The sequence below is a fragment of the Arachis stenosperma genome, chromosome 8 (genome assembly GCF_014773155.1).
Source record: "Arachis stenosperma cultivar V10309 chromosome 8, arast.V10309.gnm1.PFL2, whole genome shotgun sequence".
Taxonomy (NCBI): Eukaryota; Viridiplantae; Streptophyta; class Magnoliopsida; order Fabales; family Fabaceae; genus Arachis; species Arachis stenosperma.
Genome location: NC_080384.1, coordinates 38,975,618 through 39,044,363, shown reverse-complemented (window position 1 = coordinate 39,044,363; position 68,746 = coordinate 38,975,618). Strand labels below are relative to the sequence as shown.

General features: G+C 40.1%; 4 protein-coding genes and 2 non-coding genes across 6 annotated transcripts; 3 read left to right on the top strand and 3 right to left on the bottom strand.

Annotated features, from left to right (window-relative positions):
• The first annotated feature begins 11,087 nt into the window (after window positions 1–11,087).
• Window positions 11,088–14,603, top strand: LOC130944280 (G-type lectin S-receptor-like serine/threonine-protein kinase At4g27290). The gene is made up of 8 exons (XM_057872539.1): window positions 11,088–12,432; window positions 12,583–12,699; window positions 12,918–13,066; window positions 13,136–13,346; window positions 13,440–13,677; window positions 13,760–13,910; window positions 14,005–14,294; window positions 14,385–14,603. Coding segments are annotated over exons 1-8 (2,418 nt in total). The 5' UTR covers window positions 11,088–11,171; the 3' UTR covers window positions 14,386–14,603.
• Window positions 14,604–14,698: 95 nt separating this feature from the next.
• Window positions 14,699–15,343, top strand: LOC130944283 (G-type lectin S-receptor-like serine/threonine-protein kinase At4g27290). The gene is made up of 2 exons (XM_057872548.1): window positions 14,699–14,860; window positions 14,954–15,343. Exons 1-2 carry the CDS (start codon window positions 14,699–14,701, stop codon window positions 15,230–15,232), a joined length of 441 nt encoding a protein of 146 aa, XP_057728531.1. The 3' UTR covers window positions 15,233–15,343.
• Window positions 15,344–22,842: 7,499 nt separating this feature from the next.
• Window positions 22,843–23,508, bottom strand: LOC130945964 (uncharacterized). Its single transcript, XM_057874650.1, has one exon. The coding sequence runs from the start codon at window positions 23,506–23,508 to the stop codon at window positions 22,843–22,845; it is 666 nt and encodes a 221-aa protein (XP_057730633.1).
• An 833-nt stretch (window positions 23,509–24,341) lies between these two features.
• On the top strand, window positions 24,342–27,795 carry LOC130944278 (G-type lectin S-receptor-like serine/threonine-protein kinase At4g27290). The gene is made up of 7 exons (XM_057872537.1): window positions 24,342–25,596; window positions 25,706–25,834; window positions 25,993–26,141; window positions 26,217–26,427; window positions 26,522–26,759; window positions 26,853–27,003; window positions 27,089–27,795. The coding sequence occupies exons 1-7, from the start codon at window positions 24,342–24,344 to the stop codon at window positions 27,392–27,394; spliced, it is 2,439 nt and encodes an 812-aa protein (XP_057728520.1). The 3' UTR covers window positions 27,395–27,795.
• Window positions 27,796–28,947: 1,152 nt separating this feature from the next.
• On the bottom strand, window positions 28,948–29,143 carry LOC130947183 (U2 spliceosomal RNA). Its single transcript, XR_009072584.1, has one exon. It is a non-coding gene; the product is annotated as a U2 spliceosomal RNA (small nuclear RNA).
• A 24,262-nt stretch (window positions 29,144–53,405) lies between these two features.
• On the bottom strand, window positions 53,406–53,513 carry LOC130947191 (small nucleolar RNA R71). Its single transcript, XR_009072591.1, has one exon. It is a non-coding gene; the product is annotated as a small nucleolar RNA R71 (small nucleolar RNA).
• Window positions 53,514–68,746: the final 15,233 nt, after the last annotated feature.

Below are 68,746 nucleotides of genomic sequence, written 5' to 3'. Positions count from 1 at the left end.
TACTATGATGCCTCGTTAAAAACCCTTCTCCAGAAAAAACCCTTTTGGGAAAAAAATCATGAAGTTGGGAAAAGAGTACATCAGGGAGTAGAGTTCGCTTTTAACTGTAGTACCTTTTCATGTTACAAGCATGCCACGACCTTGGTAGCTCAGTGCCGTTCAGGTCGGTTACTTTATAATAACATTTTCCTAAAACTTCATTGACTTTGTATGGTCCCTTCCAATTTGCGGCGAGCTTTCCTTCTCCCGATTTGTTGACTCCAATGTCGTTTCTGATTAAAACCAAATCATCTGGAGCAAATGTTCTTCGAATGACTTTTTTGTTGTACCTTGTAGTCATCCTTTGCTTCAACACAGCTTCTCTTATCTGGGCATCTTCTCGGACCTCGGGGAGCAGGTCGAGCTCCTCTTTGTGCCCCTGTATGTTTCCGATCTCGTCATGGAGAATTACCCTTGGGCTTTGCTCATTGATTTCTATTGGTATCATTGCCTCCACACCATAGACTAGTCGGAAGGGTGTTTCTCCAGTGGCGGATTGGGGTGTTGTCCTGTAGGCCCATAGCACTTGAGGGAGCTCTTCAGCCCAAGCTCCTTTTGCTTCTTGCAATCTCTTCTTTAGTCCTGCCAGTATGACTTTGTTGGCCGCCTCGGCTGCCCATTGGCTTGGGGTGCTCCACGAGGTGAACTGATGCTTGATTTTCATACTGGCTACTAAGCTTCTGAAGGTAGCATCGGTGAATTGGGTTCCATTATCCGTAGTGATGGAGTGAGGTATCCCATATCTTGTGATGATATTTTTGTAGAGGAATCTCCGACTTCTTTGAGCGGTGATGGTGGCCAACGGTTCTGCTTCTATCCACTTTGTGAAATAATTTATTCCCACGATCAGGTATTTAACTTGTCCAGGTGTTTGGGGAAAAGGACCTAACAAATCCATTCCCCATTTTGCAAAAGGCCATGGAGAAGTGATACTGATAAGCTCTTCTGGTGGAGCCACGTGGAAATTTGCATGCATTTGACATGGTTGACACTTTTTCACAAATTCTGTGGCATCTTTCTGCAAGGTCGGCCAGTAGAAACCAGCTCGGATTACTTTCCTGGCTAGTGACCTTGCTCCGAGGTTTCCCAGATCCCACTATGTACTTCCTCCAATACCTCAGTGGTTCTTGAGGTTGGTACGCACTTTAACAATGGTGTTGATATCCTCTTCTATAGAGGACATTTTCACCAAAGTGTAATGTTGTGCTTCCCTTCGGATCTTTTTAGCTTTCTCCTCTCAGGGAGGATGTCGAATTTCAGGTATTCGATTAAGGGATTCATCCATCCGAGGTTTAACCGACTACCTCAAGTACCTGTTGTTTATCTTTTATTACTGAGGGTTCCTGGAGAGTTTCTTGGATCAGGCTTCTGTTGTTCCCTCCTGGTTTGGTACTTGCTAATTGGATAGGGCGTCTGCTCTGCTGTTTAGATCCCGAGTTATGTGTTTTACCTCGGTTTCTGCGAAGCGCCCAAGGTATTCCAAAGTTTTTTCCAAGTACTCTCTGTTTGGGTCCTTTGCCTGATACTCTCCACTTTTGGGAGGTCACCACTTGCGAGTCGATGTATATATCATTTTGTAGCACCGACTTTCTGCTAATTTAGCCCAGCAATCTAGGCTTCATATTCTGCCTGATTATTTGAGGCTGGGAATTCAAATTTTAGAGAAACCTCTATTTGGGTTCTTTCATCTACCATATTATGCCTGCGCCGCTTCCGTTTGTTGGAGGATCCATCTACATAGAGTTCCCATGTAGTTGGTTTTTCCTCTTGATCCCCTGCGTATTCTGCAACGAAGTCGGCGAGGCATTGAGCTTTGATCGCTGTCCGAGTTTCATATCTTAAGTCGAACTCGGAGAGCTCTATTGCCCATTGAACATTCTCCCTGCAACGTCCGTTTTTTGGAGGATTTGCTTCATGGGTTGGTTCGTACGGACTCTTATGGGTGAGCTTGAAAGTAAGGTCGTAACCTTCGCGAGGCTACTACCAAGGAGTAAGCAAACTTTTCTAGTTTGGTACCTTAGTTCGGGGCCTTGTAGAACTTACTGATGAAGTAGACTGATGTGTCCGACCTCGTCTTCTTTTATCAGGGCTGATGAGACGCCTTGTTGCTACGGACAAGTATAGGACGAGGTCTTTCCAGGTACGGTCGGGTTAGAATAGGAGGTGGCTTAAAAAACTTTTTGAACTCCTGGAATGCCTCCTGCATTCAGGAGTCCATTCGAATGGCATCCCTTCTTAATAAGGAGAATAGTGGAAGGGATTTTAGTGCCGATCCTGCCAAGAATCTGGAGAGGGCTGCAAGTTGGCATTGAGTGCTGGACTCTCTCAAACAAGTCGGACTTTTCATTTCTAGGATGGCTCTACATTTATCGGGATTGGCCTCAATCCCTCTTGTGTTAGCATAAATCCTAGAAATTTTAGGCGCATTTTGCCGGATTTAGTCTCATCCCATGCAGCCTTATGGTGTCAAAGAATTGTGAGAGGTCGGATAAGAGGTCGACTTCATTATTGGTTTTTACTAGCATGTCGTCGACGTATACTTCCATTAAAGTCCCTAGATGGGGGGAAAACACTTTATTCATCAATCTTTGGTATGTGGCTCCTGCATTCTTTAATCCGAATGGCATGACCACGTAGCAATAGTTAGCTCGGGGTGATGAATGATGTTTTCTCCTGGTCGGCTCATACATCGGAATTTGATTATATCCCGTAGGCGTCCATGAATGACAAGTATTGGTACCCCGAGCTGGAGTCCACTAGGGTATCAATACTTGGTAGGGGATAAGGGTCCTTAGGACATGCCTTATTTAGGTCGGTATAGTCGACGCACATTCTCCATTTACCATTTTGTTTCCTGACTAGCACTACATTGGCTAGCCATGTTGGGTATTTGACCTCTCTGATGAAGCCAGCTTCCAGGAGCGCCTGTACTTGTTCTTCCATTATTAGGGCTCGTTCTGGGCCGAGCTTGCGTCTTCTTTGTTGTACAGGTCGGGATCCTGGATAAACCGAGAGCTTGTGGGACATGAGCTCGGGGTCAATCCCAGGCATGTCGGAGGCCTTCCAGGCGAAGAGGTCGGAATTATCTCTTAGGAGCTTAGTCAACCCTTGTTTTAGAGTTTCCCCTAGGTTGGCTCCTATAGTGTTTTTCCCTTCCTCTTCACCAACCTGTATCTCCTCGGTTTTTCCTCCCGGTTGTGGTCGCAGCTCTTCTCTGGCCTTTGCACCGCCGAGCTCTATTGTGTTAACTTCTCTGCCCTTTCCCCTTAGGTTTAGGCTTTCATTGTAGCACTTCCTTGCTAGCTTTTGATCTCCCCTTACCGTTGCTATTCCCGCTGAGGTCGGGAATTTCATGCAGAGGTGAGGGGTAGATACCACTGCTCCGAGTCGATTGAGGGTAGCTCTGCCGATTAGAGCATTATATGCTGACCCCACATCGATGACTATGAAGTCTATACTCAGAGTCTTTGATTTTTCCCCTTTCCCAAAAGTAGTGTGAAGGGGTAAAAGTCCTAGTGGTTTTATTGGCGTGTCCCCTAATCCGTATAGGGTGTCGGGGTAGGCTCTTAATTCTTTTTCATCTAACCCTAGTTTGTCGAAAGCGGGCTTAAAAAGGATGTCCGCCGAGCTTCCTTGGTCCACTAGGGTTCTGTGGAGATGGGCATTTGCTAGAATCATGGTTATCACTACTGGATCATCATGTCCAGGGATTATTCCTTGCCCATCTTCTTTTGTGAATGAAATGGTGGGAGGTCGGTGTCTCCTCCCCGACCTGGTAGACTCTTTTGAGATGTCTTTTGCGAGAGCATTTTGTAAGTCCCCCTCCTGCAAACCCTCCTGAGATCATGTGGATATGCCTCTCTGGAGTCTGCGGTGGTGGATCTCTTCTATCCATATCATCTCGCTTTCTCTTTCCGTGACTGTCCGACCTTTCTATGAGATATCTATCAAGCCGACCTTCTCTGGCCAACTTTTCTATCACATTCTTGAGGTCGTAGCAGTCGTTTGTGGAGTGACCATATATCTTATGGTACTCACAGTAATCGTTGCGGCTTCCCCCTTTTTTATTTTTAATGGGTCTAGGGGGTGGCAATCTTTCAGTGTTACAAATCTCTCTATATACGTCCACTATAGAGACCTTCAGAGGAGTATAAGAGTGATATTTTCTTGGCCTTTCGAGACTGAGTTCTTCCCTTTTCTTGGTTTCCCTTTCCCTCTCTTTTGTTGAGGGAGGGGGCCCAGGTCGCCCACTCAGGTCTCTTAGTTTGGCGTTTTCCTCCATGTTGATGTACTTTTCAGCTCTCTCTGTACATCACTTAGAAACGGGGTGCCTTTAGATATGGACTGTGAGAAGGGAACTTCTCTGAGCCCATTGACTAGCCCCATTATGACTGCCTCTGTGGGCAGGTCTTGGATCTCCAAACATGCTTTGTTGAACCTTTCCATATAGGCTCGCAAAGACTCTCCGATCTCCTGTTTTATTCCCAGGAGGCTCGGTGCATGTTTCACTTTGTCTTTCTGGATTGAGAACCTCATCAAATTTCCTTGAGAGGTCTTCAAAGCTGGTGATCGATCTTGGGGGAAGGCTGTCGAACCACTTCATCGCTGCTTTCGATAAAGTGGTCGGGAAGGCCTTGCATCGCGTAGCGTCGGAAGCATCAGCTAGGTACATCCGACTTTTGAAGTTGCTTAGATGATGCTTTGGATCCGTGGTTCCATCGTAGAGGTCCATATCAAGGCTTTTGAAGTTTCTCGGAACTTTTGCCCTCATTATGTCCTCGCTGAAAGGATCTTCTTCACCCAAGAGTGACTCTTCTTGTTCGTCGCGGGAGTTGTGATTCTTGAGGGAAGATTCCAACTTTAAGAGTTTCCTTTCTAACTCTTTTCGCCGTTCCATCTCCTCTTTTAGATACTTCTCCGTTTCCTTTTGCCGCTCCCGCTCTTGTTCTAACTGTTCCAGGCGGCTGTGGACTAACCCCATTAGTTCAGTTACATGGGATGGTCCGCTTTTTTTTTATTCGCGCTCGTCTGAGGAGTTTGCCTTCGGGTTTTTTACCCCGGAGGTGCCCTCTCTCTGCTGATTGTTAACCTCTTAGTGGAGGGCTAAGTCCATATTGTTATTACCTGTGTCCAGATTCTCTTGTTCGGAATCTGTTTCCACATGGCCTTCTTCGTGGGATCTGTCCGCCATCAATGGATGATCTCTCGGGTCCCCGGCAACGGCGCCAATGTTACGGTGGGTAACCGGAGATTAATAAGATGGATGGCTTGGTTTGGCCCAATCGTCCGCGGATGGTGGCTTCCGAGCTGGTTTGCACGTTGGAGCCTCCTTCCGACTTGCGCTTGTGAGTAAATGGGGGGTGGTACCTGCAAAGACACTCCGATGCCTAAGTTAGCAAGGGTGTGTGTGCAGGTCTAGAGAGTATTGGGCTTAGAGATACCTGAGGGGTGTCAGTGTATTTATAGTGGTGAGCCAATAACCACCGTTGGAGTAGTGCCATATCTTTAGGATGTTAACCGTCCCATTATCTTAGGGAAGTTAAGATATGGCTTTATGAAGCGGTTAGAGAGATTTTAGGGACGGTTACTCATTTGAATGAGTGCTTATCTGCCAGCTAATCTCATGTCCGACTTCTTTAGAGTAGGTCGTAGTTGACACCGACTTCTTATATGAAGGTCGGTGTTTTGGGTTAGGCTTAATCCTTCGGATTAGGCCTTTTATTTGGACCTGGGCCTTTGTTATTGGGCCAGGGTATGAACAGTAAGAATAATAGAATTTTTTATAATTTGAATCTATAATAACTTTTTATGTTGTAGTACGAAAATTTTATTTTACGTATTTTTTATATTTTTCTTTAATATTTATTTATTTTTTTCTCTTAATACATATAGGTTTTCAATGATATCTATAATAATAAGAATAAAAATTTTTAGAATATTTATTGGCTTGTGTATGTGTGTGCATGTGTGTATATATATATATATATATTGAATAAATTATTTTTAATAAGAATAATTTACATAGCATAAAGTAAAAATACCTATTAATATTTTTTTAAATCCGTTTTAACTGACAATATCTCGAATGATACAAATTCAAAATAGTATTGTAAAATGATTAAAATTAATTCTTTAATTTAAATAGCATATTAAAATAAGTATAATTATAAGATTTTTTTTGTAAATTTGTTTTAAAAATAAATAGGAGATACTTTGTTAATGGTAGTCGGCAACAAGAATGTCTGGGCAAATCACCCATATAAACCATGCATTGGATAAATTTACATGATTCAACAAAAGAAAAAAACGTTACAAGGATATACGAAGAGCACATTTCTATATAGTTCGAATTACACACACTCAAGCACTCATTCGAATCAACTTAATTCGAATTACACACACTAATTCGAATCAAGGTGATTCGAATTACACACAAAAACTTATATACTAGTTTGAATTGGCCTGATTCGAACCCGGTATATTGGCTCATAGTAATTGGAAGCATGCCGATTCGAATTATGGAATATTTGCAAAAAATATTAGAAAAAAATACTATATAATATAAAAAAATATACTACAAAAAATATATAAAAATTATAAATATTAGTTAAACGTGAATTTTATAGCGTAAATATAATATATGCAATTATTTTAATACACCAATAATTATATCTATATGGAGTCAATGCTAAATCGAATTCAATTAGTTCGATAATAAGAGTCCATAAAAAAAATTACATCTTGTAAAGTTTAAACATTTTTATTATGTGATAGGTTAGTAACGAGTACATTACAAATCTTTTATTATAGTACTCATAATAAAAATGTTTAATTTAATAATTGTTATTAAAATTTTAGTTGTATTCGTTACAAAATAAATAATCACAATAAATTTTTTTATAAAACTTTTTTAAAGGTGCCATGAGTACTATAAAAAGTATCTTAAATCGATTTACATAAATTGACTTACAAATTTTTAGCACTCATAAGAAAGCTAACAAATTTTCACATTTTATAAAATTATTTACAATGAGATAATAATAATAATAATAATAATAATAATAATAATAATAATAAAGTTTAAACATACTTTATTATACTAGGTTAGATAAAAATTAAACTATTTAAATAAATAATTCGGTATTTAGAAGTCAAACATAATAGATTTTTAGAAAATATTTATCATATTATAAATTCATAATTATGTAAGTATGTGAAGGACTTATTTTTTAAATTACGTTTTTAAATTAAATGACTTTCAATATTATTAGATTGTTATATTTTTAAATCGGTCAATTCATTTTATATTTATATATTATAGTTATTTATTTTGTAACGAGTACAACTAAAATTTTAATAACAATTACTAAATTAAATATTGTTACAATGAGTACTATAAAAATTTGTAATATACTAGTTATTAACCTATCGCATAATAAAAATTTTTAAACTTTATAAAATGTAATTTTTTTTCATAGACTCGTATTATCGAACTAATTGAATTCGATTTAGCATTGACTCTATATAGATATAATTATTGGTGTATTAAAATAATTGCATGGATTAGATTTATGCTATAGAATTCACGTTCAACTAATATTTATAATTTTTTTTTATATTTTTTGTAGAATATTTTTTTTATATTATATAGTATTTTTTCTAATATTTTTTGCAAATATTTCACTAATATTTTTCTAATATTTTTGGCAACAACAATGTTCGGGAACCAAAAGGGTATCAGCCAAAAACCAGCCAAATGCCTCTAGGTGAATCTAAAATCTCTATGTGGATGGTGCTTATGCTAGGCATTAGGATGTTTCTTTTCTTCGTAAATTGGATGATTCTGAATCTATTTTTTGAGTTTATATATTTTTTGAATGTTTTTGTTATTTTTTTAAGAATTTCATAATTTTTTAAGAATTTCTCTCCTTTGTTCTTTCCTTTCCACAGTTGTCGCCCTCTCTTCTATCCTCAAGATCCTCAAGTTCGAGGTGTTTGATGAAAGGACTCCCGGTACCAGAGAAGTCATGGAAGCCATTGTTATCGCTATCACAGGTTGCCGACTCGAGAAAACTGATCCGATTTCTGAGGATGCCATTATGATGAAGATTCTTCAGGTTCTTGCTGGGACAATGCACCATAGGACTTCCATCTTGTTCAATGATCCGCTGTGTGCACGCTTGTCAATGCTTGTTTTCAAGTTGTGCAACAAATGAATGAGATAGCATTTGGATTGGAATTGAGTGGACACAAATTCTTGTGGAGGTTTTTAGAGGTGGGTAGATTAATGTGGAAGAGAAGAGGAAAGTTTTTATAAACTTTAATTAGGTTTACTTAATTAGTTTAAAATTTTTTAAATTTTGAATTTAAAAATTTAAAATTAATTATTAATAATTATAATTAATTGAGTTGTTCACTTTTTGGCTGGTTACACACTTGGTTCCTTATACTTTTTCTTTTGGCAAATATTCCATAATTCGAATCAGCATGCTTCGAATTACTATGAGCTAATATACTGGTACTAATTCGAATCAATCCAATTCGAACTAGTATGTGAGTTTGTGTGTGTAATTCAAATCACCTTGATCCGAATTAGTGTGTAATTCAAATCAAGTTGATTCGAATTAGTGCTTGAGTGTGTGTAATTTGAATCAATATGATTCGAATCGGTGTGATTCGAATTACTATGAATGTGTAGTTCAAATTAGACTAATTCGAACTATATAGAAATGTGCTCTTGGTGAATCCTTGTAACGTTTTTTTCTTTGGTTAAATCATGTAAATTTATCCAATGCATGGTTTATATGGGTGATTTGCCCAGAATGCCATTTGAATATAGAGGGTAAAAATTCTCTTAAATATTAGGTGATCTTGATCATTGTCAACGCCAATATTCACCATCTCGTCAGTCAGATTTTTCAATGTTTTTTCTTGAAACCTTTTATAAATTTCTTTGTTCTCCTCAAATAACCCTTTAAAACTAACTTTCTCAAAAAAATAGGTCTCCTACATAAACAGTAAAAAAATTATCAATTACACTCTAAATCTCTTGAAATACACCCATATACCAGTCATATACAACTCAATTTATTTTTTGATTACATGAGATCAGAAGAATACATTACAAAAATAGATTATAAAAAATACAAGTATAGATATTTTCTATAATGAATTACTTGATGCATTCAAATTAAGGACAACTCTTAGTCTTTTGGGTTTAATTCTCAATGCACCATGTGGTGTGTCTAATTTGCTTTTTGACAAATTAAAGGAATGTGCCAATTCCTTCAAGATTTTATATGGCACATTCATAGGAGAGAGGTGCATCAAATCCTCAAATCCTAATTTTCAGATGATGTTCTTCTTCGCTTCACTCATGTTTTCAAACTTTTCATGCAAAAACTTTGTGAAGCATCTTAAATTCTTAGTTTGCTGTAAACAAAGCAAACGAAAATAATTTAAATAAGCTTTATTTTTACTAGAAAAAATTGATTTCGTCTAAGATGTGTGTGTTATTGTTAATAGATAATAACCTCACCAGTTACACTCAAATTCGATTGACATAGACCTAAATACCAACTACATACACCTTTATTATTTTTTGGATTACATGACAATATATGCGTTCAAAATGATATTCAAGTCAACCAAACATGCATCAATAACACTACAAGCACAAGTACAAGCACAACAGCACTAGTTACACTCAAATACGCGTGATATATACTCAAATTCCAGTCACATACACCTTTATGAGTTTAAAATAATATTTAAGTCAACCAAACATGCATAAAATGACACTAAAAGCACCAGTGACACTCGAATTCGATTGATATACACCCAAATTCTAACTATATACACTCATATATGAGTTTACTTGAAATACAGTCGAAAGTTTATATTTATACAAACTCACTTTCAAATAGATAAACATTCACAAAAATAGATGAAAAAATACGTTAAATCATTCACAAAAGAGTACGTAAAACATTTGAAACAACAAGAAACAATCATCACTGACTTGAATAGTTTGACGAGTAAAGTAATATCTACTTTAAACCAAGAATACATAATGAATCTACTTAATAACTGCAAAATATAGTGATATAGTGTTTTGCGTTCTAAATTAGAAAGAGAAAAGTGAAAATCCTCCAAGATTAGTGAAACAGTACCTTAAATAATCTTTTTTTTTTGGGTATTTATTTAGAGATTTTAAAGTTTTCTTGTTGATTTTCTTTAGTGTTGGTGACGATTTCACAGTTTGTTGAGAGATTTCGAACATGATTTGAATCTCGATAGTTGTAGTTTTGATCGAAAAAAAAATATTTTTTTTGACAGTTAAATGACGTGCGTATTATCACATTAAAATGAGTGAATAATTTTTGTTGGACTTAATCCAACTTATAAAATTTATAAATTAAAAGACTTAAATATGTAGCTTTGATATTTTATTTTAATTCTATATCATTTGAATTACGGTAGAAGTCAAAAATAATATTCAAAATTAATCCACATGAAATGCTCTAAATAGTGATTTGTCAAGAAGTTTGTTTTAGTTTCCACTCCATCATCATTTTATACTGTATAGTACAGTTCCATACTTCCATCATGCTTCAAACTAGTAGATTGACACGTCTTTCTTAGTTTGTATTTATCTATCTATCTACCTATCAGGGCGTGTTCAACTTTAACAAGGCATTGACACGTTGTCTTGATACGTCAAGAATGCAATCCAAAGAAGACAAATTCTCCATTGCCGTCCCAAACTTAGTTTGTATCTTTCTGTGCTTCTTCTTGGGTACGATGCAAGATAGAATTATTAAATATTTTCTTTGTACGGTGAAAGCTCTTTAGCGGAAAAATTTGCCTTTTCGTTTCTTTTTTTAAGTTTTTACCTACTTTCTTTCCGCCCTCATACCATCACACATTTTGCCTACTTTTGTTTTATTCCACAACATTTTTTATTATTATTCAGACTTAAACAAGATTTTATGTTAGTTCTTTTCTCTTGCAAACTCCTATTTTTCTATAAAACATGTTTTTATGCTTAAACACTAACCCACTAAAATCAGTTCTTTTACTATTTTTTCTTGTATTTTAGTGAAAACAAGTTGTTCATCATTAAAAAAAACATGGAAAAGTTGAAGATGCTGTGGTCTTGGTCCTTTCTATTCTCACTTATATTAAGAACCTCCACCTCACTTGACAATATAACCGTTTTTCAATCCCTCAGCGATGGAGAGACATTGATTTCACATGAAGGAATCTTTGAACTTGGTTTCTTCAGTCCTGGAAACTCAAAGGGCCGATACGTAGGTATCTGGTACCATAATATGTCCCCTTTAACAGTTGTGTGGGTTGCCAACAGAGAAACTGCACTCAATGATACCTCTGGAGTTTTAAAAGTAACCCATCAAGGACTTGTTCTCCTTGTTAATGGCACCAGCAACAGCACTGTGTGGTCTTCCACCATGTCTAGCAAAGCGGAGAATCCGGTTGCACAGCTCCTGGTCTCAGGAAATCTTGTTGTCAAAGATGGCCATAATGGGGAGCACTTCTTGTGGCAGAGTTTTGATTTTCTTGGTGATACTTTCTTACCAGGATCAAAGATAGGTTGGGATCCAGTGACAGGGATAGAGAGAACCTTAACATCTTCGAGAAGTGCTGATGATCCCGGCCATGGAGACTTCAAATTCAGAATAGACCCCAGAGGCTATCCACAAGCGGTTCTAACGAATGGAACGGTTATAATGGTCAGAGTAGGACCCTGGAATGGACTTATGTTTTCAGGAGCTACCATTTATTTGCGCTATAGTAAATTACTGCCAACTGATTATGATTTCATTGATAAGGAGCTAATTTGTAAACTCCAACCTTTGCATGCATATAGTGTTATTAGAAGTGTGGTGACCCCTTGGGGTGGTGTGCAGCTTCTGCATTGGTCAAGACAAACCAGTAGCTGGGAGACACTTCTTTCTTTACCAGAAGGTGAATGTGACAAATATGCACACTGTGGCGCAAATTCTGTTTGTAGAGTCACTCCGGCTCCAATCTGCACATGCCTAGAAGGATTTGTTCCAAAATACTCAAGAAAGTGGAAGGACATGTATTGGTCTGATGGTTGTGTTAGGATCACTCCATTAAGTTGCAGCAAAGATGGTTTCAAGAAGCACTCAGGTGTGGTGTTGCCTGACACATCTACCTCTTGGCATAACATGACCATGAACCTGCAGGAATGTGAGGACTTGTGTAGGAAAAATTGTTCCTGTACGGCATATTCCAATTTGGATGTCCGTGGCGGAGGAAGTGGTTGCATACTTTGGTTTCATGATTTGATTGATATGAGACAAGGAGGACAAGATCTTTATATTCGACTACCTATGTCAGAGCTAGGTACCCCTTTAAGGTTTTTTTTTTTTTTCATTTAGTTCATTTTGTCTTCTTAAGTTCTTATTGATTTATGATTTACTACATTATATTTTCGCAATACATCAATGTAATGAAAGAATTAAAGAACAATGGTCTTGAACCTTGTTACCTCAGGTGATGAGTCAAACAAGAAAAAGCTTGTAGGCATGATTGTTGGCTCCATTTTGTTCTTTATGAGCATGATGTTTGGACTGGTTCTATGTCTATGGAGAAAGAAACTTGAGGAGCCAGGTGAGTTCATGATATTAACATGTGACTACTTCTATTTTGCAGTGATATTTGGAAGAACTATAATTTTGCAGTCCCATTAGTCTTGAAATCTTTTGCTTGAAGAATTTTTATTCTTTTTTTCAAAGTTAACAAATCAAGCCAGTGGGCATTAATAAATCAACATGAATTTCTTGACATTCTCATAAATAGCTATTTGCTAATCATTCCCATTTCTATAGAAATATTTTGGTGGAAGCAACGGGCTCACGAAAGGGAAAAGGATGACATGGATCTTCCAATGTTTGATTTATCAACCATAGTTTATGCCACTAATTACTTCTCTAGTGAAAACAAATTGGGAGAAGGTGGATTTGGATCTGTATACAAGGTAATTGATATGAATATTTTGGCGGTTATTATTCTCCACATATTGTGTTGTCCTGACCGTTGTTATCAGGGTACACTTGAAAATGGGACAGAGATTGCTGTGAAGAGGCTTTCCATTGACTCTGAACAAGGACTGGATGAGTTTAAAAATGAAGTTCAGTTAATTGCAAAACTTCAGCATCGCAACCTTGTAAAGCTTCTTGGCTGTTGCATTCAACGAAAAGAAAAACTCTTGATTTATGAGCTCGTGCCCAATAGGAGTTTGGACACCTTTATTTTTGGTTCATTCCTTAAACCATCTTGAATTATCGTTCTCTTTCATATTTATCATCGATTAGATGTCATGTTAACTTCAAATATTTTCAACATGGCAGATGATTCTAGAAGAAAATTATTAGATTGGGCAAAGCGCTTTCAAATTATTGGCGGAACAGCTCGAGGCCTAGTTTATTTACATCAAGATTCTAGGCTAAGAGTGATTCATAGAGATCTAAAAACTAGCAATATACTTCTTGATAAAGACATGAACGCGAAAATATCAGACTTTGGTCTTGCTAGGACATTTGCCGGAGATCAAACTGAGGCCAGAACAAAAAGAGTGATGGGAACTTAGTAGGCTAAAATATTGTTTACTGTTTCAAGCTGTAACATATTCCTTTTGCGATTCTCATGTGATGTACTAAATGCAATGCAGTGGTTATATTTCTCCAGAGTATGCGGTGCGTGGATCCTTCTCAATGAAATCTGATGTGTTCGCTTTTGGTGTAATTGTGCTTGAGATAGTAAGTGGCAAGAAGAACAGAGAGTTTTGTGTCCCTCACCAGAGTCTTAACCTTCTTGGACATGTAAGTAATACCAAATAATAAGGATAAAGTTTCAAACTTGATAGTAGTTCACATAAACCGAAATTCAGCCAATATAATTTTGACATCTTTAAAGGCATGGGAGCTCTGGAATGAGGAGAGGCCCTTGGAACTGGTAGATGAATCGGTGCGCGATTCGGTGATTGAAGTTGAAGCATTGAGATGCATACACATAGGGCTGTTATGTGTTCAAGGGAGACCCGAAGATAGGCCTAACATGTCATCTGTAGTTCGTATGCTGGAAGATGATAAACCATTGCGCAAGCCGAGGCTTCCGGCATTTTACTCACACCAGGAAGAATCTATGGGAAGAGATGATGGAGTTTCAGCAAATGAGGTTACCATATCATTGTTAGGGGCAAGATAGTGAGTAGATCTTACATTTTTAATGCTATAGAGCTAAGTGGCATTTTTTATTAGATCTCATGTTGACTTTGAATATTATCAACATGGCAGATGATTCTAGAAGAAAATGATTAGATTGGGGAAAGCGCTTTCAAATTATTGGCGGGACAGCTCGAGGACTAGTTTATTTACATCATGATTCTAGGCTAAGAGTTATACACAGAGATCTAAAAGCTAGCAATATCCTTCTTGACAAAGACATGAACGCGAAAATATCAGACTTTGGTCTTGCTAGGACATTTGCCGGAGATCAATCTGAGGCCACAACAAAAAGAGTGATGGGAACTTAGTTAGTAGGCTAAAATATTGTTTACTAGTTCAAGTTGCAACATTTTTTCCATCGGAATTCTTATGTGATGCACTGAATGCAATGCAGTGGCTATATTTCTCCTGAATATGCAGTGCACGGATCCTTCTCAACGAAATCTGATGTGTTCGCCTTTGGCGTAATTGTGCTTGAGATAGTCAGTGGGAAGAAGAACAGAGAGTTTTGCGACCCTCACCAACGTCTCTACCTTCTTGGACATGTAAGTAATACCATAGAATAAGGATAAAGTTTCACACTTCACAGTAATTCGCATAAACCGAACATCAGCCAATAATAATTTTGACTCTTTAAGGCATGGGAGCTCTGGAATGAGGAGAGGCCTTTGGAGCTAGTGGATGAATCAGTGCGCGATTCGGTCATTGAAGTTGAAGCATTAAGATGCATACAGATAGGGCTTTTATGTGTTCAAGGGAGACCCGAAGATAGGCCTAACATGTCATCTGTAGTTCGTATGCTGGAAGATGATAAACCGTTGCCTGAGCCGAGGCTGCCGGCGTTTACTCGCACCATGAAGAATCTCTGGGAAGAGATGATGAAGTTTCAGCAAATGAGGTTACCATTTCATCGTTAGGGGCAAGATAGGCAGCCTGTTTTGATTTTGCCAGTTTCACTTTTATTCCTGGTCAAATGAGAATTTGTGTGTGATCAGTGTATAAAATTTTTATTTTCGTATTGATTCACATATCTTATAGCGTAGTCTTTGGTGTTTTGTATATAAATTTCTCTGCAAGAGACTACCAGAAGCAGTTAGAGCTTTGTCATAACAGAATTGCCAGCGTGGTAGTCATTCTAACTAACTTAGGAGTGGAGTCATAACTCATAACAATATGCAACTGCATGCTAGTTGTGCTAATAACGGTTGATATGATGAGTGTTCTTCACTCTCCAAGGCTTTTAAAGAGATAAATGAGGAATCGAAGATCCTCGGTCTGAGCAATGAGTTTGTGAAACTGCTTGATCACCGGAATGTTCACGATCTGTTTGATGAATTGATTCAGAGAGCTTCCGAAATATCATTTCAAGATGTGTTTTATTCCTTTAGTATAGACTTGTTCCACGCAGAGAAAAGACCTTGGAAGGAAGACCAAATAATGGCTGACATCATTCGCCTAATCGCCTCAACGGCTCTGCTTCCACGGTTTTCAACTTTGCATCAATATTTTGAATTTTTTATACCGATACTTTGGCATCCACATGTTAGCAGTATAATATTTGAGCAGCCATCGTGCTATATTCTTAATGATAATTATTAATTAATATTGGAACTTTATATCTTAAGCAACGGTGTTGTGCTTATCTTATGGAATGTTAAATTTCAGGTCAACGGCGACAACTGGTAAGGATGAATTTTATAAAAAGTATGCATGTTAGTTTAATTAGGGTTTCTGCTAAGAATGTTACTAAATATATATAAACTAATGCTCTCAAATCTAGTACTATCGCAAATATAATACGTTATGCTTCCGTAGCTGAATGCTATAATAAAAAAGTAAAGTTAAGAAGACAAAAGAAAGATAAGTTTGTCTCTTTGCCCGAAAAGGTCGTTTCTGATTTAAATGATCACATGGTTATAATTCAGACTGTACCATACTTATACTAACATCGGATAAGTGCAAAGTGCAATGGAAGCAAAAATTAACTGTTGATTAATCATTGGGGTCCCAGAGTCAGTATCAGTTTGCTAGAAGCGGATAAAAATACAGTAAAAAATAATTAAATGGCAATTATAGAAATTTAGTTGGACAATCACTTGAAAACTGATGTTTTCTTTGACTATAAGAAGATAAGTGATGTGTGACTCATCATATGTCATCTTTTTTTCTCTTACTTTTCAGTGATTACAAACTATTAGAAAATACTAAATTTTTATAAATATTAGATATATATAATTATTTATGTGTTTTATTTAGCAATTTAAGCTTTTAAATAGGTTGTCTGATATACAAATATTCAGTGTTAACGCAGGTCCATAGAAGAAATGCACTCAAATAATGTAATGTATGTAGCCTAATCTGATAATTATATTAATGGTTCCAAACTTACCAAAGAAATGCAGTTAGCATGATGTAGCATAAAATCGTAGAGATATAATATATTAATATTGTTGTTTCATAAAATGAGAAGAAAGTTGAGTTGAGAAAGAAAAAAAAAACAGAATGGAACCCATACCATGAATGCTCGTTGGTCAAGTCTTTAATTGCACATTCAATGTTAGCTCTGAAAAAATCCAATTTATTAATCATTATGCAGCCGCCTAGCCAATTGTTGCTGAATATCTCTTTCTGTTTCCCTATTTGATCTGCCGTTTGATGGAATTGCCAAATCTGTTGATGACTGTTTCGAAAGAGAGATTTAGACTCTTAGTCTTATCTACGTTGAACTAAAACTGCTGCTGCGGCATTCATCTTAGAGTCAAATACCCTGTTTGAAATTGAGATGTGCATAGTGAAAGTTTACATTTGTTCCGGTGTTATTATATTAAGATTATCATTAGTAAAAATGATGGGTTATGCTACATGTATACTAAAATCAGCCACTAAAGTCAGCAACCAGTGTAAATACATGTTGGAATACAAATACTTTTTGAAAAAAAATTAAACTACATATGTATTTTTTTTTTTTTTTTTGAATGAGAAGCTCAACACAACAAGTGGAGCAAGGAGTGTAGCAAGGAAGAAGCAAAACAAAAGAAAAAACCAGTACAAAGCAAACATAGTAATCCCTTTGTCATCTCCGGCATTGCCATCAACAACAAAAGGGGTCAGCACCTAACCACTCCTTGTAGTTCAGAAAAGACAAGTTGATAATCTCCTCAACCCCTTTCCCTTTGTTCTGAAAAATCCTCCGGTTGCGTTCCAGCCATATGTTCCAAATGATCGCACAAAAGCACACCATCCATCTCTTGCACTCTTGTTTTGTTTTTGAGTTCTCAGTCCAACTTTGAAAGTGCTCATTTACTGCACCTGGACACACCCATTGCATTCCAACATATGATAACCAAGCACACCATACCTGCCAAGAAAAGCTGCAGCCAAGAAACATATGGTGGCCATATTCAACACTATTGTTACATAAAACACATAACGTATCTCCTTGGTGAATGACTCCAAATCGACTCAGCCTCTCCTTGGTGTTGACTCTGTCAATCAGGACAAACCAGACAAACAACTCTACTCTGGGTGGGACAAGGCCTTTCCAAAGGGTCCTTGTAAAACTGTAGCTTGATATATCCTCCGGGGCTATTTCCACCTGCAACACATGCACAAATGAGTTAGTAGAAAAAATTCCTTGTTTATCATACTTCCATACAACTCTATCCTCTCTTTCAGGCTCAAGTTTAACCAGCCTCAGAGTGTGGTGAAGCTGGTTCACTAAATCCAACTCCCACTGGAATAATTCTCTCCTCCACTGAAAATTCCAAATCCAAGCTAACCCATCCCAAAACCCACAATCCCCTATCATTGACCCTGTTTGGTTTGAAACTGAGAAGAGCCTTGGAAAGCGGTCTTTCAAAGAACCTCCCTGAATCCAGACATCCTCCCAAAACCGAGTTCGTCTTCCGTCACCCACCTCCATAGACAACCCCGTAATCATCTTCTGCCTTACTTCTTGATTCTTAAACTGTAGCTGACAAATATCCTTCCACGGGCCTCCTCGGATAGGTAGCTCTTGGGATGATAGGAGCTCATTTGGATTCAGGTTGTTACAGGAACAGACTACCTTCTTCCACAACGGACACTCCTCCCTAGAGAACCTCCACCACCATTTAAACAGAAGGGCTGAATTTCGAATCATGGCATCCCCAACCCCCAATCCCCCCAGCTTTTTGGGAGTCTGAACCACTTCCCATTTAACCAATGCCATACCACTCTTTCCATCCTCTTTACTCCATAGAAATCTCCTCTGTAAGGAAATTAATTTCTCTGCAACAGCCTTTGGCATCTTATACAGGCTCAGATAATAAACCGGCAGACTATTTAACACAGCTTTAATAAGTACCAACTTACCGGCCTTATTGAGGATCTTGGCCTTCCAGAGGCTAAGCTTCTCCTCCACCTTGTCTATTATAGGCCTCCACGTCTTAACCAACCTTGGGTTTGCTCCTAGCGAGATACCTAGATATTTAACTGGTAGATTGGCTTGCTTGCAGCCCAACACTCTGCACATACGTTGTACCCACTGCTCATCACAGTTCACAGGGATCAAGCTTGATTTATCAAAGTTGATACTTAGACCTGACATCAACTGAAAGCATCGAAGCAATCTTTTGTAGTTCTTGATTGTCTCTTCCTCAGGAGGGCAGAATAAGACAGTATCATCTGCAAACTGTAGATGCGACAGTTCAACATGATCTCTTCCAACCAACAACGGCGATATGCGACCGTTTCTCACAGCCTCTCCAATCATCCTATGTAGGACATCAACAACAAGTACGAAGAGAAAAGGGGACAGAGGATCCCCTTGCCGCAGGCCCCTTTCCATTTTGAATGGCTTGGATGGCGAGCCATTTATCAGGACTGACATAGAGGACGTGCTCACACACTCCATAACCCACCCCCTCCATCTTCGACCAAATCCCATCTTCTGTAATACAAGGTCTACAAAACTCCATTTGACTCTGTCATATGCTTTCTGGAAATCAAGCTTTATTACTGCCGCTTCCTTCTTTCTCTGTTTGATCCATTGAACCGTTTCACATGCGATCAAAGCCCCGTCATGAATCTTCCGACCCTTAACAAAAGCACTCTGTGTCTCACCTACTAAACCTGGCATAACACATCTCATCCTCCGAACCAGCATCTTCGAAATTACCTTGTATACACACCCCACCATACTAATCGGACGCAGATCTTTGATTTCCTTCGCACCAGTAAACTTGGGGGCCAACGCCACCCACGTAACATTAGCATCATGCGGCAACCTTGAAGATTGGAAAAAGGCCAGTACCGCTGTCGTGAAATCCGAACCTATATCAGACCAACACTTCTTTATAAAATTCATGTTGTAACCGTCACATCCTGGAGCCTTAGACGATTCACAATCCCACACTGCCTCTTTAACCTCCTCAGGTGACGGTAGCATCTCTAAAGCAATAGAATCCTCCTCACTTATCCTTTCCACCATACCATCTCTGAATCCCACCTCAGGAGACCTCTCTTGCTGATATAATTCTTTATAAAACTCCCTGATGGCAAGCTTAATTCTACCTTGATTCCTTATCAGTCTTCCATTAATAAGTAAAGTATCAATCCTGTTATTTCTCCGCCTGGCAGAAGCTAAGTTGTGGAAGTACCTCGTATTTTTATCCATGTCCCTCGCTTGCCTCGACCTTGACATCTGCTTCCAATGTAGTTCTTTCCTCACATACCATTTCTCACAACACTTAACTAGCGCCTTCCGTCTTGCTTCCACTGTCCCATCATAGCTCCCATTGCCGACCATGTCATCAATCTTCTGGATCTCTTCCTCAAACCTCAAAATTTTCTTGTCCATATCACCAAAATTTTCTCTATGCCATCTCCCCAAAGGAGCCTTCAACGCCCTTAGTTTATCGGTGAATGGTATCTCTCCTAACCCTCTCCATTCCTCCTTGACCATCCTTAAAAAACCTTCATGAGTAAACCACGAATCTAGACTTCTAAATGGCCTCGGACCGTCTCTCAGCCTCTTCCCTTCCACTATGATAGGGCAATGATTTGACAAACCACGAGGACCACCTCTCAAGCGAGTCTCCGGAAATGCCTCAAGCCATTCCAAGCTAACCAAAGCTCTGTCAATACGGCTGCATGACTGTCCCCTGAACCATGTAAACTTACGGTCAGAGATCGGTAGGTCCACCAACCCCATGTCATGTATCCAATTCTTGTAGTCGTGTGCCGACAAAGGTAAGCTTTCTAATCCTCGCCTTTCTTCCACCTGTCCAATCTCGTTAAAGTCTCCAAAAACAGCAAGCGCCTGGGTATAAACCAGCCATATAACTCAGCTCCTCCCACACAACAAGTTTTTCATCTCTATTGTGAGCACCATAAACCAAGAAAAAAGTACAGTTAAGAGTATTCTCTGCCAGGACCCCTTCAACACATAGCCATCGCTCACTTTTATAGCAATTTCTCATTTTAAAGAAGCCATCATCCCACATTAATAACAACCCGCCAGATGCACCAACAGACTCCACATACTCCCATCCCACACATCCGTTCCCCCATATTTTCACAACATCAAACCTTGTTATTAACTGTCGTTTAGTCTCGACCAACCCTAACATATCCAGCCTATGCTTCCTCTTAAGTTCTTTCACTATCCTTAACTTCCCATCACCCCTTAACCCCCTAATATTCCATGAGCTAATAATCATTTTACATTATTATTACACACCTTTTTGAGATTTTTGGGTCTACTCCGTCTGGCTTTAGCCTTCTGTTTTGCCAGTCTCCTTTTTCTAGCAATCTCTTCATTCTGTTCTTGGAGGATCCTCATGATGTCATCATCTTCATTGAGCAGCATTGCTCCAGATTCTTTCGCTAGCTCCCATGTCTTTTGGTTTTCCAGCATTTGTTCATCCAGGTTAACATACTCATTGCTACTATCTTCATCTTCGTTGGCCTGTCTTTGTTCCCTTTCATCGTTGCCTCTATCACCATGTCCTTCCGCCACGTTCTGCACCGGAGAATTCCTAGCACAGACCGATTCAATCCCTAGGCCTGCCTCCGTTAAATCTGCACAACCACCACCAATTGCTTGATAATAAGCTTCATTACTGTGTATGTCCCTGTCCTTGGTCCCTTGAACTTCCTCTAACAGCGTCACAGCTCCTTCGACCCTTCCAACCCGGTTTTCCAACCTGCAACCCCTTATCATCACCGAACCCGATACCCCTGCAACCTGCCTTTCTCCAGCAGCGCCCCCCATGCTCGTCACACAGCCAGGGAGCGTGATGGTTACATCACCATCAGTCAGCCTCCGCCGCAAGCTCTTTCCACCGATGGGGTCGGCGCAAGCTTCTTCTTCATCGCGCATGAGGCAACCGCACTGCTCTGAGTCGACCTCAACCGACCCACACACTTGGCGTTGTGCTTCATCGCCTGTAGCGTCAATGGCTCTGCAATGTCCTGCTTCTCCTTTCCCAGGCTCGCTTCCGTAGATCTCCACTACACTCGGTCTCCCTGACGGCGCAGAAGGAGCGCCTGCATCAGATCTCATCCCTTGGATCAGGCTGACCCTGACCCGACCCAAGGCATCATGGTCCAGCCCATGCCAGCATGCACCGGTGTCACACTTTTCTTGTGTAATTAGATACGGCCCACCTTGGCCCAGCACGCATTGTTTGTTTTTATTGGCATTGATGGCCCGTTCAGGAAGTCTCACACATGTACCATTGGGTTTATCTCTCCGCAGCCCATTATGAACACATGGATAGCTCCACGGAATTGTGAGCTCCGAATCTGTTTCATAATTACCTTCCAATCCCACAAAATCTGCCCCGCCATCAATATGACCATAAATTTGCTGATTCGTTACCGGAATTATTTGATTGAGTTTTAAGTGGTCATAATTCCATTCGTTTAAAATTGCCTCTGAAATTACCACTCTATCCTCATCTTCAACCTCCTGTCCTACCCTTTCTGTAATTGCTGCCACTGCCTGGTCTTTGTAGTCTATCAACCTTGTAGAAACAGCCGGCATTGTAGCACCAGCCTTAGGAAGTCTACACGCTTCGTTATTTTGGGGAATGCAAGCTATGTCTTTCTCCGTCCTTTTTTCCGAAGCATATTGCGAGCTGTAAACTTCTTGTCCCACCTCTTTTACTAAGACGTCGAATCCACTGGTACCGACAGTGATATGCACCCATTCATTAATCACACCCATAACACAAGTGTCAATTAGTACGCGGCCGACACTAAAGGAGGCGCACGATTCCGTTCCTTTATCACACCCCACCACCTCTCCCCATTGGCCACCGATCTTTTTGAATGTATCCACTGTCCAAATATGTAGTGGGACCCCGAAGCACTCTAGCCAGACTCTTCGAGATTCACTTTTCTCTGATTCATCCCATCTCCATACGTTATGAAAAAATTTCAGAAGGCTATTCATTTTGAACGTGTATGTCTCTTCAGCATTCAAAAGATTGTCGAACGTCAGCAGTGCCTTATAAGCTCCCAATTCTCGTACCTGAGTGACCTACGGAAAGTTCTTAGCAACCATATCTTGTAAAGACCTAAAGTCTATGGCTGTTGTTGTTCCACCGACTAGACTTTTCTGCAACCAGTTCAAATTTTCTTTCGCCACAGCCACTTCTAGATTCTTTGTTAAACCATTCCCATGTTGATCCAGGATCTTCTTATCTTTTCCCACATTCTTAGAACTGCTAGCTGGGACGGCCGGATCATCCTTATGCTCCTTTTGTGGCTGGCCGACACTTTCTTTTTGAATGATACCTTCTGCCTGTATCTTGTTCGTGCCATTAGCAATTGACATTCTCCTGTATCTTGCCTCACCAACAAACACAACCTTACCTCTCAACCTCATACGATTCATCTCTGTTATGGCCTTCAAAGCTCCTCCCCTCGTAGTGTACCTTACGAACGCAAAGATGTACAAACTACCATTCTTTTGTTTTCGAGATAGGTATATGTCGTTTATGCGTCCAGTCCAGCTGAACAATTCGAACAGTTCTCTTTTAGAAATGTCTTCTGGAATGTTATCCAAGAAGATCGAAAAGGACTCCGTCTCCAATCGATGATACTCTTCTCGATTCCAAACTCTAGGGTCTTTGATCGGATTCCTAAAACTACCCCTCACTGTGTTTCCCACCCCAGCTCTCTCTATTCTCTCTCTCTCTCTCATCTCTCTACTTCAAACTACATATGTATTTATACACAAATATATTGGTGGCTGATTTTAATGGCTGATTTTGGTGTACAAATAACATTTTTTAAAAAAAATTATCTTAATAAATGTATCATAAATGCAATGAAAAACTAAAATTTTATATTTTTTTAATAAAAACTTTTCTAGTTAGTAACATAAATATCTGTCCAAAAAATACAAGATGGCTAAACCCTAATTTCTTTTATTATTCTAGTATTAAATGAAATTTAAAAAAAGGAAAGTATTTGGAGCCAATAGAATATTAGGTTTATGGAGTATTAGAGATATAACAATTAGTATTACCTTTTTCATTAGTTGAAACTTTTGGGATGAGTGTTATCATGACATGGTATTAGAACGCTAGATATGAAAGGTCAAGAGTTCGATTTTTGGTGAATCCCAAAATCAGTTTAAGTTTTTGGAAAGATGTTGTACACATTGTAAAAATAGTCCATTGCCTCCCTAGCGGGATCTTAAAAAAATGATTAGTATTCGATTTTGTTAGCAAACTAATAGAAATAACTCTAGTAACAAAAGTTTTGTACATTCGAAAATTAAAAAGATTATAAATCTGAAATCTAAAAATCACACGTCCAAAATTCATATTAGCTGATTTTTATTGATTTCGGTTTTATTCTTTTACAAATATCAGATTATCAATCTGCAATGACCCCTCTTACTTGTGAGTAGGTCCAACCATGTTTCCCTGTTGTTTACTTATAAAAATGTTTTAATGTTTAAAAGACCAACAAAGGGAAATCAAATCTTTCCTTGTATTAAAGTTCTACAAGTTGTACATCACAAAAATAATGCAAAACAAGAAAGATCTATGGTTTTGGTCCATTCTATTCTCATTTATATTAAGAAACTCTACTTCACTGGACAATATAACTCCTGTTCAATCCATCACTGATGGAGAGACATTAATTTCGAGTGGAGGAACCTTTGAACTTGGCTTCTTCAGCCCTGGAAATTCAAAGGGCCGATACTTAGGAATCTGGTACCATAACATATCCCCTCAGGTAGTGGTCTGGGTGGCTAATAGAGAAAAACCGCTCAACAACACCTCCGGAGTTCTAAAACTCACCGGCGAAGGACTTGTTGTCCTTATTGATGGCAGCACCAACGGCAGCCTTGTATGGTCCTCCAACATGTCAAGCAAAGCAGGAGACAAACGGAATCCGATTGCACAGCTCTTGGAATCAGGAAATCTTGTTGTCAAAGATGGTCATAATGGTGACCACTTTCTGTGGCAGAGCTTTGATTATCCTTGTGATACATTCGTGCCCGGAATGAAGCTGGGATGGGATCTTGGGACAAGTCTAGAGAGGACTCTATCATCTTCAAAAAGTACAGATGATCCCGGCCGCGGACACTACACATTTAGAATAGACCTTCGAGGCGATCCACAAATAGTTCTAATGAATGGAAATGCCACAGCAATTAGAGTAGGGCCATGGAATGGGCTAATGTTTTCTGGAGCTACACTTTATTTGCGCTATAGCCAATTCTCATCACAATTTGTTTTCAATGAAAAAGAGGTGTTTGTTAGGTTCAGACCAGAAAATACATCCAAATATATTAGAGGTGTAGTGTACCCTTGGGGTGGTATTCAGGTTTTGCATTGGTCAATACAAACCAGAGGCTGGGAGACCCTTATTTCTATACCGGAGGCTGAATGTGACAAGTATGCTCTGTGTGGTGCAAATTCTATTTGCAGTACTACTCCTACTCCTGTCTGTTCATGCCTTGAAGGATTCGCACCAAAATATCCTGCAAAATGGAAGGAATCTGATTGGTCTGATGGTTGTGTTAGGATCACTCCTTTAAGTTGCAGCAGAGATGGATTCAAGAAGGTCACCGGCATAGTGTTGCCGGACACGTCTGCTTCTTGGTATAACAGGACCATGAACCTGCTGGAATGCAAGGAATTCTGTCTGAAGAATTGTTCTTGTACGGCATATTCCAATTTGGATATCCGTGATGGAGGAAGCGGTTGTTTGATCTGGTTCCATGATCTTATTGACATTAGACAAGGGACACAAGACTTCTATATTCGAATAGGTATGCTTTTCTCCGTTACGTATTATTGTATTTGATTACCTGCATTATAATTTCAAAATAGATAATGTAACGAATTAAGGAACAATGCTCTTAAATTTTGATATCTCAGATGATAAGAAGAAAAATTATTCCAGCAAGAGGAAGCTAGAAGGCATCATTGTTGGCTCTATATTGTTCATCACGATCATAATACTTGGACTGAAATTATTTCTATGGAGAAAAAAACTTGAGGATCCAGGTGAATACGTAATATTCTACATGTGAATTCTACTACTACACCAATATTTGGAAGAAATATAACTCTGCAATATTGAAAGGCTGGTGGTTCTTTACATCAACATTGTTAAACTCCAGAACTTTAAATTAATTTCTCTCTCGTATCACTCATTTTGCTAGATATATTTTGGTTGAAACAACATGTTCGCAAAATGGAAAAGGAAGACGCGGACCTTCCAACATTTGATTTATCAACTATAGTTTATGCTACTGATCAATTTTCTAGCAGTAATGAATTGGGAAGAGGAGGATATGGACCAGTTTACAAGGTACTAAAATAACTTGACATGCTCACTGTGGTATTATATACTTCAGTATTCCACATACTATTTTGTCATCATCAGGGTGTACTTGCAAACGGGACAGAGATTGCAGTCAAGAGACTTTGCAAGAACTCCGACCAAGGACTGCAAGAGTTCAAAACGGAAGTTCAGCTAATTGCAGAACTTCAGCATCGCAACCTCGTAAAGCTTCTTGGTTGTTGCATTCAGCAAGAAGAGAAACTTTTGATTTATGAGCTCATGCCCAACAGGAGTTTGGACTACTTTATTTTTGGTTCATTTCTTAATTGTCTTGAATTTATGCTTCTTTCTCTGAGGTACTAACTAGTAGATAATCATTTTAACATTTTACTTTCTCAACATGATAGATGATGCTAGAAGAAAATTATTAGATTGGACTAAGCGCTTTCACATTATTAGTGGCACAGCTCGAGGCCTAGTCTATCTGCATCAGGACTCTAGGCTAAGAGTCATTCATAGAGATCTAAAAACTAGTAATATTCTTCTTGACGAAGGCATGAATGCAAAAATATCAGACTTCGGTCTTGCTAGGACATTTGCAAGTGATCAGACTGAAGACAAGACTGGAAGAGTGGTGGGAACTCAGTAAGTAGGCTAGAGTATTGTTCATACTTAGAACTGTAACATTTTTTCTGTCATGTATCATGATTCTTATGTGAGATACACGCAACAATGCAGTGGTTATATTTCGCCCGAGTATGCAGTTCGTGGATCTTTCTCAATGAAATCTGATGTGTTCGCCTTTGGTGTAATCGTGCTTGAGGTAGTCAGTGGGAGGAAGACAAGAGAGTTCTGTGTCCCAGACCAAAGTCTTAACCTTCTGGGATTTGTAAGTGTTTTTGTGTTAGTAGTAGCTATTATTTTAGCTCATATAGGTCCAAAATTAGAAAATAATAATTTTGACATCTTTTCAGGCATGGGAGCTATGGAATGAGGAGAGGACTTTGGAGCTGGTAGATGAATCACTGTGTGATTCGGTGAATGAAGATGAAGTATTGAGATGTATTCAGATAGGGCTGTTATGTGTGCAAGAGAGGCCAGAACATAGGCCTAACATGTCATCTGTAGTTCGTATGTTGGATGATGATAAACCATTGCCTCGGCCAAGGTTGCCGGCATTTTATTCACACCAACAACATTCTACACTAATTTATGGTGAAGATGGTGAAGAAGTTCATTCAGCAAATGAGGTTACCATATCATTGTTAGGGGCAAGGTAGTAAGTAGAGTTTACATTCAATGATGCTATGTGATTATTCATATGGTGTATATCTCTTCTTTAAGATGAGGCAGAAATGGAGATCACAGTACTCAGGTCAGCAAGGCACTCAGTTGGAAGGCCAAGGAAGGAATTCAAGAGGAAATCATCAATTGGATCAACTGTTGCCACACCAACCAGCCAATCTCTTCTCTCTTCCACTCAGCATGTCACCTTTTGATTCTTCAGATGTCAACAGTCTTCACCATTAGTGGTGGAGCCTTGTAGAAAACAACTTGGCCTTAGAATTCAAGATCAATTTGGCACAGTTAATAAATATTGTACCACAAGAATTTAAGTTCAATTCCCACCATTGATGTTAGAATCACTTTGCCATATATATATACATAATCTAAGTTCAAAGATTGTAATCTCCAAAATATTTTATCGGTTACCTTGCCAGATTCTTGGTTAATGGTTCCTTGGAATGCTCCTGGAACTATATGAATCCTCAAAGAATGGTGGCAACGGCAACCCCAGAAACTTGGTTGTAGAACTAGTCGGTGATGGAATATACTAATACTAAGACACCTACTCAAATGAAGATGTTAAAAATGTGTTTTGTTTGTTATCAAACCCTACAATTCATAAAAAAGAAGTTAAAGAATAAAGATGTTTGTTATCTGATTCTGATGCATAGTTAGTTCCTTCCTTGGCTTCCCTCAGAGCAAAAAGATCATCTATAAGTTACTTTGGTTCCATGATCGGCAAATCCATTGAACAATCTATAAGCCAAATAGTAACACGGAATCCTCGAGAAACTTTTCAGTCACATTAAAAGCTAAGCCTATTGCTGCATTGTTGTTGAGAGTAGTGTGGTTATTGTTATCTGGCTCAGGTTGTGAAGTTACTTGGTAGTACTCACTATTACACACACTAATAGGAGCCATGTTCTTCTCTTCCTTCTCATTTTGCATTATTTTGTGCTCTTCATTGTCATCAATAATCATTCCTTTCTTGAACTTGTCCTGGTTGTTCTTGAATTCATCCACATATGGCTGCATGAATAGCAATGAGAAAGGTTGAGACATGTGTTGAATTTCAATGTTATGTTATGTACCTGTTTCTCAAGCGGAGACATTCCTCCACGAATCGATAGCCGTGTGGAGAATACCCTTTCCGGTTGAGGTCGAGTTACAACTTTTCAACAGAGTGCATTCTTGCTTCAGGAACATCTGGTATGCACTTCTTTGTCCTTGTGCCATGCCTCGGCGTTTCTTCTTTTCTTTGCCATCCGAAGGTTCGAGAAGATGAGCTTGCTCTTTGACCAACCCAGCTCCTCCTTCTTCTGTTTAGTTTCAATTGGAAGCATTGCATCAAAACCTTACTAAACCATTTTTTGTTGAACCATTAAACAGAAAAACCATAAAAGTATTCCCCCCCTGTTAATTCATTGGTCACTCATCAGCTGTGTTCTTTCAGGAAGAAGCCTCGGAGAACTAGATTTGTGGCTCTTAACCATAAATGCCACTCATTGGCTCACAGCCAGAGGCGTAAATGTTTAAACTGGATTTGGTGGGGTGCGCCAGGCCCTTGCAGCAGTGTAAGGCATGGGCGACGCTTGAGAGGACCAGTAGCAAGCTACTATGGTGGCTACTCCCCCTCAAAAAATAAATTTAATATCGTGTGAGCCATTGGCCCACATATCAGATATTAAACTGATAAGAACAGATACTACACTTGATCTTAGCCAAAAGGCCGAGAAAGGTATGAGTGGTTTAGTCTAGCGATGCTTCTTTTATATCAAAGCCTATGCTTCTTCTTCGATACTCCTCCTCTATGTGGGGCTACCTCAATAGTTAGGCAAATACACGCATCACATAACAGAGGCTATCTTCACTAGTGTGTTGTGTGCCTCTCCGTTTCATTCTTACTTTCATGCTTAAATTACAAATCTCCTTGGAAAAATTTCTCCTATTAATCACCCAAATATCCGAGGTCGAACAATCTATCTATTTTTAATATATAAACATAGGTTTATTCACATTACTTTTAATTACTTTTAGGTTATTTTTCTTCTTCTAATCATCAACGCTTACTTGGCAAAATTTTAAAATCTACCACTCAAATCAACTTTTATTTTCACATTAAGAAAACACAAAAAATAACTAAAAAAACACAATAAAAACCAACAAATTAATTTTTTTCAAATCAATCCTTATTTCTAAAACAACAAAAGCACAAATTAACATTTAACTCAACAAAAAGCTCTCAAAACCAAAGAACTTATTACATTTCTCAAACCCTCACCCTCTTAGCACCTCTCCGTACCAAGACCCTATTTTCTCCATCCTCTTACGGTCCCATCCTATTTCCTCCATCCTCTTCCGGTCCCATAAGCCATTGTTTTTTCCTCAAAACAAATTGTACATCGCGATGTCCATCTCCGGCGGAGCCGCATTGCATAAATTGTAGAAACCAGGGCAAACTCCATTTCTCCTCTCGACAACGTCACCATTCGCCGCCGCCAACGTGGGAAATTTGTCCGATATCTTCCTAAAGATTTTCAACTTTGCCGTTTACTCTTCTCATTGTTCAATATCATTTTTAATAGCCTTATTTATTTGTTATAAATAATAACATTTTAACTGTGAACTCATTGCAAGTAGCACAAATTTATGTATTCCTCTTTTGTAAACGGTTCTGTCCAACAGTCACTACTAAAATTAATGTGCATTTAAAATTATTGTTCCCTATATACTATCAATTGCAATATTTCATCATCAAATTATAAATTGCTATTTTACATGTGATGTACTTCTTCCACAATTTATATTTACGTATTCCTCTCTTTCAAATTGTTATTCCACATGTTCAGTATTGCTTCTACAATTATAAAAAATTTCAGTTACAAATTATAATAATAATAATAATAATAATAATAATAATAATAAAAAATTTCAGTTACAAATATTCAAAGTCTACAACTTATATATATTAAGACTCTTATTACTCTTCATTTCTTAATCTCTTATACTAATTGTCAAAAATTTCTTAAATTTAATATAACATTTTTATATATTTTTCATTCTCATTTATTTATTTTTTTCATTATTTACAAACAAAACTGCAAGAAAAGACAAAATGTAGCCATTAATGTAAATCGAAAAATGAAAAAAAAAAAAGAAAATGTAGTTATTAACCTATGTCTTTTTTAAAAATAAATAAATTTAAAATCTATTTATAATATGTTCTATAAAATATTTTTAATATAATATTTATTAAAATATGTTATATAGTATAAATAATTTATCTCTTCGTGCATTGTGCGGGTCTTGCTCTAGTTGAGTTTGAAGATTGAAGAAGAAAAAGTTAGAACATAGGAAAAGTGGTAGTGATTTATATATAGTTGTAATTAGATTATTCTTGGTAAAATTGATCATAGATTCACATGTATATATAAAATAAGTGTTATATGGTTAAAGAAGTCCTATGAATATAGGGGTTAATTAATTTTAGACATTATTTGTAACGAAAAAACTTCAACTAATTGTAGAAAATTTATATTTTGCACTTTTGCAGTATCCACCCCGTACATTAAATGGGTTACGTACGCACTAGTTACATACAATATGAATACAACAGAGTTAGCTACCAATCCATTACCTATCACTTTGTTGATGATAATATCCATAAACTATTTTTTGGTGCCTAAAGTGATAAATAAAAAACTAACTCTTGTAGATTTGAACTCTGTTAAGAATTTGTTATTAGTTAATAAATTGCTGTATGTATACTTAGGTCAATTTAGCTAAATTTTTTAAATAAATTCTTCTGAAAAAGGAGTTTAAAATATAAGGATTTTATTAATAACAACTTTTAAATAAATTATTTTGTGTTTGAAAAGTTATTATAGAAATTCTTGTTTTAAAGTTGTGCATTAAATAGAAGTGATAAAATAGCTTTTGAAAATAGGAGAAGTCATATTTTTTAATTTTTTCAAAAACTCTTAAATAATTTTTTAAAAATTTAAAAGTTTATCTAAAAAATTATACTAAACACTATTAATATAATTTTTTATAAGTCAAAAGTTTAAAAAATAGCTTTTAGAATTTTTCAAACGGACCCTTAAACTTTGAGACTTACTTAATCGAACAAGTATCTATAAAATAATTATAATTTATAAATATAAAGTAGATACTCGTTTGTTTCGCCGTTTGGATTTTATATAATGATATAAGAGACAACAAAGATTAGATCAAGAGATGCTCACTTAGAGTGAAGCTAGCAACTTGATATTTCGAGAATGTTCACTTTCTGTTTGATAAATTGATTCAGAGAGCTTCCATTTCCAAACTATGTTAGAATTCAGATTCTCAGAAGAAAAATGACATTTTCTTAATGACATTTTAATTAAATTTTTGTCTTGACACGGTCTGCATGAATATTTTGTTGACATTTTGGCATCCACATGTTAGCAATATAATATTTTCGCAGCCATCCTTCTATATTTTAATGATAATTATTAATTAATATTGGAACTTCATATCTTAAGCAACGGTAGGTGCTGTGTTACGTTTATCGCATGAAATGTTAAAATTTAAATTGCAGGTCAAGATCATCGACGGTGACAACTGGCCTGGTGTTGGTGGGTCCCCAACCAAGTGGGGCCCACAACTTTAAAACAAAAAAAAAAATAAATAAATAAAGAGAGGAAGTGGCATAGAGCCACGGAGAGAGAGTAAGGAAGCCTCATTCATTTTGAATGAAAGTAGCAAGCACGCAGTAGCAGTAGCAGCGTGGTTTCGTCGAAGGAGAAGAGAAATTTGGGGAAAAAGGGCAAGCCAACCTTGATCACATTGACTTAGTAAATTTGTTCCATTTCTTATGAAATTTTAGTATGTTATTCCTGGTGTAGAGATGAACATTATGATATAACTTGCTAGTTGTATTGCCTTCTCTTTTGCCTGATTTGAGATATCTGACAAACCCCATTTTGAGAGTTTATCTTGTGCTAATTTCAAAAGGGTTTATCAATGATTTCACACATTTTCTGCATGAAAATATAAGGATTTGCATTCTTTTCCTAGTTTTGTCTCATGAAGGAAAACATGCTTATTTTGCAGTAAAATAGATACATTTCTAATCTCTCCTTGATGCCATTCGATGCCGTGACTTGTGCGCTAAGTGGTTTCAGGGCATAGAGTAGGAATGGACAGGAAAAGATAAGGAAGAAGGGTGCAAAGGAAGGAAGCATGAGAATTGAGCATTGGAGATTTCCGCATGTGCGCGTGCGCGCACCTGACGCGCCCGCGCAGATGAGGGCAACGTGAAGCCGAGACTAAGAGCCAAGCCACGAGCCGGCTGGAGTAGCGGCTGAGCCAGGATCCTCATGGACGCGCACGCGTACGTTCCGCCTCCGCGCACACTCCAAAACCGCATCCATGGCGCGCACGCGTACCTTGTGCGTACGCGCCGATGTTCGAGTATGATATTTTTAGAAGTCACGTGACTTAGGCGTGGAGTTGGTTAGAGATCCTAACTTTTGAGGAGTGCTTTGGCGGGAAAAGGCATAAGAGGACCAAGGGGGCAAAGGTTGAGGGGAGTTAGTTCATATTTTTTAGTTTTTGAGAATTTTTTGGAGTTAGTTACATTGTTAGAGAGAGAAACTCCAACTTCTCTCTAGGATTCATCAACTTCTCTCAAGTTCTTACTAGGGTTCTTCTTCATCAAAATTCTGGATTTTTACTCATTCCTTGGTGAGATCCATTGCAACTTTCATTTCACTTTGTTCATGTAATAGGTTTTCTCTTCCAATTTCAAGTTGTAGTTGTAATTGCTGAAGTTCCTTGGATCTAGGATTCAACTCTATGAATTTAGGATTTCATTGATAGTTTGAGATTTTGATCCTCATTGTTACTAATTCCTTGTATTGCAATATCTTCAATTCTACTTTTCTCCTCATTTTACTATGACCTTCCTTCTTGCTCACTACATGTTTGATAAAATGTCAATACTAGCTATGGAGTAGAATTTTTGCACTTAGCATAGGGTTTGGTCATTGGAAGAAATTGAGTAGCTATCTCAATAGTTGATTGAGAGTTAGGGATTGCTAATTGACTTGGAGTGCACTAAAGCTAGATTCCCATAAGGTGAAGCTAGGACTTGTGACTCAAGTTGATTGTTCTCATTTGATTTTCCTCTATACTTAGGGGATGACTAAATGGAGCAAGGCCTAATTGTTATCAACATTGAGTGAACTACAATGATAAAGATTTCCAATGCCAACCCTAAGTCAAGCCCTTTTGATAATTGATTGTTTGTTCCTCATTACTTGCTAAGACCTTCAAAGAACTCAAACAAAGCTTACTAAATCAATAAGATGCACACTTTGGCAATTCCAAGGGAGAACGACTCGGGAGATTAATACTCTCGGATATAGATTGTAGATTTGTTTGATGATGGATTTCGCGTTGGTTTAGACTATACTACGATTGATCACTTGATAAATTCTATACCAACAAAAATTCATTCGTCAAAATGGCGCCGTTGCCGGGGATTTTGCCTAGTGTGCCATGTTATTGTTTGGATTAAGCATGTATATATGTACATAGTTGCATTTCATTGTAAATAATTCAAGCGACTAACCCCTCATTCATTACAATGAATTCCATTTTCCCTTCATTGCATGACGCGTTCACAACCGAATCCGAGCTTAGTCCCTTTTGATCCGGAAATAAAACGAACTTTACTTCATATTAGACAAGCTCGGAGGCGGCTTAAGTTTGGAAAAGGGGAAGAGGCTTTCACCACCTCAACCACCTTACTAGAAGCGAACATTGAACCGTCACTCAAAGAAGGCACTAATCATACTTCCATTAATCTCATTAACAATTCTTCTTTTGTTTTAGGTACTAATACCATGGATGCTCCAAGGAGAGTTACCATCAAGGAAGCGGGTGCACCGGATTATGTCCTTCAACCCCTTCACGTAACTCACCCCAACTTGAATGCGAACTTCGAATTGAAGACCGCTTTGATCAACCTCTTACCCAAGTTTCACGGGCTTCCCGCACAAGACCCCATTCGACATCTCAAGGACTTCCATCGCATATGCTCGACTACTAGACGGGAAGGGTCCGATGAAGTTGCTATATGGTTGTTTGCTTTCCCTTTTTCTCTTGAGGACAAGGCTAAAGAATGGTTCTACACCCTCTCTAGTGAAGTTACCTCCGATTGGGACTTGCTTAGAAGGGGATTCTTGGATAAATTCCTACCTCCGGAAAAGATGGATAGGCTAAGGAAAGAAATGTCTTGTATTGTGCAAGGTGAAATGGAACCACTCCATGAGTATTGGGAACGGTTTCGCAAACTACTAGATGCATGCCCAAATCACATGATCGACACTCAAGTATTGCTTGGATACATATGTCAAGGGATGCTGATGAGCGGATAATTTATACGCTTTTTGGCATTGTTTTTAGTATGTTTTTAGTATCTTTTAGTTAGTTTTTAGTATATTTTTATTAATTTTTAGTTAAAATTCACTTTTCTGGACTTTACTATGAGTTTGTGTGTTTTTTTGTGATTTCAGGTATTTTCTGGCTGAAATTGAAGGTTCTGAGCAAAAATCTGATCCAGAGACTGAAAAGGACTGCAGATGCTGTTGGATTCTGACCTCCCTGCACTCGAAGTAGATTTTCTGGAGCTACAGAAGCCCAATTGGCGCGCTCTCAACGGCATTGGAAAGTAGACATCCTGGGCTTTCCAGCAATATATGATAGTCCATACTTTGCCCAAGATTTGATGGCCCAAACCGGCGTAGCAAATCAGCATCAGAAATTCCAGCGTTAAACGCCGGAACTGGCATAAAACTTGGAGTTAAACGCCCAAACTGGCATGAAAGCTGGCGTTTAACTCCAGAAAAGGTCTCTACACGAAATTTCTTCATTGCTCAGCCCAAGCACACACCAAGTGGGCCCGGAAGTGGATTTTTCTGTCATTTACTCATTTCTGTAAACCTTAGAATACTAGTTTACTATTTATAGGATCTTTTGACATTGTAATCGGAACCTTATGACCTCATAACACTTTTTACACATTTCTTGTACCTTCCACGGCATGAGTCTCTAAACCCCATGGTTGGGGGTGAGGAGCTCTGCTGTGTCTTGATGGATTAATGCAATTACTACTGTTTCTTATTCAATCATGCTTGTTTCCATTCTAAGATATCACTTGCTCTTAACCCGGATGAATGTGATGATCTGTGACACTCATCATCATTCTCAACTATGAACATGTGCCCGACAACCACCTCTGTTCTACTTTAGATTAAGTAGATATCTCTTGGATTCTTTAATTGGAATTTTCGTGGTATAAGCTAGACTGATGGCGGCATTCAAGAGAGTCCGGAAGGTCTAAACCTTGTCTGTGGTATTCTGAGTAGGACTCAATGATTGAATGACTGTGACGTGCTTCAAACTCCTGAAGGCGGGGCGTTAGTGACAGACGCAAAAGAATCACTGGATTCTATTCCGGCCTGATTGAGAACCGACAGATGGATAGCCGATGCTGTGACAGAGCATCAGGGACGTATTTCCAATGAGAGGATGGGAGGTAGCCACTGACAACGGTGAAACCCTATATACAGCTTGCCATGGAAGGAGCCTTGCGTGTTTGATGAAGATGACAGTAGGAAAGCAGAGATTCGGAAGATGGAGCATCTCCAAAGCCTCAGCCTATTCTCCATTACTGCAAAACAAGTACCTTTTTCATGTTCTTTTGCTTTTTACAATCAATCCTGATAATTTCTGATATCCTGACTAAGATTTACAAGATAACCATAGCTTGCTTCAAGCCGACAATCTCCGTGGGATCGACCCTTGCTCACGCAAGGTATTACTTGGACGACCCAGTGCACTTGCTGGTTAGTTGTGCGGGATTGCAAAAGTGTTATTGCAATTTCGTGCACCAAGTTTTTGGCGCCGTTGCCGGGGATTGTTCGAGTTTGGACAACTGACGGCTTATCTTGTTGCTTAGATCAGGACTGTTTTATTTTTGTTGGTTTAGAGTCTTTTAGTTGAGTCTAGTCTCATATTTTAAGTTTGGTGTCCATTGCATGCCTTTGTTTTTCTCCTGGTTTTTCGAAATTGCATGTTCTTAGTTCCTTTTTGATTCATAAAAATTCTAAGTTTGGTGTCCTCTTTGTGTTTTTCCTTTAAAATTTTCGAAAATTAGTGTTTGATTTTCTAAAAATTTTAAGTTTGGTGTCTTTTTGTTGTTTTTCTCTTTCCTCTTTTTAAAAATCAGATCTTTTTCATAAAAACTTTTCAATCATATCTTTTTAATTGCTGTTTTCAAAATCTTTTTAATTAACTAATTGATTCAGTTCTCAATTTGTTTTGATCTTGTTTTCTTTTTGATTTTCGAATTTTTTTTATAATTTCCTTTTGTTTTATTTTAATTTTTCGTTTAAATTCAAAAAAAAAAAAAACAAAACAAAATTTGTCTCCTTGCAATCATTATCATTTCCCTTTTGTCCATTATGGACTCAAGTGGAATTAATCAGTCCAAGAGGACTCTGGGGTCATATGCTAACCCCATTACAGCTGCATATGGGAGTAGCATCTGTATACCTCCCATCAAAGCAAGCAGCTTTGAGCTAAACCCTCAACTCATTATCATAGTGCAGCAAAATTGCCAGTATTTCGGTCTTCCACAGGAAGAACCTACTGAGTTTCTGGCACAGTTCTTACAAATTGCTGACACAGTACATGATAAAGAGGTAGATCAGGATGTCTACAGACTATTACTGTTTCCATTTGCTGTAAAAGATCAAGCTAAAAGGTGGTTGAATAACCAACCTACAGCAAGCATAAAGACATGAAAACAGTTATCAGACAAATTCCTGAATCATTTCTACCCTCCAAAGAGGATGACACAGCTAAGGCTGGACATCCAAGGCTTTAAACAAGAGGATAATGAATCCCTTTATAATGCTTGAGAGAGGTATAGAGGTATGCTTAGAAAATGCCCCTCTGAAATGTTTTCAGAGTGGGTACAGTTAGACATCTTCTACTATGGGCTCACAGAAAAAGCTCAGATGTCTTTAGACCACTCAGCTGGTGGATCTATACACATGAGAAAGACAATTGAAGAAGCTCAAGAGCTTATAGACACTGTTGCTAGAAACCAATACTTATATTCTAGCAATGAATCCGTTCCAAAAGAGGAGGTCATAGCATTAGTCACTGATCCTAATCCTCAAGAACAGATGAATGAGCTTAATCAACAATTGCTCCTGATGACAGAACAGTTAGCAGAATTTAAAGAAATGCTCCATGATACTAAGGTTGCTAACAAGAGAATAGAACTGCAGTTGAATCAAGCAAAACAGCAAATATCTGAACAGATAACAGAGGAATGTCAAGCAGTTCAACTGAGGAGTGGGAAGACACTAGTTAACACTGCTCAAAAGAGCAAAAAGCCAAACAAGGAACAATTGACAGAGGATAACCAAACCACTGTTCAAAATCCCTCTGAGGACAGTAAGAGCCCAGAGAGGAATGTTATTGGCGTTCAAACGCCAGAAAGGGAAGGAAAGCTGGCGTTAAACGCCCATTCCTTGCCCAATTCTGGCGTTCAAACGCCAGAAAAGGGGGAAAAGCTGGCGTTTAACGCCCATTCCCTGCCCAGTTCTGGCGTTCAAATGCCAGAAAAGGGGGAAAAGTTGGCGTTAAACGCCCATTTTCCTCCCAATCCTGGCGTTCAAACGCCAAGGGAGAATCAGACACCTGAGAGTGCTGATAATAATCCTTCCAACAAGGCTTCTTCAACCACTTCTGTAAGGAATAAACCTGCAGCATCTAAGGTTGAAGAATATCAAGCCAAGATGCCTTACCCTCAGAAACTCCGCAAAGCGGAACAGGATAAGCAATTTGCCCGCTTTGCAGACTATCTAAGGACTCTTGAAATAAAGATTCCGTTTGCAGAGGCACTTGAGCAAATACCTTCTTATGCTAAGTTCATGAAAGAGATCTTAAGTCATAAGAAGGATTGGAGAGAAACTGAAAAAGTGTTTCTCACTGAAGAATGCAGTGCAGTCATTCTGAAGAGCTTACCAGAAAAGCTTCAAGATCCTGGAAGCTTTATGATACCATGCACATTAGAAGGTGCTTGCACCAAGACAGCCCTATGTGATCTTGGAGCAAGCATCAATCTAATACCAGCATCCACTATCAGAAAGCTTGGGTTGGCTGGAGAAGTCAAACCAACCAGGATATGCCTCCAACTTGCTGATGGCTCCATTAAACACCCATCAGGCATAATAGAGGACATGATTGTCAAGGTTGGGCCTTTTGCCTTTCCAACTGACTTTGTGGTGCTGGAAATGGAGGAGCACAAGAGTGCAACTCTTATTCTAGGAAGACCTTTCCTAGCAACTGGACGAACTCTCATTGATGTACAAAGAGGGGAAGTAACCCTCAGAGTCAATGAGGATGAGTTCAAGTTGAATGCTGTAAAAGCTATGCAGTATCCAGACACACCAAATGACTGCATGGGCACTGACATTATTGACTCCCTGGTAGAAGAGATCAATATGGCTGAAAGCCTAGAATCAGAGCTTGAGGACATCTTCAAAGATGCTCAACCTGATCAAGAAGAACTAGAGGAAGTAAAGGAATTTTCGAAAATTCCTCAGGAGGAGGATAAACCTCCCAAACCTGAACTCAAACCTCTACCACCATCTCTGAAATATGCATTTCTAGGAGAGGGTGACACTTTTCCAGTGATTATAAGCTCTGCTTTAGACCCACAGGAAGAGGAAGCACTGATTCAAGTACTAAGGACGCACAAGACAGCTCTTGGGTGGTCCATAAGTGATCTTAAGAGCATTAGCCCAGCTAGATGCATGCACAAGATCCTATTGGAGGATAATGCCAAACCAGTGGTCCAACCACAGAGGCGGCTAAATCCAGCCATGAAGGAGGTGGTGCAGAAAGAGATCACTAAATTACTAGAGGCTGGGATTATTTATCCTATTTCTGATAGCCCCTGGGTGAGCCCTGTCCAAGTTGTTCCCAAAAAGGGAGGCATGACAGTGGTTCATAATGAAAAAAATGAACTGGTTCCTACAAGGACAGTCACAGGGTGGCGTATGTGTATTGACTACAGAAGGCTCAATACAGCCACCAGAAAGGATCATTTTCCTTTACCATTCATAGATCAAATGCTAGAAAGACTAGCTGGTCATGACTATTACTGCTTTTTGGATGGCTATTCAGGCTACAACCAAATTGCAGTAGATCCCCAGGACCAAGAGAAAACAGCATTTACCTGCCCTTCTGGCGTGTTTGCCTATAGGAGAATGCCTTTTGGTCTGTGCAATGCACCTGCAACCTTTCAGAGGTGCATGCTCTCTATCTTCTCAGACATGGTAGAGAAATTTCTGGAAGTCTTCATGGATGACTTTTCAGTATATGGAGACTCATTCAGCTCCTGTCTTAACCACCTATCACTTATCCTGAAAAGATGCCAAGAGACTAACCTGGTTTTAAACTGGGAGAAATGTCACTTTATGGTGACTGAAGGAATTGTCCTTGGGCACAAAATTTCAAGCAGGGGAATAGAGGTGGATAAGGCAAAGGTAGAGGTAATTGAAAAATTACCACCACCTGCCAATGTTAAGGCAATTAGAAGCTTTCTTGGGCATGCAGGATTCTACAGAAGGTTAATAAAGGATTTTTCAAAAATTGCCAAACCTCTAAGTAATCTGCTAGCTGCTGACACTCCATTTATCTTTGATAATGAGTGTCTGCAGGCATTTGAGACCCTGAAAGCTAAGCTGGTCACAGCACCAGTTATCTCTGCACCAGATTAGACATTACCATTTGAATTAATGTGTGATGCCAGTGATCATGCCATTGGTGCAGTGTTGGGACAGAGGCATAACAAGCTTTTGCACGTCATTTATTATGCCAGCCGTGTTCTAAATGACGCACAAAAGAACTACACAACCACAGAGAAAGAGTTACTTGCAGTGGTTTATGCCATTGACAAGTTTAGATCCTACCTGGTGGGATCAAAGGTGATTGTGTACACTGACCATGCTGCTCTTAAATACTTACTCACAAAGCAGGATTCAAAACCCAGGCTTATCAGATGGGTGTTGCTTCTGCAAGAGTTTGATATAGAAATAAGAGACAGAAAAGGGACAGAAAACCAAGTGGCTGATCATCTGTCCCGAATAGAACCAGTAGCTGGGGCGTCCCTCCCTTCTACTGAGATCTCTGAGACTTTCCCAGACGAGCAACTCTTTGCCATTCAGGAAGCTCCATAGTTTGCAGATATGGCAAACTATAAAGCTGTGAGGTTCATACCCAAGGAGTACAGCAGAGTGCAAAGAAAGAAATTAATTTCAAATGCCAAGTACTACCTCTGGGATGAACCATATCTCTTTAAGAGATGTGCTGACGGAGTGATCTGCAGATGTGTACCCAGAGAAGAAGTACAAAGGATCCTATGGCACTGCCATGGATCACATTATGGAGGACATTTTGGAAGTGAGCGAACAGCCACTAAAGTCCTCCAGTGTGGCTTCTACTGGCCTACTCTCTATAAAGATTCCCGAGAGTTTGTGCGTAACTGTGACAGTTGCCAAAGAGCTGGTAACCTGCCTCACGGATATGCCATGCCTCAACAAGGGATATTAGAGATAGAATTGTTTGATGTATGGGGAATTGACTTCATGGGGCCATTCCCACCATCATACTCAAACACGTACATTCTGGTGGCAGTGGACTATGTATCTAAGTGGGTAGAAGCAATTGCTACACCCACTAATGATACCAAGACCGTGCTAAAGTTCCTCCAGAAAAACATCTTCAGCAGATTTGGTGTTCCCAGAATACTAATCAGTGATGGGGGCTCTCATTTCTGCAACAAACAGCTATACTCTGCTATGGTTAGATATGGAATCAGCCATAAAGTGGCAACTCCGTATCATCCACAGACAAATGGGCAAGCAGAAGTCTCTAACAGAGAGCTAAAAAGAATCCTAGAACGGACTGTGATGGCCCGAAGAAAGGATTGGGCAAAGAGCTTGGATGATGCTCTGTGGGCATACAGAACAGCATTCAAGACTCCTATAGGAACCTCTCCATACCAACTGGTGTATGGGAAGGCCTGTCATTTGCCTGTGGAACTGGAACATAAAGCCTATTGGGCAACCAGATTCCTAAACATGGATGCTCAGTTAGCTGGTGAGAAAAGACTGCTCCAGCTAAATGAGCTAGAGGAGTTCAGACTCAATGCCTTTGAAAATGCAAAAATCTATAAGGAAAAGGCAAAGAAGTGGCATGACAAGAGATTGTCAACCAGAGTCTTTGAGCCAGGACAAAAAGTTCTGCTCTTCAACTCCAGGCTCAAATTGTTTCCAGGAAAACTCAAATCCCGGTGGAGGGGTCCGTATATGATTACAGGAGTGTCACCATATGGATATGTTGAGCTTCAGGATATTGATTCTGACAAGAAGTTCATTGTTAATGGACAGAGAATCAAGCACTATCTTGAAGGAAATTTTGAGCAGGAATGCTCAAAACTGAGACTTGAGTGATTCTTAGCAGAAGTCCAGCTAAAGACAGTAAAGAAGCGCTTGCTGGGAGGCAACCCAGTCATTAGGAGGGTATATGATTAGTTCTTACAGAGGCAAGTATCAAAAATGAAGGAATTCACAGAGTTACAGAAGGATTCAGCTCAAAAAGCAGAGAAAATGAGCTTACTGGCGAAAAAACGCCAGTAAGGGGCATTTTGGGCGTTAAACGCCAGAATGGGCGTTTAACGCCAGGAATGGTGCCATTTTGGGCGTTAAACGCCCAGAATGGTGCCCATTCTGGGCGTTTAACGCCAGGTGTGCAGCATCCTGGGCGTTCTGAAAAACGCCCAGTGACAAAGGATTTCTGGCGTTTAACGCCAGCCAGGGCACCTGGCTGGGCGTTAAACGCCCAAAAGGGGTAGCAAATGGGCGTTAAACGCCAGAATGGGTGCCATTCTGGGCGTTTAACGCCAGCTTGGTGGGGGGACCACAATTTTGTTTTCAATTCAATTTTTTTCAAACTTTCCTTTTCTCACCCATACTTTTCTACAAAATCACACTTCAATCATTCATCATTCACTTTCAAATCTTCAAAAATCAAAACCACTCTTCAAATTTATTTCAAATCAATTACAAACATTGTTCAAAAATTTCACCCTTTTTTCAATTTCTTCCCATATCTTCTCAAATCTCCTTTCAAATTTCTCTCTTCTTTATCGAAAACTCCCCTCCCCACCTTATAAATTCACGTTTGGCTCCCTCATTCCATCACACCATTCGAATTTCCTCTTCCTCCCCCTCTCTTCTCTCTTTTCTTTTGCTTGAGGACAAGCAAACCTCTAAGTTTGGTGTGCTTTTCCGTGATTACTAAGCCAAGATTCATCAAGATCATGGCTCCTAAGGGAAAACAAACCAATTTAAGAGGAAAGAGAGAGACTAATCCAAAGAATCTTTGGAATCAAGAGAAGTTCTTAACCAAAGAACATGAAGACCATTATCACAAAATAATGGGTCTGAGGTCAGTGATCCCGGAAGTAAAATTTGATCTGAAAGAAGATGAATATCCGGGGATCCAAGAGCAAATTCAAAACAGAGGTTGGGAAGTTCTAACCAATCCTGAGACAAAGGTTGGAAGGAACATGGTTCAGGAATTCTACTCAAATCTGTGGCTGACAGATAAGCAGAGAATGACTGGAACCGCTTACCATACCTACAGAACCATGGTCAGAGGGAAAGTTATGTACTTCCATCTGGACAAAATAAGAGAAATCTTTAAGTTGCCTCAACTGCAAGATGATCCTGACTCCTTCAATAGGAGGATGGTGAGAGTAGATAAAGGGTTGGATCAAGTTCTAGAGGACATATGCCTCCCTGGAACTAAGTGGATAACCAATTCAAAGGGTGTCCCAAACCAACTCAAGAGGGGAGACCTCAAACCAATTGCAAGAGGTTGGCTAGACTTTATTGGGCGTTCCATATTGCCCACTAGCAACCGTTCTGAGGTCACCATCAAGAGAGCAGTGATGATTCATTGCATTATGCTTGGAAGAGAAGTGGAGGTGCATCATGTGATTGCTTGTGAGATCTACACAATTGCAAATAAAAATTCCACTGAAGCCAAATTGGCTTACCCAAGCTTGATCTCCTTGCTCTGTAAAGAGGCTGGGGTGAAGATGGGAGTAGATGAGTTCATACCCATTGAACATCCAATCACCAAGAAGTCAATGGAAGGACAAGTGCAAGACAACTCTATCAAAAGGAGGGCGCATGAGTTCCTCCCTGAATTCCCTGAAATTGGCTACTGGGCCAGCCTAGAGGCATCTATCAACAAGTTGCAAGAGACTATGGAGCAACTTAAGGAAGAACAGCAGAATCAAAACTGCATGCTCTGCAAATTGCTGAAGGAACAAGAGAAGCAGGGGCGTGAAATTCAAGAGATGAAACGCCAAAAGCTCTCCTCCCAAGCTGAGGGAGCATCCACTTCTCAAAATCAAGGTTGTTGAGTCCTAACTCTGTGAAAACCTCTATCATTAGGAGCCTATTGTTTTTGTTTTTTTTAGTTTATTTTGTTTCATCTTATATTTATTTTCTGAGTCTTGTTCTTAATTCATAATTAATAAAATTAAAGTTTATGCCTTAAAGCTATGAATGTCTTATGAATCCATCACCTCTCTTAAAAGAAAAATGCTTTAATCACAAAAGAACAAGAAGTACAGGATTTCGAAATTTATCCTTGAAACTAGTTGAATTAGTTTGATGTGGTGACAATACTTTTTGTTTTCTGAATGAATGCTTGAACAGTGCATATGTCTTTTGAATTTGATGTTTTGAGAATGTTAAATTTGTTGGCTCTTGAAAGAATGAGGAGAAAGAGAACTGTTATTGAGGATCTGAAAAATCATCAAAATTGATTCTTGAAGCAAGAAAAAGCAGTGAAAAAAAAATTCGAAAAAAAAAGAGAAGAAAAGAAAAGAAGAAAAGAAAAAGAAAGAAATAAAGTTGTGAACCAAGGCAAAAAGAGTGTGCTTAAGAACCCTGGACACCTCTAATTGGGGACTTTAGCAAAGCTGAGTCACAATCTAAAAAGGTTCACCCAATTATGTGTCTGTGGCATGTATGTATCCGGTGGTAATACTGGAAGACAGAGTGCTTTGGGTCACAGCCAAGACTCATACACTAGCTATGTTCAAGAATCATCATACTTAACTAGGAGAATCAATAACACTATCTGAGTTCTGAGTTCTCATAGATGCCAATCATTCTGAACTTCAAAGGATAGAGTGAGATGCCAAAACTGTTCGGAGGCAAAAAGCTACTAGTCCCGCTCATCTAATTGGAGCTATGTTTCTTTGATATTTTGGAGTCTATAGTATATTCTCTTCTTTTTATCCTATTTTGATTTTCAGTTGCTTGGGGACAAGCAACAATTTAAGTTTGGTGTTGTGATGAGCGGATAATTTATACGCTTTTTGGCATTGTTTTTAGTATGTTTTTAGTATCTTTTAGTTAGTTTTTAGTATATTTTTATTAGTTTTTAGTTAAAATTCACTTTTCTGGACTTTACTATGAGTTTGTGTATTTTTCTGTGATTTCAGGTATTTTCTGGCTGAAATTGAAGGTTCTGAGCAAAAATCTGATCCAGAGACTGAAAAGGACTGCAGATGCTGTTGGATTCTGACCTCCCTGCACTCGAAGTGGATTTTCTGGAGCTACAGAAGCCCAATTGGCGCGCTCTTAATGGCATTGAAAAGTAGACATCCTGGGCTTTCCAGAAATATATGATAGTCCATACTTTGCCCAAGATTTGATGGCCCAAACCGGCGTAGCAAATCAGCATCAGAAATTCCAGCGTTAAACGCCGGAACTGGCATAAAACTTGGAGTTAAACGCCCAAACTGGCATGAAAGCTGGCGTTTAACTCCAGAAAAGGTCTCTACACAAAATTTCTTCATTGCTCAGCCCAATCACACATCAAGTGGGCCCGGAAGTGGATTTTTCTGTCATTTACTCATTTCTGTAAACCTTAGGATACTAGTTTACTATTTATAGGATCTTTTGACATTGTAATCGGAACCTTATGACCTCATAACACTTTTTACACATTTCTTGTACCTTCCACGGCATGAGTCTCTAAACCCCATGGTTGGGGGTGAGGAGCTCTGCTGTGTCTTGATGGATTAATGCAATTACTACTGTTTCTTATTCAATCATGCTTGTTTCCATTCTAAGATATCACTTGCTCTTAACCCGGATGAATGTGATGATCTGTGACACTCATCATCATTCTCAACTATGAACATGTGCCCGACAACCACCTCTGTTCTACTTTAGATTAAGTAGATATCTCTTGGATTCTTTAATTGGAATTTTCGTGGTATAAGCTAGACTGATGGCGGCATTCAAGAGAGTCCGGAAGGTCTAAACCTTGTCTGTGGTATTCTGAGTAGGACTCAATGATTGAATGACTGTGACGTGCTTCAAACTCCTGAAGGCGGGGCGTTAGTGACAGACGCAAAAGAATCACTGGATTCTATTCCGGCCTGATTGAGAACCGACAGATGGATAGCCGATGCTGTGACAGAGCATCAGGGACGTATTTCCAATGAGAGGATGGGAGGTAGCCACTGACAACGGTGAAACCCTACATACAGCTTGCCATGGAAGGAGCCTTGCGTGTTTGATGAAGATGACAGTAGGAAAGCAGAGATTCGGAAGATGGAGCATCTCCAAAGCCTCAGCCTATTCTCCATTACTGCAAAACAAGTACCTTTTTCATGTTCTTTTGCTTTTTACAATCAATCCTGATAATTTCTGATATCCTGACTAAGATTTACAAGATAACCATAGCTTGCTTCAAGCCGACAATCTCCGTGGGATCGACCCTTGCTCACGCAAGGTATTACTTGGACGACCCAGTGCACTTGCTGGTTAGTTGTGCGGGATTGCAAAAGTGTTATTGCAATTTCGTGCACCAGATGCGAGAGCAAGATAGAACCCTCTTGGATACTTCTAGCAATGGTTCTTTATCCAAATATAAAACCGCGGAGGAGGCATGGCAACTTATTATTGACTTAGCCGAATCCAATCAACATATGAGGCGAAGAGTCAACCGTCCAAGGACCGTGAATGAGGTATCAACTAGTAGTGAAACCATCGCTCTAACTCAATCCTTGAATGAGATGACATCCATCTTGAAGCAACTCCAATTGAACCAACAACAACCACAACCTCAATCATACCAACAACAACACCCTCCACCACCTCAACAACACAACCAACAATTGGTCCCTCAAAGAGTATGTGGCATTTGCTCTTGCTACTCTCACTACACGGAAGAGTGCCCAAGCCTTCAAGAAGACAACACCTTGGCGGCTACCCACAATTTCTATGACCGACCCAATCAAGGGTACTACCAAGGAGGCAATTCTAACCAAGGGCACCTATATCAAGGAGGAGGCTACAACCAAGGAAGTGGACACAATAATCAAAATTGGAGAGAGAACCATCAACAAGGGAATAGGGATAACAACAACAATGGAGGAGGTCAAAGATGGGGCAACAACTCACAAAACTTCTCACAAAACCAGCCATACAACTCACAAAATCAACCATACAACCAACAAAACCCACAAAGAAACTACCAAACATACCAACCACCACATCAAAGACCACCACCCAACCAATCACAACCTCCCCAACTCACATATGCAACCACCCCCTCTAACCAAGACGAAACACTCCGGACCATTATCCAAGGCCAAAAAGAACTACAAAACACACTTGCTTCCGGCCTCACCGGCCTCACCTCTACACTACAAGCTCTTCTTGCACGTATGGATACACCATCAACTCCCACTCCTCAACCCCCAATCCAAAGTGTCATTCCCTCTCAACCTCAACCAAACCCGAAGGGGGGCATTAATGTCATCACCCTTAGGTCCGGTACGCAACTAAAAGAGAAGGAAGCAAGGGACTCAAGTCCTATCACAACCGACCAAGAGGAAGAAAGAATGGATATAGAAGAGGTAGTGGAAGAAGAACCACCACAAGTCATAGTTGAGGGTGAAGCCCAATCAACAAAGGAAACAACCAAGGCCAAGAGAACATTGGAAGAGGACATTGCTCAACCACTCCCATTTCCAACACTTGCAAAGAAAGCTAGGAAGCGCATGGAACTCGACCCCAAAATGGTAGAAATGTTCAAGAAAGTTGAGGTAACCATCCCCCTCTTTGATGCTATCCATCAAGTTCCTAAATATGCCAAATTCCTCAAAGACCTATGCATAAACAAGGATAAGATTCTTGAACTAGAAACCATCCCATTGGGGAGTTCTATTTCCGCATTAATGGGAGCATTGCCCGAGAAGTGTGATGATCCGGGCCCTTGTATGGTCACTTGCACCGTTAATGGAGTTCAATCTATAGATTGCATGTGTGACCTAGGAGCATGTGTTAGCATCATGCCGCTCTCCGTCTACCGGGTATTGAAGTTGCCACCACTAAAAAGGTCGACGGCGAGATTTGTTCTAGCGGATAAAAGCATAATAACCATGATGGGTATTGCGGAAGACGTATTGGTGAACATAAAAGGATTGGTGTTCCCGATTGACTTTTATGTCCTTGAAATGCCATCAAGTGAAACCGAGAGAGCATCATCTATTCTCCTTGGAAGACCATTTTTGAGAACTTCTAGATTCAAACTAGATGCCTACTCGGGGACCTACTCTTTTGAAATAGATGGGAGAGTTGTAAGTTTTAGCCTTGAAGAAGCAATGAGGCATCCACCGGAGAATCACTCTCTATTCCGGTGTGACCCAATTGATAATATGGTTGCCGAAGTGCACCTTGCAAAGTTAAATGAGAAGTACATGGTTGAAGAAGCAATTGGAAGTTCAAGCGAACTAAACACCACACATCATACGGACCATCCGGAAAATCATACTCCAAAGAATGAAAAGAAGATGGAATTGAAGCCACTACCACCTCACTTAAGGTATTCATACCTTGATGAAGCCCAAGAGCTACCCGTGATAATTGCGCAAGAGTTAACCCCTCAACAAGAAAAAAAATTGCTAAATGTATTGAGGAAGAACAAAAAGGCAATTGGGTGGAGTTTGGCGGATCTAGTGGGAATAAGTCCCCAAGTATGCGAGCACCGCATATTCCTTGAAGAAGGAGCAAGACCGGTCCGACAACCTCAAAGGAGACTTAACCCAACCATTCTTGAGGTAGTGAAGAAAGAAGTCACTAAGCTACTTGAAGCGGACATCATCTATCCTATCTCGGATAGCGAATGGGTAAGCCCGGTCCAAGTAGTGCCAAAGAAGTCCGGAGTGACAACAATCAAAAATGAAAGTGGCGAACTTATAGCAACAAGAGTGCAAAATTCTTGGAGAGTATGCATAGACTACCGAAGATTGAATGCGGCCACAAGAAAAGATCATTTTCCACTACCATTTATCGATCAAATGCTTGATCGATTAGCCGGTAAATCATATTATTGTTTTCTTGATGGATACTCCGGATACTTCCAAATCCATATTGCTCTAGAGGACCAAGAAAAAACCACATTTACTTGCCCCTTTGGAACGTATGCTTACAAGCGTATGCCGTTTGGCCTATGCAATGCACCGGCAACGTTCCAAAGATGCATGATGAGCCTATTTGCGGACTTTCTAGAGCAATCAATGGAAGTTTTCATGGATGATTTTAGTGTGTATGGTGATTCATTTGAGCATTGCTTAGATAACCTTGAAAAAGTCCTAGAGAGATGCACCAAAACAAACCTTGTCTTAAATTTTGAAAAATGTCATTTCATGGTCAAACAAGGTATTGTTTTGGGACACATAGTCTCAAAAGAAGGTATCTCCGTGGATCCGGCAAAAATAAATGTCATATCTAGTTTACCTTACCCCTCCTCCGAGAGGGAAGTCCGTTCTTTTCTTGGACATGCAGGATTCTACCGGAGATTCATCAAGGACTTTAGTAAGGTGGCCCTACCTCTCTCTCGATTACTACAAAAAGACACCGAATTTGAGATGAGCAAGGAATGTATGGAAGCATATGACAAACTCAAGGTAGCTGATGAGCGGATAATTTGTACGCTTTTTGGCATTGTTTTTAGTATGTTTTTAGTAGTTTTAGTTGAGTTCTTAGTATATTTTTATTAGTTTTTAGTTAAAATTCACTTTTCTGGACTTTACTATGAGTTTGTGTGTTTTTCTGTGATTTCAGGTATTTTCTGGCTGAAATTGAGGGACCTGAGCAAAAATCTGATTCAGAGACTAAAAAGGACTGCAGATGCTGTTGGATTCTGACCTCCCTGCACTCGAAGTGGATTTTCTGGAGCTACAGAAGCCCAATTGGCGCGCTCTCAATGGCGTTGGAAAGTAGACATCCTGGGCTTTCCAGCAATATATGATAGTCCATACTTTGCCCAAGATTTGATGGCCCAAACCGGCGTTCAAAGTCACCTACAGAAATTCCAGCGTTAAACGCCGGAACTGGCACCTAATTGGGAGTTAAACGCCCAAACTGGCATAAAAGCTGGCGTTTAACTCCAAGAAGAGTCTCTACACGAAAATGCTTCATTGCTCAGCCCAAGCACACACCAAGTGGGCCCGAAAGTGGATTTTTATGTCATTTACTCATCTTTGTACACCTTAGGCTACTAGTTTTCTATAAGTAGGACCTTTTACTATTGTAATAGAGGGAGTCTTTTGATCATGTTTTGATGATTGAACTCACTTTGGGAGGCTGGCCATTCGGCCATGCCTAGACCTTGTTCTTATGTATTTTCAATGGTGGAGTTTCTACACACCATAGATTAAGGTGTGGAGCTCTGCTGTACCTCGAGTATTAATGCAATTACTATTGTTCTTCTATTCAATTCCGCTTGTTCTTTGTCCAAGATATCACTTGTTATTCAACTTGATGAAGGTGATGATTGACACTCATCATCATTCTCACCTATGAACAAGGTGACTGACAACCATTCTTGTTCTACAAGCATTCGAGGCTTGGTGAATATCTCTTGGATTTCTGATTGCATGATGCATGGTTGATCGCCTGACAACCGAGTGCTCGCCTGACAAACGAGCCAGCCATTCCGTGAGATCAGAGTCTTCGTGGTATAGGCAAGAACTGATGGCGGCATTCAAGAGAATCCGGAAGTTCTAACCTTGTCTGTGGTATTCTGAGTAGGATTCAATGATTGAATGACTGTGACGTGCTTCAAACTCCGAAAGGCGGGGCGTTAGTGACAGACGCAAAAGAATCACTGGATTCTATTCCGGCCGGACCGAGAACCGACAGATGATTAGCCTATGCTGTGACAGAGCATCAGGGACGTATTTTCACTGAGAGGATGGGAGGTAGCCATTGACAACGGTGAAACCCTACACGAGCTTGCCATGGAAAGGAGTAAGAAGGATTGGATGAAGACAGTAGGAAAGCAGAGAGACAGAAGGGAAGGCATCTTCATACGCTTGTCTGAAGCTCTTACACCAATGATATACATAAGTATCCCTATCTTTATCTTTTATGTTATTTTCGTTCATCACCATACCCATTTGAGTCTGCCTGACTAAGATTTACAAGGTGACCATAGCTTGCTTCATACCACCAATCTCCGTGGGATCGACCCTTACTCGCGTAAGGTTTATTACTTGGACGACCCAGTGCACTTGCTGGTTAGTTGTGCGAAGTTGTGTTTATGCCATGGTATTGAGCACCAAGTCTTTGGAGCCATTACCGGGGATTATTCGAATATGGACAAAGTAGTGATCACAATTTCGTGCACCAAGTTTTTGGCGCCGTTGCCGGGGATTGTTCTTGTGTATGGACAACTGACGGTTCATCTTGTTGCTTAGATTAGGCATTTATTTTTTTTTCGAAATTCTTGAAGATGAATTCTAGAGTTTCATAATGATTTGCTGAAATCTGGCTGGCTGTAAAGCCATGTCTAATTTCATTGGACCGAGGTTTCAACTTATCATCACAAGAGCTTGTTGATCTTGCTTTTGGAGCAGTGATCTGCTAAGGCTTGGCTGGCCTTTGGCCATGTCTAGTGTTTTGGACCGAAGCTTTCTTTGAAAGTTTGGCTGGCTGTGAAGCCATGTCTAATTCCTGGACCGGAGTCTTAGACTAGCATTGCACTGATTCCTGGGATTCTCATTAAGAATTTTGATATCTTTTTCCACTTAATTTTCGAAAATCACAAAAAATTAGAAAATCATAAAAACCAAAAATATTTCTTGCTTGAGTCTAGTGTCTCATCTTAAGTTTGGTGTCAATTGCATGCATTCATTCATGTGTCTTAAGGATCTTCAAGTAATTCTTGATGATTTCTTACTCTGATCTTTGAATTCTTTTGACTTGAGTGTTTATGTGTCTCATATAGTGTCAGTAGTATACAAACTGCTAAGTTTGGTGTCTTGCATGCATTGTTATTTGATTCTTGTTGCATTTTGATTATTAAAAAAATCCAAAAATATTTTTTATTTGTGTCTTTTCAAGTCAATAATACAGAGAATTGAAGATTCAGAACATACTGCAGAGGAATTATACAGAAAAAGCTGGGCATTCAAAAATGCCCAGTGAAGAAGGCAGACTGGCGTTTAAACGCCAGCCAGGGTACCTGGTTGGGCGTTTAACGCCCAAAAAGGGTGCATTTTGGGCGTTAAACGCCAGAATGGATACCATTCTGGGCGTTTAACGCCAGGATGGTGCTAGGGGGAAGATTTTGTTTTCAAATCAATTTTTTTTTTCAAAGTTTTTCAAAATCAAATCTTTTTCAAATCATATCTTTTCAATCAAATGTTTTCAAAATTAATTTCTTTCCTTTTTCAAAGATACTTACTAACAATTAATGATTTGATTGAACATTTTTTGCCTTTTCTGTTGAGGAAGGTTTTATGTTTGAATCATATCTTTTCTTGTTAGGCAAGTCATTCATTTTTCAAATAAAATCTTTTTAAAATGTTTTTCAAATCATATCTTCTCAATCACATTTTTTAAAACCAATCATATCTTCCTAATCACATCTTTTTCAAAATAAGTTTTCAATCAAATCTTTTTAACTTCTAATTTCAAATCCTTTTTCAAAAATCACTTGATTTCTTTTCCACTTTTGTTTTCGAAAATCAATTAGTGTTTTTCAAAAATGTTTTCAAAATATTTTAATTAATTTTCGAAAAAAAAATTACTTCCCTCCTTCCCACATCCTTCTATTTATGGAGTACCACTCCTTCTCAATGCACAATTCGAACCTTAGTTAATTAAAGTTCGAATTCTTCTTCTCCTTCTTCTTTCTATTTCTCTTTTCCTCTGACACCTCAAGGAATCTCTATACTGTGACATAGAGGATTCCACATTTTCTTGTTCTCTTCTCTTTCATATGAGCAGGAGCAGAGACAAAGGCATTCTTGTTGAAGCTGACCCTGAACCCGAAAGGACCTTGAAGAGAAAGCTAAGAGAAGCCAAAGCACAACTCTCTTTAGAGGACCTGACCGAATTCTTCAAAAAAGAAGAAGACATGGCAGCCGAAAATAACAATAATACAAACAATGTAAGGAAGGTGCTGGGTGACTTTACTGCACCTACTCCTGATTTTTATGGGAGAAGCATCTCTATCCCTGCCATTGGAGCAAACAACTTTGAGCTTAAGCCTCAATTAGTTTCTCTAATGCAACAGAATTGCAAGTTCCATGGACTTCCAATGGAAGATCCTCATCAGTTCTTAGCTGAATTCTTGCAAATCTGTGACACAGTCAAGACTAATGGGGTTGACCCTGAGGTCTATAGACTGATGCTATTCCCTTTTGCTGTAAGAGACAGAGCTAGAATATGGTTGGACTCTCAACCTAAAGAAAGCCTGGACTCTTGGGAAAAGCTAGTCAATGCCTTCTTGGCAAAGTTCTTTCCACCACAAAGATGGAGTAAGCTTAGAGTGGAAGTCCAAACCTTCAGACAGAAGGATGGAGAATCCCTCTATGAAGCTTGGGAAAGATACAAACAATTAATCAGAAAATGTCCTTCTGACATGCTTTCTGACTGGAGCATCATAGGTATTTTCTATGATGGTCTCTCTGAACTGTCCAAGATGTCTTTGGATAGCTCTGCTGGAGGATCTCTTCATCTGAAGAAGACGCCTACAGAAGCTCAAGAGCTCATTGAAATGGTTGCAAATAACCAATTCATGTACACTTCTGAAAGGAATCCTGTGAACAATGGGACAAGTCAGAAGAAAGGAGTTCTTGAGATTGATGCTCTGAATGCCATATTGGCTCAGAACAAAATATTGACTCAACAAGTCAATTTGATTTCTCAAAGTCTGTCTGGAATGCAAAATGCACCAAGCAGTACTAAGGAGGCTTCATCTGAGGAAGAAGCTTATGATCCTGAGAACCCTTCAATGGAAGAGGTGAATTACCTAGGAGAACCCTATGGTAACACCTATAATTCTTCATGGAGAAATCACCCAAATCTCTCATGGAAGAATCAAGAGAGACCTCAACAAGGTTTCAATAATAATGGTGGAAGAAACAGGTTTAACAATGGCAAACCTTTTCCATCATCTTCTCAGCAACAGACAGAGAATCCTAAACAGAACCCCTCTGACTTAGCAATCATGGTCTCTGATCTAATTAAAACCACTCAAAGTTTCATGACTGAAACAAGGTCCTCCATTAGAAATTTGGAAGGACAAGTGGGACAGCTGAGCAAGAAAGTTACTGAACTCCCTCCAAGTACTCTCCCAAGCAACACAGAAGAAAATCCAAAAGGAGAGTGCAAAGCTATCAATATGGCCGAATTTGGAGAGGATGGAGAGGCAGTGAACGCCACTGAGGAAGACCTCAATGGGCGTGCACTAGCCTCCAATGAGTTCCCCAATGAGGAACCATGGGAATCTGAGGCTCAAAATGAGACCATAGAGATTCCATTGGACTTACTTCTGCCTTTCATGAGCTCTGATGAGTATTCCTCCTCTGAAGAGGATGAGTATGTCACTGAAGAGCAAGTTGCTAAATACCTTGGAGCAATCATGAAGCTAAATAACAAGTTATTTGGAAATGAGACTTGGGAGGATGAACCTCCTTTGCTCACCAAAGAACTGGATGACTTGTCTAGGCAGAAATTACCTCAAAAGAGACAAGACCCTGGGAAGTTTTCCATACCTTGTACCATAGGCACCATGACCTTCAAGAAGGCTCTGTGTGACTTAGGGTCAAGTGTAAACCTCATGCCTCTCTCAGTAATGGAGAAGCTAGGGATCTTTGAGGTACAAGCTGCAAAAATCTCACTAGAGATGGCAGACAACTCAAGAAAACAAGCTTATGGACTTGTAGAGAATGTTTTGGTTAAGATTGAAGACCATTACATCCCTACTGATTTCATAGTCCTAGAGACTGGGAGGTGCATGGATGAAACCATCATCCTTGGCAGACCCTTCCTAGCCACAGCAAAGGCTGTGATTGATGTTGATGGAGGTGAACTGATCATTCAAGTGAATAAAGAATCCTTTGTGTTTAAGGCTCAAGGATATCCCTCTGTCACCATAGAGATGGAGCATGAAGAGCTTCTCTCAAATCAGAGTCAAGAAGAGCCCCCACAGTCAAACTCTAAGTTTGGTGTTGGGAGGCCACAACCAAACTCTAAGTTTGGTGTTGAACCCCCACATTCAAACTCTAAGTTTGGTGTTGGGAGGTTCCAACATTGCTCTGAGTATCTGTGAGGCTCTATGAGAGCCCTCTGTCAAGCTACTGACATTAAAGAAGCGCTTGTTGGGAGGCAACCCAATGATTATAATTTATATAGTTTCTTTTGTTATTTTATTTTTTTTTGTAGGTTGATGATCATAAGAAGTCACAAAATCAAAAAAAAAAAAAGAGCAAAAACAAAATGAAAAACAGGAAGAAAAACAGCACACCCTGGAGGAAGATGTTGCTGGCGTTCAAACGCCAGTAAACCTAGCAGTTGGGCGTTTAACGCCCAGTCTGGCACCATTCTGGGCGTTTAACGCCAGAAAGGGGCACCAGACTGGCGTTAAACGCCAGAAAAGGGTAAGAACCTGGCGTTAAACGCCAGGAATGGGCACCAGCCCGGCGTTTAACGCCAGAAATGGCTCAAAACGTGATTTTGAGCAACATTTGGTGCAGGGATGACTTTTCCTTGACACCACAGGATCTGTGGACCCCACAGGATCCCCACCAACCCCACCACCACTCTCTCTCTTCTTCCCCCATTCACCAATCACCTCAATACCTCTTCCCCAAAACCCCTTCACCTATCAAATCCCATCTTTCTCTTCACCACTCACATCCATCCTTCATAAAACCCCACCAACCTCACCCTTCAAATTCAAACCACTTTCCCTCCCAAACCCACCCAATATGGCCGAACCCCATCTCCCCTCTCTCCTATAAATACCCTTCTTCACTCCTTCATTTTCACACAACCAAAACACCACTTCTCCCCCTCTTTGGCCGAATACACCACCATCTCCCTCTTCCTCATTTCTTCTTCTTCTACTCTCTTCTTTCTTCTTTTGCTCGAGGACGAGCAAACATTTTAAGTTTGGTGTGGTAAAAGCGTTGCTTTTTTGTTTTTCCATAACCATTATGGCATCCAAGGCCGGAGAAACCTCTAGAAAGAGGAAAGAGAAGGCAAAAGCTTCCACCTCCGAGTCATGGGAGATGGATTGGTTCATCTCAAGGGTGCATCAAGACCACTTCTATGAAGTTGTGGCCTTGAAGAAGGTGATCCCCGAGGTCCCCTTTTTACTCAAAAAGGGTGAATATCCGGAGATCCGCCATGAGATCCAAAGAAGAGGTTGGGAAGTACTTACCAACCCCATTCAACAAGTTGGAATCTTGATGGTTCAAGAGTTCTATGCCAATGCATGGATCACCAAGAGCCATGATCAAAGTATGAACCCGGATCCAAAGAATTATCTTACTATGGTTCGGGGGAAATACTTGGATTTTAGTCCGGAAAGTGTGAGGGTGGCGTTCAACTTGCCTATGATGCAAGGAGATGAACATCCTTACACAAGAAGGGTCAACTTTGATCAAAGGTTGGACCAAGTCCTCACAATCATATGTGAAGAGGGCGCACAATGGAAGAGAGATTCAAGAGGCAAGCCGGTTCAATTGAGAAGGCATGACCTCAAATCCGTGGCTAGAGGATGGTTGGAGTTTATCCAACGCTCAATCATTCCCACTAGCAACCGGTCCGAAGTTACTTTAGACCGGGCCATCATGATCCATAGCATCATGATTGGAGAAGAAGTGGAAGTTCATGAGGTTATAGCCCAAGAACTCTACAAGGTGGCGGATAAGTCCTCTACCTTGGCAAGGTTAGCCTTTCCTCACCTCATTTGTCACCTCTATTATTCAGTTGGAGTTGACATAGAGGGAGACATCACCATTGATGAGGATAAGCCCATTACCAAGAAAAGGATGGAGCACACAAGAGACCCCTCTCATCATGAGATCCCTGAGATGCCTCAAGGGATGCACTTTCCTCCACAAAACTATTGGGAGCAACTAAACACCTCCCTAGGAGAATTGAGTTCCAACATGGGACAACTAAGGGTGGAACACCAAGAACACTCCATTCTCCTCCATGAAATAAGAGAAGATCAAAGAATCATGAGAGAGGAGCAACAATGGCAAGGAAGAGACATTGAGGAGCTCAAGCACTCCATAGGACCTTCAAGAGGAAGGAAGAGCCGCCATCACTAAGGTGGACCCGTTCCTTGATTTCCTTGTTCTTTATTCTTCTGTTTTTCGAATTTTAGTGCTTATGTTTATCCATGTTTGTGTCTTATGATCATTAGTGTCTTAGTGTCTATGCCTTAAAGCTATGAATGTCCTATGAATCCATCACCTTTCTTAAATAAAAACGTGCTTAATTGAAAAGGAAAAGAATTGTATGAATTTTGAATTTTATAACAGTTTAATCATTTTGATGTGGTGGCAACACTTTTGTTCTCTGAATGTATGCTTGAACAGTGCATATGTCTTTTGAATTTGTGGTTCATGAATGTTGGCTCTTGAAAGAATGATGAAAAAGGAGACATGTTACTGAGGATCTGAAAAATCATAAAAATGATTCTTGAAGCAAGAAAAAGCAGTGAATACAAAAAAAAAAAGAAGCAAAAAGCAAACGAAAAAAAAGAGAAAAAAAAGAAAAGAGAAAGAAAAAGAAAGAAATAAAGTTGTGATCCAAGGCAATAAGAGTGTGCTTAAGAACCCTGGACACCTCTAGTTGGGGACTTTAGCAAAGCTGAGTCACAATCTGAAAAGGTTCACCCAATTATGTGTCTGTGGCATGTATGTATCCGGTGGTAATACTGGAAGACAGAGTGCTTTGGGCCACGGCCAAGACTCAATAAGTAGCTATGTTCAAGAATCATCATACTTAACTAGGAGAATCAATAACACTATCTGGATTCTGAGTTCCTAAAGAAGCCAATCATTCTGAGTTCCAAAGAATAAAGTGAGATGCCAAAACTATTCAGAGGCAAAAAGCTAAAAGCCCCGCTCATCTAATTAATACTGATCTTCATAGATGTTTTTGGAGTTCATTGCATATTCTCTTCTTTTTATCTTATTTGATCTTTAGTTGCTTGGGGACAAGCAACAATTTAAGTTTGGTGTTGTGATGAGCGGATAATTTGTACGCTTTTTGGCATTGTTTTTAGTATGTTTTTAGTAGTTTTAGTTGAGTTCTTAGTATATTTTTATTAGTTTTTAGTTAAAATTCACTTTTCTGGACTTTACTATGAGTTTGTGTGTTTTTCTGTGATTTCAGGTATTTTCTGGCTGAAATTGAGGGACCTGAGCAAAAATCTGATTCAGAGACTAAAAAGGACTGCAGATGCTGTTGGATTCTGACCTCCCTGCACTCGAAGTGGATTTTCTAGAGCTACAGAAGCCCAATTGGCGCGCTCTCAACGGCGTTGGAAAGTAGACATCCTGGGCTTTCCAGCAATATATGATAGTCCATACTTTGCCCAAGATTTGATGGCCCAAACCGGCATTCAAAGTCACCTACAGAAATTCCAGCGTTAAACGCCGGAACTGGCACCTAATTGGGAGTTAAACGCCCAAACTGGCATAAAAGCTGGCGTTTAACTCCAAGAAGAGTCTCTACACGAAAATGCTTCATTGCTCAGCCCAAGCACACACCAAGTGGGCCCGGAAGTGGATTTTTATGTCATTTACTCATCTTTGTACACCTTAGGCTACTAGTTTTCTATAAGTAGGACCTTTTACTATTGTAATAGAGGGAGTCTTTTGATCATGTTTTGATGATTGAACTCACTTTGGGAGGCTGGCCATTCGGCCATGCCTAGACCTTGTTCTTATGTATTTTCAACGGTGGAGTTTCTACACACCATAGATTAAGGTGTGGAGCTCTGCTGTACCTCGAGTATTAATACAATTACAATTGTTCTTCTATTCAATTCCGCTTGTTCTTTGTCCAAGATATCACTTGTTATTCAACTTGATGAAGGTGATGATTGACACTCATCATCATTCTCACCTATGAACAAGGTGACTGACAACCATTCTTGTTCTACAAGCATTCGAGGCTTGGTGAATATCTCTTGGATTTCTGATTGCATGATGCATGGTTGATCGCCTGACAACCGAGTGCTCGCCTGACAAACGAGCCAGCCATTCCGTGAGATCAGAGTCTTCGTGGTATAGGCAAGAACTGATGGCGGCATTCAAGAGAATCCGGAAGGTCTAACCTTGTCTGTGGTATTCTGAGTAGGATTCAATGATTGAATGACTGTGACGTGCTTCAAACTTCGAAAGGCGGGGCGTTAGTGACAGACGCAAAAGAATCACTGGATTCTATTCCGGCCGGACCGAGAACCGACAGATGATTAGCCTATGCTGTGACAGAGCATCAGGGACGTATTTTCACTGAGAGGATGGGAGGTAGCCATTGACAACGGTGAAACCCTACACGAGCTTGCCATGGAAAGGAGTAAGAAGGATTGGATGAAGACAGTAGGAAAGCAGAGAGACAGAAGGGAAGGCATCTTCATACGCTTGTCTGAAGCTCTTACACCAATGATATACATAAGTATCCCTATCTTTATCTTTTATGTTATTTTCGTTCATCACCATACCCATTTGAGTCTGCCTGACTAAGATTTACAAGGTGACCATAGCTTGCTTCATACCACCAATCTCCGTGGGATCGACCCTTACTCGCGTAAGGTTTATTACTTGGACAACCCAGTGCACTTGCTGGTTAGTTGTGCGAAGTTGTGTTTATGCCATGGTATTGAGCACCAAGTCTTTGGAGCCATTACCGGGGATTATTCGAATATGGACAAAGTAGTGATCACAATTTCGTGCACCAGTAGCATTGACACAAGCTCCTATTGTGCGAGGACCCAATTGGACTCAACCCTTTGAAATCATGTGTGATGCTTCGAATTATGCGATAGGAGCCGCGTTAGCACAACGCGAGGGTAAGATTCCCTATGTCATAGCTTATTCTTCCAAAACATTAGACGGAGCCCAATCCAATTACACTACTACCGAAATGGAACTTCTAGCTATTGTTTTTGCTTTGGACAAGTTCCGAGCCTATCTTCTTGGTTCCAAGGTAGTAGTGTACTCGGATCACGCGGCACTAAAGTACTTGTTGGCCAAAAAGGAATCAAAACCAAGATTAATTCGTTGGGTGCTTTTGCTACAAGAATTTGACTTGGAAATCAAAGATAGGAGCGGTTCCCAAAACCTAGTGGCGGACCATCTAAGTCGCCTCGAACACACAAAAGGCGACACCACTCCTATCAATGATTCCTTTCCTTTAGATGCCTTGCATGCAATCTCGGAAGTGGTTCCTTGGTACGCCCCAATAGCAAACTATTTGGTTTCACACACTCTCCCTCCCAATCTAGACAAAAACAAAAAGGATAAGCTGAAAAGCGAATCCAAATACTATATTTGGGATGATCCCTATTTGTGGAGGTGTGGAGCGGACCAAATAGTGCGACGGTGCGTACCTCAAACCGAATTTCAAGCAATCTTGGACGCTTGCCATGCTTCCGAAGGAGGTGGTCACTACGGGCCCCAAAGAACGGCAAGAAAGGTCCTTGATTGTGGATTTTGGTGGCCAACTCTTCTTAAGGATGCTTCTCTCTATTGCAAATCTTGTCCCCAATGTATTAGGTTTGGAGATATTTCCAAGAAGGACGAAATTCCCCAACAAAATATGCTTTTTTGTGAAATTTTTGACGTATGGGGAATCGACTTCATGGGACCATTTCCAAATTCCAATGGCTTTCTCTACATCTTGCTAGCCGTCGATTATGTATCAAAATGGGTGGAGGCAATCCCCACCCGAACGGATGACGCTAATGTTGTGTATTCTTTTGTGAGGAATAATATCATTTGTCGCTTTGGCGCCCCAAGAGCAATCATAAGTGACCAAGGATCTCACTTTTGCAACAAAAGAATAGATGGCCTCATGAGAAAATATGGCATCATCCACAAAGTCGCCACGGCTTACCATCCTCAGACAAACGGCCAAGCCGAAGTCTCTAACCGGGAAATCAAGCATGTGTTAGCAAGGATTGTAAAGTCGAATAGGAAAGATTGGAGCATTAAACTCGCTGATGCATTGTGGGCCTATCGAACGGCTTACAAAACACCCATTGGCATGAGCCCCTTCCGGCTTGTATATGGTAAAGCATGTCACTTACCGGTGGAGATTGAACACAAAGCCTATTGGGCCGTAAAAGAGTGCAATATGAACTTGAGTGGGGCCGGAATAGAGAGAAAGCTTCAGTTGGCGGAATTGGAATGTTTGAGATTAGAAGCTTACGACAATTCTAGGCTTTATAAGGAAAAGTTGAAAGCCATCCATGACAAGAACATAAGGAGAAGAGAGTTCCGACCCGGTGACCTAGTCCTTCTCTACAATTCAAGGTTGAGATTACTACCCGGAAAGCTAAGATCAAGGTGGGATGGACCCTACCAAGTGGAGAAAGTAGAACCTTATGGGGTCTACCACTTGCGCCACCCAACAAGCCCGGACATCTTCAAAGTAAATGGGCACCGTCTCAAATTGTATCATGGTGAGCAAAGAAAGAACTCCAAGGAATTTGAAGTGTTCCTTCTGAGGGATGCAACTCTTGAACAACCATTATGAGCTACAGAAAGTCCAACTTAAGGACGTTAAACAAAAATGCTAGGTGGGAGACACACCACCATGGTAAGATCTTCCTTTAGCTTTGTACATAGACACTTGACTTCATGTTTGTTTGCTAGATTTTAATGTCAATTCTCCTTCATTTGCCAAAATTCATTGATAAGTTCACCAATTAAATACCCTGCTATAGTGTTTAAGTGGTTGTATGGGGGGAGGGGTCTTGAAATGTCAAAAATGATGTAAATACTTGCAAAAATTAGAAAAAGCACCCCTTTGCCGCGTGCGCGCACCCGGCGCGTACGCGCCCTTTTGGCACTCGACGGTCATCTACGCGAACGCGCACCGTGCGCGGACGCGTAGATAGCGAATAACAGCCCTCCATACATTTACCCGAGAGTTGCGCCCACACCATGCCAGGGCTATGCCTGAAGCATAGGAAATTCGCGTGTGTGCGCACGTGGCGCGTCCGCGCACATGGGGAAATCTGCCAATCGACGCGCAAGCGTATTATGCGCGCCCGCGCCGATTGCCTTACTGCACCCCCAGTACATCTCACCGAGAGTTAGGCCATTCCTAAGCCTACGCTAAGCCACAGGCCCAACACCTTTGCCGCGTGCGCGCACCTGGCGCGCACGCGTCCATATACTGCGAGCACGAAATGCGCGCGCGCGCCTCAGCCGTGCACGCGCCCCTTGATTCTGCACTCCTCTCTGAGCCATTTCACAGAGAGTTGAGCCCCCTCTCAGGCCTGGGGCACAACCGCGTTGACGCGCGCGCGTACTATGCGCGCGCGCGCCAAACACCCTGCAGCAATCTCTGGTACTTTGGCCAGAGAGTTATGCCACCTCTGTGCCTACCTTATGCCGCCAGCCTAAGCGCATGGGCGCGCATGCGCAATGTGCGCGCGCGCGCCCCATGCCCGCCTCACTTCCCTGCGCGAGCGCGCGTCATGCGCGCACGCGCAGGTGGTTGACGCCAACTTTAGAAAAGGCACACTTACCCCTTCATTCTCATTCCACTTTTGCTCCATTCTTTTTCTCCTCCCTCTCACCCCTTCCACCACCCATTCACCCACCTCCACTCCCTCCCATCAACCACCTTCTATCAACCATCTCCGGTGGCCCCACATTAACTCTTCACCATCCATCAACCCACATTACAACCTCTTCTCCCATATCCTTCTCCATCTCACAAGGTATTATACCAAGCTATCCTCTTAGTCCAATAATCTCTTGTGGTTCTTTTTTTTCATTTAGTTGCATCATCTTGTAGGTAGCTTCTTTCTTTTCTTTCTTCTTTTCTCTAGTTACTCCTTTGGGATGTCTTTACTCTTTTCTCTCTTTCAATCCAACTCTTCATGGGCATTTGGGTCTCAACTTCACTTACATGAGTAGATGGATGATGTTACTTACTTCTCTTGCAATCAATATGCATTATAATCATTAATAATGGATTGTGGAATGTTACATTGCTCTCATTTTCACATAATCATACACTACTTCAAGGATGCACGCCAAGTGTTCGATGAAAGGCACACTTCAATTTTGGACTCATTGTGACTACATTGCCTCCCAATCAATCACTTTTGGGTGCATCCCCACTTTTCACAATCCATTCACTCACATTTACTTAGCTTGCTTTCCATTTATGGTCCCTAAGGGTGTGTGCTTCTCATGCTTCTTCCTTGCATGCTTATACTACCCTTGTACCACATGACAATGATTTGCCTTGCTCTTCACCCGTTGTCCTAGTTACATGTTGCAGCTGTCATGTAACAAAGATACCCATATTCTATGGCATAACCTTCATTGCATAAAGCTTATTTACTTCCACTTCTTTGGGCTTGATATTTTTCCCTTCTTGCTTCCACAGGATGGTCATCAAAAAGAACAAAGGGAAAGGCCCCAAGAAGCCAGCCTCAGATAAAGTGCGCCAGGAACTAACGGCCAAGCCCCTCCTAAAGAAGTCCAAGGGCCCTGTTGATGTTCTAGAGAAGGACAACCCTCCTAAGGATTCAAACAAGTTTCCCAACCGTTACTGCGAACTTGTTTACTCAAGAATGATTGAAAGGAATTACCATCCGGAACCCCTCCTAGTCTTACCGGCTCACCTCCATTCGATTGTGATGCCACACATTGACCGGAGGCAATGGAAGTTCCTCTTGAGGCAGCCAAAGGAGGCCAATCTCTCATGGGTAGTGGAATTCTACTCCAACTTCCACTCACCCCTTCTCACATCAATATTTGTGTGCCGAAAGCAAGTATCGGTCACAGTGGAAACCATCCGAGAAGTCCTTGGGGTTGAACATCCAACGGATGCATATGACGCCTACCAAGAAGCCTTGGCCACATGCGACGACCGCGCATTTGATTGGGGCGCAATCCTTCGCGTCATTGCTTTACCCGACGCATATTGGATTCGGGGGGCCATAAAGCAAAGACCCAAGGGTTTAGATGTCCGCCACCTCACTCAAGAAGCAACGGCATGGGCCCAAATTCTAGCTCACTATGTGCTCCCAAGCACACATGGATCATCCATCACCGCCGAGCTGGCCTTATTGATATGGTGCATCTTGACCGATAAACCGGTCGACGTCTCGCTTGCCATCCGCCAATCCATGGGGCGCATTCATGCCAAGGGAAATCTGCCATTCCCCGCTCTAGTGACGGCATTAGTTGCAAAAGCCGGCGTCAACCGGGAGGCTAAAGATAGGAGAACCTCAATTCCGGTCGATGGTGATATAATTCCGACCAAGAGATGCCTCAAGCCTCCGGAAGCCACCAAGGACATGGGACTACCCACACCACCTTGCAACCCTACCACTTCATCTACATCACAAAAATCGGCCGCCCAACGCCTTGAGGACCTTCACAAGAAATTGGACCGCTATGAGAGGCGTAACCAACGCCGCTATGCTCATGTGAAGAGGCTTCTAAGCATAATCACTCCACCTACGGAGGAACCCGATATCTCCACATCCACCGCAACTTCAAGCGGGGATAGCGATGACATTGGAGATGTGGGACACTCGGAGCTCGACCAACCACTGCGCCTAACCTATAGCACGGAGGACCGTGCTAAGTTTTAAGTGTGGGGAGGTCGGCCGACCGATCTCCGTAGGTAACATCTGAATAAATCTGAATACATTAGGATAGGTTGCATGATTAGGTTTTAGTTGACACCATTTGCATGATAAGTTGACTTGGTTGGAACAATGATATTCTTTCTTAGGAAACCAATACCTTGGGGCAACCGGTGGGCATTGTGAATTTTTAAATGCTTTGATGCCAAAAATTGCATGAGGAATTATATTTGGAACATGGGTTTGAGTTAAGAACATAAGCTTGCGAGACTTGAGCCTAATGGTGTGGTTACATTTTATAACCATTTATTTACTTTCTTGTGTGCACTATTCTCCTCCATGATTGCAATCTTTGATTTGTTTGATCCTTTATGTCCATTATTTTGTGTATACATGCATTTATAGGATTGAGGCCATCATTTCTTTAGCTCACTTATCCAAATAGCCAACCCTTTTATATTCCCTTGTTAGCCAATTTGAGCCTACGATTAACCCACTTGTTCTTAATTTTAGCACATTACAAGCCTTAAAGCGGAAAACAATAAATGTCCTTAATTTGGATCTTTGACTAGCTTAGGCAAGTGTGTGTGAGTATCATTCAAGTGTGGGAATCTTGGGACATGGGAGGAATAAAAGGGTAGTTTTGTATTGGTATTGAAAATATTGGGAATTGGGTACATGCTCATGTAGTGATCAGATGTAAAACCTTATGCATTGAGGCTCTTGTATAAAGAAAAAAAAAAGAAAGAAAAAAAAAGGGGAATGAGAAAAAGAAAAAAAAAAGAAAATTGCAGAAGAAAGAGAAAGAAAAGTAATAAAGGGGACAAAATGCCCCAAAGTGAAGCTTAATGAAAATCAATGCATAAATGTTGCGAAATGAATAGAAAATACATGAGTATGTGAAAAAGTGAGAAATGGGTAGTTAGATTAGTACTTAATTGAATAGGTCATTATATAGGTTAGGAGGGAAAGTTTGAGCTCGTCAAAGATTCAATTTCTAAGCCCACTAGCCATATATGATCCTACCTTGACCCTAACCCCATTACAACCTAAGGAGAAGACCTCATGATAGATGTATGCATGCATGAAATATATGTTGATTGTCAGAAGAAAAACAAATCTTGGAAAACATGATTAGGGGAGAATTGAGAGAATCAACCCTAAACACTTGAGCAACTAGAGCGCAAACACTTCCGGTGAGGGTTCGATGCTCAATCCTTTGATTCCCGGCTCTCGCGAGCATTCCTCATGCAAGGTTGCATATATTGCATTTGATACTTAGAAATTGGCAAGTCCTATGCATTGACCCCCATCGTGTCCCATGAGCTCGCATATGTCATAAGAAAGCTTATTTGTTCCCAATCAAGTAGATAACCGCACTAGTCGTAGCTACATGCATATAAGTAGGTTGCATTTCAGGAGCCCTATACGTTTGTGACCCTCGGTCTTCTATGTTTCTTTGCATTTTCCTAAGCATGAGGACATGCTAGAATCTAAGTGTGGGGAGGTTGACAAACCCCATTTTGAGGGTTTATCTTGTGCTAATTTCAAAAGGGTTTATCAATGATTTCACACACTTTCTGCATGAAAATATAAGGATTTGCATTCTTTTCCTAGTTTTGCCTCATGAAGGAAAACATGCTTATTTTGCAGTAAAATAGATACATTTCTAATCTCTCCTTGATGCCATTCGATGCCGTGACTTGTGCGCTAAGTGGTTTCAGGGCATAGAGTAGGAATGGACAGGAAAAGATAAGGAAGAAGGGTGCAAAGGAAGGAAGCATGAGAATTGAGCATTGGAGATTTCCGCATGGGCGCGTGCGCGCACCTGACGCGCCCGCGCAGATGAGGGCAACGTGAAGCCGAGACTAAGAGCCAAGCCACGAGCCGGCTGGAGTAGCGGTTGAGCCAGGATCCTCATGGACGCGCACGCGTACGTTCCGCCTCCGCGCACACTCCAAAACCGCATCCATGGCGCGCACGCGTACCTTGCGCGTACGCGCCGATGTTCGAGTATGATATTTTTAGAAGTCACGTGACTTAGGCATGGAGTTGGTTAGAGATCCTAACTTTTGAGGAGTGCTTTGGCGGGAAAAGGCATAAGAGGACCAAGGGGGCAAAGGTTGAGGGGAGTTAGTTCATATTTTTTAGTTTTTGAGAATTTTTTGGAGTTAGTTACATTGTTAGAGAGAGAAACTCCAACTTCTCTCTAGGATTCATCAACTTCTCTCAAGTTCTTACTAGGGTTCTTCTTCATCAAAATTCTGGATTTTTACTCATTCCTTGGTGAGATCCATTGCAACTTTCATTTCACTTTATTCATGTAATAGGTTTTCTCTTCCAATTTCAAGTTGTAGTTGTAATTGCTAAAGTTCCTTGGATCTAGGATTCAACTCTATGAATTTAGGATTTCATTGATAGTTTGAGATTTTGATCCTCATTGTTACTAATTCCTTGTATTGCAATATCTTCAATTCTACTTTTCTCCTCATTTTACTATGACCTTCCTTCTTGCTCACTACATGTTTGATAAAATGTCAATACTAGCTATGGAGTAGAATTTTTGCACTTGGCATAGGGTTTGGTCATTGGAAGAAATTGAGTAGCTATCTCAATAGTTGATTGAGAGTTAGGGATTGCTAATTGACTTGGAGTGCACTAAAGCTAGATTCCCATAAGGTGAAGCTAGGACTTGTGACTCAAGTTGATTGTTCTCATTTGATTTTCCTCTATACTTAGGGGATGACTAAATGGAGCAAGGCCTAATTGTTATCAACATTGAGTGAACTACAATGATAAAGATTTCCAATGCCAACCCTAAGTCAAGCCCTTTTGATAATTGATTGTTTGTTCCTCATTACTTGCTAAGACCTTCAAAGAACTCAAACAAAGCTTACTAAATCAATAAGATGCACACTTTGGCAATTCCAAGGGAGAACGACTCGGGAGATTAATACTCTCGGATATAGATTGTAGATTTGTTTGATGATGGATTTCGCGTTGGTTTAGACTATACTACGATTGATCACTTGATAAATTCTATACCAACAAAAATTCATTCGTCAATATCCACTTTTGTGGAGGGTTTATGTTGATTCCATTAGTTTTGATGATGTATTTTGTTGATTGTTGAGATGCCCTAGTGTTACTAGGAAGACTGTTTGTGTACCCATTATTCTGATAGTGGAAGATTTTTCTAGACTAGGTCCCGTGGGTTTTTTGTCCCTCTTTTGGGGGTTTTCCCACGTTAAAATTCTGGTGTCTGATTATTTAATTTTCTGCCATTATATTTGCTGCTTGGAGTATCTTTGGTGTTGCGCATTTAATTGCACAGGTTGTGGGAAAATTATTTTTGGTGCTTCCGCTGTTAGACAGGTTCTTGTTTTTAAACCTGTGTTAAGTTTTTCCCAACAAAGTGGTATCCAGAGCTTTGGTTGTTTATTTCTGTGCTGATTAAATGGAGGAAAATACTCATAGACCGAATATGGTCAAATTGAATTCCCAAAATTATTCAATTTGGAAGACCCTCATGGAAGATATGCTGTATAGCAAGGACTTGTATGATCCTGTGGAGGGGGATAAATATAAAGGTACTAAATCCGATGCTGAATGGAAGAAACTGAATCGGAAGGCAGTTGCTTTGATGAGGCAATGGCTTGATCTTAGTGTATATCCACATGTTGGCACCGAAACGAATGCTGAGAAGATGTGGAACAAATTGAAGGAGTTATATGAGAGAAAGAATGTGCAAAACAAAGCATTCTTGATTAGGAAGCTTGTCAATATGAAGTATGTTGAAGGTAAATCAATGCCAGAGCACTTGAGTATTTTTCAGGAGATGGTGAACCAACTGACAAATAATGAAATTACTTTGAATGATGAGTTGCAAGCCTTGTTGTTGTTGAGCTCTTTGCCTGATAGTTGGGAAGTTCTGGTTGTGACACTGACTAACTCGGCTCCAAATGGGAAGTTGACGTTAGCAATGGTTAAAGAGAGCATGTTGAATGAAGAAG

Coding starts and splice junctions, on each gene's coding strand:
- LOC130944278 (XM_057872537.1), top strand. CDS start 24,342: ATGCAAAACAAGAAAGATCTATGGTTTTGGTCCATTCTATTCTCATTT. Junction 25,597..25,705: donor AGACTTCTATATTCGAATAG/GTATGCTTTTCT, acceptor TTGATATCTCAG/ATGATAAGAAGAAAAATTAT. Junction 25,835..25,992: donor AAAAAAACTTGAGGATCCAG/GTGAATACGTAA, acceptor TCATTTTGCTAG/ATATATTTTGGTTGAAACAA.
- LOC130944283 (XM_057872548.1), top strand. CDS start 14,699: ATGCAATGCAGTGGCTATATTTCTCCTGAATATGCAGTGCACGGATCC. Junction 14,861..14,953: donor GTCTCTACCTTCTTGGACAT/GTAAGTAATACC, acceptor TGACTCTTTAAG/GCATGGGAGCTCTGGAATGA.
- LOC130944280 (XM_057872539.1), top strand. CDS start 11,172: ATGGAAAAGTTGAAGATGCTGTGGTCTTGGTCCTTTCTATTCTCACTT. Junction 12,700..12,917: donor AAAGAAACTTGAGGAGCCAG/GTGAGTTCATGA, acceptor CCATTTCTATAG/AAATATTTTGGTGGAAGCAA. Junction 13,678..13,759: donor AAAAGAGTGATGGGAACTTA/GTAGGCTAAAAT, acceptor AATGCAATGCAG/TGGTTATATTTCTCCAGAGT.
- LOC130945964 (XM_057874650.1), bottom strand. CDS start 23,508: ATGAGAGAGAGAGAGAGAATAGAGAGAGCTGGGGTGGGAAACACAGTG.